Source organism: Gossypium raimondii, chromosome 4, assembly GCF_025698545.1.
Source record: "Gossypium raimondii isolate GPD5lz chromosome 4, ASM2569854v1, whole genome shotgun sequence".
Classification (NCBI taxonomy): Eukaryota; Viridiplantae; Streptophyta; class Magnoliopsida; order Malvales; family Malvaceae; genus Gossypium; species Gossypium raimondii.
Window position 1 is genome coordinate 7,785,626 of NC_068568.1, and position 72,089 is coordinate 7,857,714.

Genomic DNA, 72,089 nt, shown 5'->3' on the forward strand with positions numbered 1-72,089 from the left:
TTCTTAGAAGCAGGGGACACGTGCCTGTGTCTCTTCCCATGTGGACGAAAATAGGTCATTTTAAGGTCACTTTTCTTACCCATTTTGACATTAACCTGCACTCAACATTTACATACACCAATATATCCCAACCAAGCAATCAATACAAGCTAAAACATGTTCTCAACATGACATAACATCACAAATATTACATTTACTTATACCTACCTATTTAACTCATTTCATTGATTTATCAAATTCTACTACTAATTACACGCATACAAACATTTAATATTCACAACCACAATTCAAACTATTTCATTGCCAAACCAACCCTATACATGTCATATAAACCAAAATTTACATTGCAAAAACTACTGGAATAAACTGGATAGTGTAGCTTGATGTGTTGATCCGATCTTCCGACTACATGTTAATCTACAAGAACATTAAACAACACGAGTAAGCTTGATGAAGCTTAGTAAGTTCAATAGGTTAAACATTGATCTTACCGAACTTAATATAATATAATAAATTAAATTGTAAATAAATCATACATTTTTCCCTGTCAAATAAAATATAATCAATAAACACACTTCCTTAAGATCAATATCAATAATAATCTATAAATCTTTCAATTCAATCACGTAAGTCTCTTACCATTTCTTACTAAATCGAAGAATGGCTTACAGATATGAGTACATCGTTCTTTTTATGCCATAGTCCAACTATAGTCTAACACATGCATTGTCATGGCCCTGCCATGGTCTTACATTTGTAGTGCCATAACCCAGTTATGGTCTTATCATCAGAATGTCATAGCCCAGCTACGATCTTACATTTAAACATTGCCATTTTCCAACCATGGTCTTATTTGTCAAATTCATTATTTGCCACGGAACGATCGTACTCAATCCTGTGTTCTATTCGTTTTAAACATTCAATTCAATTTTCATACTTTTACAATAATCTAAATTTCAACAACAAAATAAGAATAAATATATTATGCCATTCCTAAATTAACAAATAACCCAGAAAGTTTAACCATATGAACTTACTTGGGTTGGATTGTAAAATTAGTAATAGTTCAGAGACTACTCAGTTAATTTCCCTTTTTCTCGTTGATCTACGAGCTCTTGATCTAGAATGTAAAAATTTTCATTCATTAGCATATATTTCAATTTCAATCCACTTCACAATTTATACCCTTAAAATTTTAAATTACACAATTACCCTAACTTTTATAGTTTTTGCAATTTACTCCTTCACCAATTAACTCATCAAATGAGATTATTTTTCTCAATTAACACTTTATCTAAATATTATAAGCTATTACACAGCCCTTAATAAAAATAATTTAATACCAAACCCTAAGATTTAATCTTTTTCAAAATTTGGTCCTAAAATAAATTTCTATTGAAATTACTTGATAAAATCATCATATAACAAAATTACAACTTAAAATCCATGTTAATTCATCATAAACATCCAGCACTCATCAATGGTAATTTTCAAAATTACCCATAGAATCAAACACTAATGAATTAGATAGTTGGACCTAATTGTAAAAGTCTTCAAAACACAAAAAATTACAAGAAAAGAGCAATAATTAAACTCACATTATGCAAAAATATGAAAAACAAGCTTAGAGGACCTTCAATGGCGTTTTTGGACTGAAAATTAGAAGAAGAATAGCCTAGAAAAGTTTAGAATTCAATTTATTTAAGTTAATTTCACAAAAATAACAATTTTTCCCTTTAATCACATGATTTTTGTTTTTTTTTCTGCTTATGCTGCCTCATGCCTTTATTTTAGGCATAATTTCTCCTTAAGTTCTCCTTTTTTTACCATTTACTTTAGCAAGTTTTGAATCTTTTTCAGTTTAGTCCTTTTTAATTAAATAACTATCGAAACGATAAAAATTTCAAACGAAACTTTAATACTACCTTAATGACACTCCATAAATATTTATAAAAATGTTTATGACTCAGTTTATAAAATTGAGGTCTCGATACCTCATTTTTAAAACCAATTAACCTAATAATTCCTTCTAAACTCAAATCACTATTTCACAAATCTTTCTAAAATCACATTTAACTCGTAAATACTAAATAATAAAATTTACAAGCTTACTCATCAGAATTGGTGACTTCAAATCACTGTTTTCGTTGCCACTAAAAATTTAGGTTGTTACAAGGGGGTTCCTCGTCACAACGTAACTCATTGACTTAGCCTTACTGTGACGACGGGGTTCCTTGTCACATCGTGGCGTGAAATCTAGGTCTCGTCGAAATGACCATCGCTTAACGTCATGATGTGGACTCTACTTTTGGCACAAATTAAGCTTTTTGGTACCTATTTCAAGCCAACAAAAACATTAACTCATTTGGTGCCTAATTGCACCTTTTTACCTGCACAAAACTAACCAAAATACATACCAAAACATTCATTCTACCATTTCTCAATCAACCAACCCAATATGCCACAATTTGGAACCAATTCAAACCAAAACATTCTACTTCAATTAAACTTATTCCACATGCCTTTAAGCCATTCGATCCAACAATTAACCATGTCATATTAATGGATATCCATTCAATTTCATCACATCAACCATACCATTCCACTTTCAAGTTTTCTACTCATATACCACATTCATAGTTTACCATATAACCAAATAATACACATATACATATATGAACCATAATTTTTCCTAAATCAACAATTGATCAAGTCCAAACCAACTATCATTCAAAGTAAATACAAATATTAACACCTATGTACATGCCACATAACCGAAATTAAAATGAGTAAAATTCTACCAAGTTGATAGTAAGATAGCATGAGCTCCAAGTGTTGAGAAATGTGCACATATTGTAGTAAACATGTAATTGTTTTCTATTTATTTGAAAAATGAATAAATAAATTTCACATTTCATTGTTATGTCTTTTTTTTCTGTCTTTCATATTTTGCATGCATAGTGAATTTGTGACAAGCAAGTATTAGCTTATTGATTGTCTAAGCTTAAACTGATGATAAGTGGCATTGTAAGAACGTTTGCATTGCCAGAAAGATAACTTACTTCAGTAGATAATCTAAACGAGTCTGTAATCCCCATAAAAGAATCAAAGTGAGCATTTGATTCAAAAACTGAGAAGGATTATTATGTCGTCTACAATTCTAATTGAGTAAATGACTAATATTGGCTATCAGAGCAATTGACTCCACGGGTAGAGACATAGATATATTCATTGGCAGAATGATATATTAGACTGGACCCAAGATAAATTAATTCTGAATTCGTTTGTAAATTAATTCACTTGTGTCATTCATGGTGTAATTTACCTAAATCCTGACTTAGTCACTGACTATGCGCATGTAACTCATAGGCTTTGATATAATGGAGGCTTATGCTCTAAAGATGATTGAGCCCATAGTCGGTATATGACTTGACTCTATGATTATGTAATTGCGAATTATCAGAACAATACTTCTAGGTGTCGGTATATGACTTGTGTATGGCATGGCTTTACTAGCAACAGTGGAATTCATAGCTTAATTAAAGAGTTAATGATATCCTCTCATTGGCATTGTGTGGATTGATAAATATGGGACATAGTCACGGGTTGCTTGCTCTTAAATGAGCAATTTATCACAGTTATTTGTTGATAGCGATCATATTAATTATTAAGAAGACACAAGGGTGACAATGAGATAAAAATAAGATTGTATTTAGTGAACGGATTTAACTCAAAGGAATCAAGGATATCATATGAGGGTAACACACACATGACGAGGTCATTGGACAAAGTAGCCGGATAAATTGATTTCGTAAAGAGTATACAATAAGGAGTTTTCAATCATGGTACTTCTTGTGGATTGACTCTATGATTATGTAATTGCGAATTATCGAAACAATGCTTCTGGACGTAATTGCAATTACTAAAGCATAATTATATATGTCTAACTGGTCTCTCCACTAGCTCAACAAAAGCTCAACCGGACTGCATTTGAATCAAAAGAAAATTCTACGACTTTGGAAATAATTTAATTGAGTTGATTTATTCGATGTAGAATTAAATTGGGCAGTCATAAGAATTGTTCAACTAGAAAGTTTGATTAAAGAATTTTCTTAAAAAATTAATTTGGAAAATCTGTAAATAGCTAGACTAATACCCAAAAATTTGTCAAACCAGGCTTGCTATGTGAAATCGGACTTGTTATGTGAAATCGGGCCAATGGTCCAATCGATAGCTAGACTGGACCGATAAGGCCGTCACTGGCTCGAACCGAATCAATAGAAATCGAACCAACTCGGGGTGTCGACAGCTACGGCGGCAGCATTTCGGTGGCTGGCAAATGGTCGACGGTGATGATTTTTTGGTGGTTGAGCAATGGAAGAATTACACTCCCACTGGGACTCTACTAAAGAATTTTATTTTAAATTAACTATTCTGGAAATAATATTATTTTAATACATTTAATATTAAATTAAATTTAATATTTATCTTAATAGTATTTTATTAAATTAATAATAAAGTGATTATCTTAATATTAAATTAAATTTAATATTTATCTTAATAGTATTTTATTAAATTAATAATAAAGTGATTATCTTAATATTAAATTTTATAGATAAATTTTAAATTTAATTTAATATTAAAGTGATTAAGTTTAATCATAGTTGAACTCTTTAAACTCTCTCTATATAAAGAGAGTCTTGGGGTCATTATTTACACACACTTGAATTCAAAAGAAAGTTGTAGAGAAATTCTCTAAATAAATTATTTTAGAAAAAATCTAGAGATATTTTTCTTATTTACAACTTGGCCCAAAAGTTTAGAGAAATTGCGAAATTACCCCATTGGTAATTTTTGTGAAAAGTTTTCTGATTCGAAGCGAGCCCATACTCAACAGATGTGAGCTTGAGGATAGTAGAGAATACTACTCGGTCAAAGCGTTCATCCTAGACGAATCGAAAAGGTACAATTTTGATTAAAAGTTTACTACTTTAGATATCACAACCAAGTTCTTATTTTGGAAAAAAAATTAAAATTCTGGTTTTTCCCTAAATTTATTTTCCGCCATGTTTTCCAAACCCGATTTCCAACATCAAGGTGATCTGATTGACATGTTTCACAAGCTAACAACTACAAGAAAAAGAAACAACGGTATAAGCATATTGAATGCTTAGTAAGTACAAATGAAATTTACTTAACATACCTTGACATTACAACAATTTAACAATTGAAATATATTGGTACAAATATAACATCTTTTGGCAATCTTGTACTTTCATGCACAATTCAACCATACAATAAACATGTTAGTTCATTTGCATAGACATAATACCAAAGTCATATACATATACAACCATTTTCATCTTATACCATATGTTAACCAAGCTATGTTCAATTTGCTAACATAAGCAATTCAATTCAAATTCAATCATTTCTTTTCAACTATTTCATTTCCATTTTAATTACCACTTTCATTTATGTTTTTTTCCTAGAGAACTAAAGTAAATTGAACTCAAATACCAGACTTGTAGGCCCACAAGAGCTAACATATAAAAATTGGCTCATACAAGCCTTCCGTTCTAAAGTGACTCACACAAGCTAACATATTTGGGTTGCTTACAAGAGCTTAGTTCGATGTTGTTCACACGAACTTCAGAGAATTCGCAACATATGCTAAATCTCAAGCCATCATATTAATCCATGATCAAACACCTATTTTCCTTTTGGAGACCCTAATGGCATGCCATTTGTATTCTAATAATTTACTAAGTTCACACGGGCACCATTACAATATTCGAATCATTTTAGTCCCTGTGATATTGTCATATACATATCATCCAATTATTTAAGCATTTCATATCCATTCAGTACATCATATCTATTCATATTAATCATATTTTCCATACTTTACGATTTAGTCTTTTAGATGTCAAAATTACCAAAATTATAATTAACTTAAAGTAATAGACATTATAATATAATTTAAGAATAACATAAAATAACATAGTAAGTTTCATATGAACTTACTTGGCAAAAACAACAACAAACAAGATGTCGATGACTAATTCGAAATTTTGTCTTTCCCTCAATTATTCTCCATTACGATAATTCATTTCAATTTATCAATTTGAAATAACTTATACCATCCTATTATACGCATAAGTCAGTTCAATTTCACTTTTTGAATGTTCCCAAAAAATTTATTTTATTCAATTTAGTCCCTAAAACCAAAATTGTCATAACTTTCAAATTTGAGCTTCGATTTCGAAATCAATCTCAATTTCATTCTTCTACAACCCTCTATTATCTATAATTACAAAAATTTAACATCAATTTTTAAATTTATGCACTTTAGTCCCTATGTTTAAAAACTAGCAATTAAACTTTACAAACTAGTCATTTTTCATTTCTAAGCTTAAAATCTAACAATTTAACACCAATTTCATCAAGCATTCATCAATGGAAACTTTTGAGACTTAAAAGGTTTTACAAATTATTACACGCGCTAGCTAAACCAAACTCTTGGGACCTCAAAAACGTAAAAATTATAAGAAGCGGACTAAATTGAACTTACAAAGTGAAGGGCTGAATACTTGAAGTTAAACAACCATGGCTTCTAGGTTTTTCTCAATAGCTTTGGTGGAGAGAAGAAGAAAATAAAGATGATGACTTTAAATTTTGACTTATATATATACATTGATTAATTTATAATTAATTACAATTAATTTAATTAATCTTTATTAATTAAGCTTAAGCATAATTAACAACATTTGGTGGGTTCTTATTGTCATCCACTACCTTTTATCAATTTAAGAACGGTCCAATTGCTCAATTGGTCTTTCAATTTATTTAAAATATATAATAATTAATTTTTATCACTTTTACAATTTAGTCATTATACATTAATTAACTATCCAATTAACAAAATTAATGGACCAAACTTTCATTAAACTTTATACTAACCTCATAAATATCAAAATAATAATATTTACGGGCTCGGACATCGAAAATGGGGTTCCAAACTTGTTGCTTCTGACACATTGAAAAATAGACTATTACAAGAATCGCCAACAACCTCGGAGTCAACTGTAGAAGGGAAAAAAGGCAGAAGCATGAAGAGAGGCCAAGAAGGAAGAAAATAGTCATATGAGGAAGAGAGTGAAAGAAAGGGGAAAAACAGGGAAGAGAATAGAAAGGGAAGGAAAAGTGGGTCGACGGTTGGGCATAAGGTCGCCGCTGGCGATTGAAATCCGATGAAAGAAAACTCATCGGGATAGCAAAATAAGAGAGAAAAAAGGGACTTTTCATTTTTGGTTTGTTTTTATGGGTGATAATGTATGGGGTGACTTGTGAGTATGTCTTTACGTATGTAAATACTAATCCTTTAATTGTATAGTATAAAAAATAATTACACACTTGGATAAAATGAAAATCTTATACAAAATAAGATATAATATGAAAAATAATATATATTTTAATATTATTTTAACTATTGAAAAAATTATTATTAGAATTGTCAAGATATTAATTTTTAGGGTAAACTAATCTAGTTATCATCCAACTATTAGTATATTTCTTTTTTGGTCATCCAACTATTCAATTTTATCTTTTTTGGTCACCAGCTGGCTAATGGTGGCATCTTTTAAAATTTGCACAATAGCAACTTTAACCCTCAACATTTATACATTGTGTCAATTTTGTCTTAATTCTAAAATATCTAGCCCTCGACATTTAAATATTGTGTGAGTTGGTCTTTTTTGTTGCTTTTCTTTGTGACCTTTTTGTCGAAACCATTTTTTAATTTTGAAAAACTGGGATCGACTTTAAAAATAAAATGGGAGTCGCCACCAATCTTTTATTAAGGTGTGACCGGTTCACCATTAAAAATAGATTTGGTCTGCGAAATATGCGAAAATAAGTTCAGGAGTCGGTTACGTACGAGGAAGGGTTAGCACCCTTGTAATGCCCAAAATTGGTACCAAATTGATTGTTTAATGTCTTAAGGTCGAAATTTTGAAAAGATTTCAAAATACGATCCTTTAAAAGTTTAAGTTTTAATAAAATGAATTGAATAGCAAGATGTACTCATTTTAAAGAGATGAATTGCAACACTCAGTAAGTTAGAGTGCAGCAATTCAATCATCAAAATTAAGTATGTCCTTTTAATTTTCAAATTTTGAAATTTATGCATTTTGAAAAGGTTGTTAGGTCATTTAAGTCAAACAAGAAATCAGAATCCAGTAAGTTAGGTTTCGATTTCTCGAAGTTCATAAACGTCAAACATTGCCTTTATTTTAAAATCAGGATAACAGAATGTCACATCCAGTAAGTTAGGATTCAATATTTTGAAATCCTAGATGCTTAGTTTTTAGATCGAATGGTTTTAATAAATTGAACACTTGATTATCTAAATTCATCGAGAAGAATCGAAGCCCAGTAAGTTAGGGCACGATTATTTCGAGAATTTATGAACATCAAGCATTTTAGGAATTAGGTAATAAAACAACTATAGTGCCTTAATAAAATATAATTCTCGCAAAAGGAACATGATTAAATAACAATACATGTAATGTAAAGGATGAAATACAATCTAAATTTAAATTAACAATAATTAAGTGTTATGCAAATACCACATTAACCTTAATCACATCATACAAACTTAAATAAACAAACAATAAAACCAATAAAATAAATAGAGTTTATGTAACAAAATGTTTATGTTTAAAACTATGTAAAAGGAAAAGAAAAAATAATTCGAAGTTAACGCTATATTTTATATACATATATAAATACTAAAAATATTTTCATATAAATTATACATATATATATATATAAGAGTTATATAATATTATTATGAAAACAAGATTTAAGTTATGTTCTAAAATACACTATTCAAAGATATAGAGTAACAAATAAAAATATTTCAAGAACAAATGAACCAATAATAATATCAAATTAAAAAATAAAATATATATAATAGAAATTTTGAAATAATATTCAATAAATTTAAAACATATTAAAAATAAAAATTTGAAAGAATTTGTATATTATTCATAAAATTTCACTAAAATTAAGTTTGAAAACAATATTAAGCTAAATATTAAAATAATATTAAAGACAATGAATATAAAATTTGATTTGTTTAAAAAACCTTTTAAAATCAAAATTAAATATGAAAAGTATTTTGAAATTGAAAGTAATAATCAACAAATTTTAAATCTAAGCTTAAATAAAATTACAATAATAATAAAAGTACACAAAACTAAATGAAAATACAATTGACTCAAAATATTGATGTATAAGGAATTTAAAATATAAAATATAAAGCGAAAATAATAATTTATTACAGTTTAAACTATAATAATAAATTTAAACTGAATACTCTAATATATGAAAGTAGGATTTATTATAATTAAAAAATATTGTTGAATTTTAAGAAAGAAAACTAAATTTGTATTAAATTAAAATTTATTTCAAAACTGAAAGATCAAATCAGCAATTAAACGCGAACATTGAGATAATTTCAATCAATCACAGAAACGGCACCGTTTAAGCTTGGATCTAAATGAATACAATATCAAATATGCAGTACAAATTACAAACAAATAAAGAAACTAAATCACAATTCTAATAAACACGCAATGACCTATCAAATAAATAGACCAGTTGATCCAAAATACGAGGATCCTTCCTCGGATCGGGTCACCGCTCAGGTTTAGTCATCAGACGATGCCGTTTTGAAGCTATCGCATCCACAACAAACGGCAACGTTTCAAATCCTGCGATTAAAACTAAAATAAACCTAACAAACCCTAACACTTTCATCAGAAAGACAAAACCTAAATTAAAACCCTCTGCGCCCACTCAACTTCGATGACAACGGAGAGAGAGAGGATGCGGTCACCAGGTATGTCCCTTTTTTTACTGCTCTCTTCTTAACAAACAATCAATAGATGTAAAGTAAAAAGACAAAAGAAAAGAGAAAAACAATCTGTGAAAAAAATGGAACCCAGGAATCACCTTTTGGTATTGTGATTTTTTTTGTATTCTGAATGCGTGTGTAGCAGAAATATATGAGGTTTTCGGTTTTTATATCCTTATTCGACAAAGAACCGAAAAAATCCCATGAAAAATGAAAAAACAAAAACAAAAATAAAGTAAAAATCCCTTTGGTTTGCTCTCTGCTGCGTTGTTTTCATTCCATTTGCAGGTACGGTGTAAGGGAGCGGGGGACGTGGTCTGTACGGAGGCGAAGGTGCACGCGTACGGAGGCTCGCGTGAGAACAGAGGCCTGGCACGCACGGACGAGAGGAGCTGCTGTGGCGCTGGGGTTTGCCCTAGGGTTGCTGTGTGTTTTTGTGTTTTGGGCTGATTTGGGCTAGGTGTAATTGGGTCATTCGAGTTTAGTATTCCGGTCATAGGCATTTGGGCCTACTTGGATTTAGGCCTGCTGATGTAAAGAATTGGACTATGTTATTGGTTTTTTTGGACTTTTAATTTTTGATTTGGTTTATTTTTGTGTACGGGCTAGGCAATATTGGGCCTTACACCTTTCACCTAAAAAGCTTTTAAAAATAAATTTATCAGCTAAACTTGATTGAAAATGTGCAAAATATGGAAACACCCAAAAATTCAAGATAATAATTTTCATATTTTCTCTTTTTTTTAAAATTAATCATATTGTTACAAAGAAAAGCAAAACTAAAAAAAAAAACAAATTACACAATATGTAAATGTTAAGGGTTATTTTTTTAGAACCAAGACTAAATTGACATAATTTATAAATATTGAGAGTTAAAGTTGCAATCATGTCAATTTTAAAAGCTGTCATCGTTAGCCAGTTAGTGACCAAGAAAGACAAAATTGAGTAGTTGGGTGACCATTTTGTAACTTTTCATAGTTTGATGACCAAAAAAGAAATTTACTAATAGTTGGATAACCATTTTATAACTTTTCATAGTTAAATGACCAAAAGATAAATTTATTAATAGTTGGCTGACTACTAGTGTAGTTTACCCTAAAATTTATACAAGTGTAATATATACTAAATTACATACAATTACGATGTTTAGAGAATTTTTTGGTTAAAATAAGTCATATGTTCTTGTACTCTTCACAAATTTGAAATTTGGTCCATGTACTTTGATTTTAGGAATTTAGTCTATTCACTTTTAGATTTCAAAATTCAGGTCCAAATGTTAACTTTGTTACTTTTTTTGGTTAAATTTTTTGTGTGACATTTTGAAATAATAATAAAATACTCACTTGGTAGCTATGTAACTAAAAATTGGCGTTGTAATGAGCTTGAATTTAGCAATATTAACAGTTGGACCTGAATTTTGAAATATAAAAAGTAACGGAACTAAATTTCTAGAAATAAAAGTATATAGAATAAATAATAAATTTACAAAGAGTACAAAGACTTATGACATATTCTAACCAATTTTTTTATGTAAACAAAAATGAGGCTTTATTAAAATGAAGAAAAAAAAAATTCAAACTTTAGGGATGTTGATGTCCTAGATCCAAGTTGCATCATTTTGAATACATTGCGAGTGTAAATTGTTTTCAATGACGTTTAAAAAAATGTTTTTAATGGATTTTGTAGTAGCCCAATTTTACCCGGGCCCAGTGCCAAAACAGAAACCGAACCAAATAAAAATAAATAGTCCAATTACAGCCCCAAATTATAACAAGCCCATGTGACCCAAACCCAAATAACAAAAGTCAAACTAGGGTTTCAAAAAAGCTGAAACCCTAGTTGTCCTGGTCGTCGCACGTCTACCACTGCCACTGCTGCGCCGCACCAACTCCACCTACTCCAACCACCACTTGCACCGACACCTGCAGAGAAATGACAACAAATACTAAAGAAATCTTGTAAACATGGCTATAAAGCCATGGCAAACCATTGTAATGGGGTTTTCTTTTTTCTTGTTTTCGAAAATAAAAAAGGGAATTAAAACGAGGCAAAAACAGAATAAAATACAGTTTCAAGGTGATTATTTTTCATTTTCATTTTTATTTTGTTTCCTTTTTTTCTTTTCATTTGGAAGCAACAATAAAAAAAAGGAAGTTTTTTTACCTATTCGTCGTCGCCGGGGTGCTCGGAGGGTCGAGGAGGTACATCGGAGAGAAAAGGCGGATTTTTTCGGCTCCCCACCGCCGTGTACGGCAGTGCCGGTGCCGGCAACCGGTGCTATGGGAGATGGCTGGTGCTCAGGCCGATTTTTGGAATTTTTTAGAGAATGGGAGAGTGATTTCTGTTTTTTTTAGTGGAAGAAGAGAAAATGAATTTTTTTTTTAAAAAAACTTGGCTTTTATAGGCGTATGAAACGGCGCCGTTTTGGCCCAACTCCTTAATCCCCAAAACGACGCCGTTTTGCATAGGACCCGAAGGCCGAACCGCGACCCGACCCGTCTACTCTAAGATCTGCGTGTTTTTAAAACGGAAGGGCTAATTGTGATTTTAGCCATTCCGCCTTTTTTGTTTTTAAATCAAGTATTTTTTTTCAATTTTACCCCATAATTTTACTGCAATTTCGATTTAGTCCTTTCTGGAATGACGCCGTTTTGGAGGAGAAGGGAAAATTGCCCTTCCAGTCACTCCATGTTATTCGCGCGTTCAAATTAGTCCTTTCTTTTAATTTATTTCGAATTCGCCCCATTTTTTCGTTTTTAGTTCAATTTAGTCCATGTTTTTTAGCTATTTTATTATTTAATTAATTATTTTAATGTTATTATCATTATTATATTATACCATTAATCTTGTATTATTATTATTTACTCACTTATACCTTTTAAATTTCAAATTTCATTATATATATACATGTATACATTTTATAATATATATACGTGCATATTTTTAATTTTTATAAATATATATATACACATACTTTTATATATTTTTATATTTCATAATTTTATATACATATATATACATATATATATACATATTTTAATTTATATACATATATATGTATATATACATACTTAGATATATTTTATATTTTATAATTTTAAAATATATATACATACATATATTTTCATATTTTTATAATTTTATGTATATACACATACATATATATATTTTTTATTTATTTCTTTTATTTCCTTTATTGTTTCGTTGTTTCGCATGATGTTTACTTTTCTATTTATGTGCCCATTTTATTTCAAAGACATTTTAATTGACTTGTTTATTTACTTTGTAATAGGCCAATTTAGTCCGGGCTCATAAAAAATAATAAACCCAAAATAATAAAACAAAGTCTAAAATTATATCATTTGGCCCGATCGTGATGGCCTATTACTTGAAAAGGTTGAAGGTCTATCTACAAGTTTGATGCATATGGAAACATAATCTTCAAGGATATGCAATCTTAGATATGATATGTAATCTTAGATATGATATGCAATCTTAGAAGATATGATTTTGTAATCTTAGAGATTTAATTTGTAGATACCTTTTAATCTTAGTCGTTGATGTAATTAATCTGTACCGTTGGATTTTGGGAGGCTCAACTATAAATAGATGCCTCTTCCTTCATTGTAAAGGAGGGAGGTGGGGAGTAATAATAATTTTTAAGGGTATTTACTCAAATTTCTCTCTCTCTTGCGTTCTTATTTTGTTGATTTGTGTATAATTTATTTATTGATTTATATATTGTTGATTTCAAATCTCTTTTTCCCTTACTATTCATTTTCAAATTCATTATTTTCAAATTTGTTTACATTTTATTTGGCCTTATATTTTTTTATTTTATACTCTTTGTTTTAAATTCATTGGTCTTTGATTATTGATACTATTTAATCATCTATTTGTTATTTTAGTTTTTATTATTAAATTAATTATTTAAATATTATTATACTATTATGTGACATCATTAATCTTGTATCATTATTATTATTTATTTATTTTATATTCATGTGAATGCATCGTTTTATGTAATATATATTATTTTATATATAGTATCGTATGCTTATATATATTTTGTACATATGTTTTATTTTTACTTTACTTCCTAACTTTTATATACATATATATACTTTTATATTTAGTTTCAATTTTTTTTACTTTTGTATATATGTACATGTATGTATTTATATATTTATCTAATGAATATTTATATATATATATATATATATATACATACATGTCTATGTTTTTTATTTGCTTAAATACAAACTTATATTTTCAACACATATGTTATAATATATATATATATATATATGTATATTTATATATTTTCTTTATTTTCATAAATGCATTATATATATTTTGTTATAAATTCTATAGTCCAAAATTTTATATGTAAACCCATGTGTATGTCTTTTATTCTTTATAATTTCATGTATATATTTTGTACCTTTTTTTCTCTTTATATTTTTTATTTCCTTCATTTGCTTATTGATTTATGTTTTCATTTATATTTTGTTCTTTTAATTCTTTACATGTCGTTGTTTTTATGTACATTAATTTCATTTATTTCTATGCCATTGTTGTATTTATTATTGTAATTTACACTTAATGTAGCATTACATCATTTTTTACTCGATTTTAAAATTTTCAAAATTGAGATAATACTCGTATTTAGGATTTTCAAGGAAATTGAGCCCTAACGTATTGGGTTCCAATTTTCTTCGTTAAATCTAACAATCGAGAATTACTCATTAATCAAAAAATAAAATGAAAAGCTTGTAGTCGGGAATTTAATATGTTGTATCCTAACGTATTGGATGTGACATTGATTTCTCGAGACAAATTTTTTTTTTAAAAAAATAATAACAAAGGAAATATTCCAAGTTTAGGATTTTGAGAAATTGTGCCCTAACGTATTAGGCCGCGATTTCTTTATAAATCTTAAACAAATGAATATTTTTTAAAATTTTATTACATGAGTATTTTGGACTAATTCATTTTTGAGGAATTAAAATATCGTGCCTAACGTATTGGGTATGACATTTTCTTTCTCCGAAATGATAAGAGTCTTATAGCATGTTTAGTTGGGGTAATAGGAATGCATTCCCCCAAATCGGTCGGCCCACCACCAAACCAACGTTTGGTTGGCTGTAATTATAATACAGCCTTATTCCATTCAGCCTCTATTACGTGAGAAGCTGTAATAGCCATTCCTTACCTTCAGCACTGAATAGCTATTACGTTCCGCTCTTTTTCCCATTTTCCAAATTTTGCCCTCCTTCATCTTCTCCTTCATCTGGTCAAACTCTCTACACAATTTCTGCCCTCAAACTCTCTTGCCATATTTCAGATATTCTCCTTCATCTTCTCCCACAGATCTATAACTTTCTCTCCTTCTGTTCCCATATTTCAGGTAATCTTTAATTCAGATTCAGATTTCTGGCCCGTCAAATAAAAATCCACCGGAATCACTTTCCACTTTCCATAACCAAACTCAAAATCATCCAAAAACAAAAAAATCCAAACATAGAAAAGCAGAGAACTGAGAAATGGCGGTCGGGAGAGAAGATGTGGAGATTTTAAAGCCCAGAATTGACAAAAGAGAGTATCGGAGGATCGTCCTTAGAAATTCCCTTCAAGTTCTTCTTATCAGCGATCTCGATACCGACAAGGCAAATTAATTTTTCAATTCCTTCTTCACTTTCATTTCATTAGCAATTCCATTACTATTATTGACCTTTCTTTTTTGTCTTTCTTTCTAATTTCTTTGTTTTTTGATGTTACAGTGTGCTGCTTCTATGAATGTGGGTGTTGGTTCCTTTTGTGACCCTGACGGCCTTGAAGGCCTTGCCCATTTTCTTGGTATTGCTTATCTTTTTCATCCGTTTATTTTATCTTCCATTTGTATTTGTGAACTGTCTGGAAATTTTTTGTTCCTTTTTTACTTTAAATTTTAACAGTATGTGACTTTAGTAATTTTGTTCCTCATAGTGTTATTGATACAAACCTTTTAAACTATAAAAGCATCAATATTAGTTTTGAAGCATAAATAAAAGGGGTGATTACAAATTCTTGGTATCTTTTTTGCCAAAATATTTCAATAATACTATAATCACAGAAATACATATAATAGATAAGAAATCTTAATCTTAAACCAATTGAACATCAAATTTGAAAGGATTCCTGTAAAATGTATGTGATCTAATAACTGATTATTGTTAGCTAACTTTGAATAAAATTAACTTCAAAATTTTTGAAGAGATGCCATAAAACAAGAGGCTTATAGTGAAGTAAAATTATTTGTATGACTTGTTTTCAGATAGTATTCCTTTGATTTTATTACGTAGTTCTTTTTTCCTGATTTACAACATGGAGGCAGCACAAACGCCTTCACAGCTTCTGAGATGACCAACTATTTTTTTGATGTCAACACCGATTGCTTTGAAGAGGCTTTGGACCGGTAGATGTTGTTTGTGCAGTATTTCTTTAGCTCTCATTTTCATCAATGTTCATTTAATGTATGTGAGATTGGGTGTTTTCCTGTCACTTGCTCTCTAGGTTCGCACAGTTCTTAATCAAACCATTGATGTCAGCTGATGCTACCATGAGGGAAATTAAAGCTGTCGATTCTGGTTAGCTTTTGGTTCTTGGTTTACTTTACACATGGATTTCCTCTATTTTAATCTATAATTAATCAACACTATTCTCCCTCTTTCTAGAGAACCAGAAAAATTTACTGTCTGATGCATGGAGAATGAACCAGGTATTATTTTTGTTTTTTTTGAATCACCCTTTGTCTTCTGGAAGATTGTAAGATCTCAGCTCTGACTATTTAAAAATGTTAATCAATTTTTTCTGGAAGAAATGGAACCTGGAATTGATCCCTATTCCTCAATTGCAACTTTAATATTGTTTGTGAGTCCTCTCCCGTCAATGCTTTTTATGGTGTTAATTCTTATCACTTTTTCTTTAATGATCAAAACCAAAGCCCAAAAACTATTGTCTTAGGAACATCTTGTAATGTTTTCCATAAATTACTGTTGAAAATTCCATATCTGTATGTGCTTGTCAAGTTTAGATTCTCATTTAATACTAATTTGGTGTTTGGCTGGAATTCACAGAGAAACAAGTCACTTACTAACATGATTGATTCCTCAAAGTGGTGAACTGAGCTTATGTTTGGAAGTGTTCTTTCATCCTTTGATATTGATAGATAAGGATGATTGGATATACCCTGCCATTAAGGGCTATTCATCAATTGTTTCCTTTTGTCCTGTTAAGGGTTTATGGTGTGCATGGTTATTGTGGTTTCATTGCTATTTTGAGAGAGAGAGACTTGTGATTATTAAGCACACTGGGTTGCAATTCGTATTTGAGCAATTGTTTGTGAGTTTGAATGCAATCTAATCATCTCAATTGGTTGATTTATGCTATTAAAATTAATTAAGAATTGATGATTGTTGGAAAAATTAGCAAATTTTTAGAAACTTCCCAATTTTTGTCTTTCTTGAAAATAAATGAGAACGTGTTTCTTGCTTTTAGTTGAGTAGAAGAAAATTTTGATGGATTATGGGTATTGGTGGTGATCAAATTGATTCAGAACTTTTATTTTGTACTAGTTTGCACTTACTACCTAATCCATCTCATTTGAGTTCATGTTAATATTCTTTAATGGTGAACCTTTTAGATGTATTCCTATCTGGTTTTAATTTTTCCTTCTATGCAGCTTTAGAAACATCTAAGCTTGGAAAGTCATCCATATCATAAATTCAGCACAGGTTAAAAACCTTTCCTAGTTGATCTTCCTTCCTTCTCTCCGCTCTTCTGTTAAGTTGAATTCTTGCCTAAGCAGGTTATAGGGCATACTTTCTGCTTTATAGTCAATCAATTAACCTAGTGATATTGGATATTGGATATTGGATATATATTTCCTTTCGCAAATATGCATGTTATGATTTTTAGGGACAAAGTTCTTTGTAGTTTGTGAACCTGGGACACAGCACATGGAGGCTCTCTTGAAAGTTGTTTATGAGCTCTACACAGATTATGTTTTGAAGAACCCCTTCTATGAGATGGAGATGCCCATACGATTCGAACTTTTTGACATCAACCTTACACAGGCAGTACAGAAGGATCGTGTTGCGCTTTTGGGGCGATAAGCTGTCCTGGAACCTTTATCTTACCAAAATGTCACCATCTCTTATCTTCATCCATACACTTTTGATGGAAGATTGCTATCAAGTTTGTATAAACTTGTGTATTGGGATATCATCAAGCTCCTTTGTTTAGCTCATAAGTGCTGAATTATTTATAACATATGATGATTTCTGGACTTGCTTCTCCCAATTAACATTTATAAAATTAATGAAAAAATCCTTTGAATTATTTGTTTGCTATTGTTTTTCAATCTTTATCTAGGAAGAAGTTACAGCAGGGGAGATCTTATGAATGAAACATTCATAGTGATTCATTTGCATTCATTTAAAATTAAATTATATATATTATGATTTTAGTATTATATATTATGATTTTAGTAAATTCATATAAGAATATTTAATATTAAGAATTTTATTAAATTATATATTTTTATCTAATTATATTTAATAATAATTTTAAATTATATTTTGTAGTATTATATATTATGATTTTAGTAAATTCATATAAGAATATTTAATATTAAGAATTTTATTAAATTATATATTTTATTAAATTATATTTAATTATAATTATTTTAAATTATATTTTATATTATTATATATTATAATTTTAGTAAATTCATATAAGAATATTTAATATTAAGAATTTTATTAAATTATATATTTTATTAAATTATATTTAATAATAATTATTTTAAATTATATTTTATATTATTATATATTATGATTTTAGTAAATTCATATAAGAATATTTAATATTAAGAATTTTATTAAATTATATATTTTATTAAATTATATTTAATAATAATAATTTTAAATTATATTTTATAGCATTATATATTATGATTTTAGTAAATTCATATAAGAATATTTAATATTAAGAATTTTATTAAATTATATATTTTAATTAAAATATAGTTAATAATAATTATGTTAAAATATGATTAAATTATTTATTATTGATATTAATAATATTATTAAAATTTAATAACAATAACAATAATCATTTACCTAAACAAATTTCTGCTAAGGGTATTCTAGTCATTTTAGTTTTTTTCTCTTATGCTATTACACCTCCATTCCATTCAACTAAACACAAGAATACTATTACGTCTCTATTCCATTACATTCAACCAAACAATTGAATTGCTATTACATCTCTATTCCATTACGCCTCTATTATATTACGCCTCTATTCCAATACAATGAACCAAACATGGTGTTAATAAGTAACGTTTTTAAGTTTTTATTAAGAATCATATTTTTAAATTTTCGACATTAATTAACTAGGTACCAATTTTGGGCGTTACGAGGGTGCTAATCCTTCCTCGTACGTAACCGACTCCCGGATCCATTTTTCTAAAACTAGTAGACCAAAGTTATTTTTTAGGTGATCCAATCACACCTCAATAAAAGATTGGTGGCGACTCTCAATTTTTTTTTTTAAAGTCGACAACTAATTTTTGTTTTTTTTCAAAATAGAAATGGTTTCGACATATTTATTGTCTTACATAATTGATTCGTCTTTTTATTTATCTTTTATTTGTTGTCGCTCGTGCTATTTATGCTTGTATCATCGTCTTTATTATTGTTTTGTTATGCATACCAACAATGTAATTTATTTTTGCATTTTTTACTACGACATCGTGTTTCATTTTTACTCGATATATCAAAATTTGTTTTAAATAAATAGCATTTCGTATTTTGAGATTCGGAAAATTAATACCCTAACTTACGGGGTTTCGATTTTCCCGATAAATCTAAATATATGGATCTTTTCAAACAAAATTTTCTACGATCTCGGGATTTAATAAAAGATCATGTTCTAACTTACATGACATGATTTCTTTTCTAAACCCGAGATAATCAAATATCTCTCAAATAAGTAAATTTTTTGGCATTCATTCTCGATCGGAAATTTTAGACATTGTGTCCTAACTTACGGGACGTAATTCTCTTTCTCGATTAATGTAAAATATGTCTCTTTCGTGAAGATTTTTAACATTTTAATAAATGATCGTCTTTTAAATCTCTTCAAAATCTTCAATTTTCGACATTATGGCATTAATTAATTGACTAGGTACCAATTTTGGGCGTTACGAGGGTGCTAATCCTTCCTCGTACGTAATTGACTCCCGAACCCGTTTTTCTAAATTTCGTGGACCAAAGTCGTTGTTTTTATAAATTCAAATCATTTATTAAAAACAACCACTTTTCGAGGTGACCCGATCACACCTCATCAAAAAAAATTGGTGGCTACTCCCATGTTCGTTTTTCATTTTCAAAATCCAAGTCGACCCTGTTTTACCAAAAAATGGTTTCGGCAGATTTTATATCAAATATAAAAAATAAAAATATCCTTACAATAGTATTTATTATTTTTAAAATAAAAAGGTTTTTTAATCATTTTTCAATTGAGTTTGTGTTCGATTAACTCGTGGCACCAATTAAAACACACATTTTAAGTTAGTAAAAGTTAAACACAATTATGGTATTACAAAATATACTATAAAAGAGACTTACCTCTCAGGTTTAGTATAAAATATACTTACCTTCCTATGATTTTAATTTCAGTCTTCTTTTTCTTATTCTGGATTCACCTTTCTCACCATTGGAGTTTCTATTTTTAGCCAGGTATATATCAAATTTTCTTCTTCTTTTTCCTCATGCTTCTTCACTAGACGACGAAGGTACCATTCAAATTTTTTGACAAAAAAAGTCTAGTGCCTCACCTCCAATGGCAACGGCAGGACAAAAAAAAAATCAATTTTCTAACAAAAAAAACACTGGTGCCGCCAATGGCAATGACTACATCAATCTGACATCCATTTTTTAAAAATAAAAACACCGGTGCCACCAATGACAACAACGGCACCCATGAAAATATTTTTTTTCCTTTTTTTTTTCCTTTTCCCCCAAGAATACCGATGTTTTTAAGTTGGTCTACAAATACACATACAGGTGTCGCAATGTTAACGACAACACCCAAAGAAATCATTTTTTAATTCCACGGGCCAATCATTGGGTGATCGTGATGGATGGTGCCACCAATGGTAACGACGACACCGGGGTTTATTATTCAAAATATGTCATTTACGTACATGGTTTTCAGAGTGAGTATTTTCATAAATAATCAAAAGTTTTGAGTCATTTTTATAAAAAAATCGGTATATTTTGGTTATTAATTTGGTCGTGTTTTATTAATGAATAAATTAAATAATTGTTATTGTGACTGTACATATAAATTCAAAAAAATAACTTACATATTTTAATTAAACAATAATTATATTTAACGCGTGATTATATTAGAATATAATACAATTTATAATTTAATTTAATAGTTATTAAAATACTTTTATAACTAAAGAATTTTATTATTTTTAGTTAAAACTTATTGAATATTAAAATTGAAGATAACAAAAATAATAATAATTAACTAATTAAGAGAAAAATTATTCTTTTATTTAAAATTCATTTAATAAATAAACTTTGACTTTTCATCAAACCTTAAAGAATAAGTTGGTAATTTTCAAACAATAGGGCAAGAGATTTTTTTTATCAAATCTCAGGTAAGTTTAGACATAATCATGGGTTGGGTCGGGTTGAGTTCGAGTTGAGTTGATGTAAAATTTTAAGCCCGTTTCTTAGGTCTACACTCGACTCGATACGAAAAATGGGTCTAAAATTCTGTCCAAACCCAACCCAAATTTAAAATACTAAACTTGAGCCCGACATGGCTTGCCCATATTAAATTTTTTATATTATTATTTGTATATAAAAATAAATTTTAAAAATATAATACATCAAATATACTAAAAACATTAAAATAAATATTTCTCGACAAATTAAAAATACATTAAAAAAATTATTTATACTTAAATAGCGCTAAGATAGTTTGCAACTTAGTTTACCAATGTCTCTAAAATAGTAGCAAAATTAACAATAAAACAAGAGTTATACAATATTCAAACAATAACAATAAGATAGTAGCAATATAATATCGGAATGACAACAAAATAACAACAAACAATAGCAAAAAAAAAGTATAGGTTGATTTAGTCCGGATCAGGCTGGGTCTAGGCCAAAAAATTATACCCGAAGCTTTTATTTTTTGCCTAAACCCATGTTTTGAGTCTATATTTTTATCAAACCCTCGCATTTTTCGAGTAAGCCGTCGGGTTTAGACAAATGACTTAAAATTTAATAATTTTCCCTAAAATATATGAATTATTGAGTTTATAATATTTGTAGAGATGATCAATGAAAAAAAATATATAGCATGGCCTGATATTTCTATAAACAATATTCACAAATGTAAAGCATTTTGACAAATTATTTTTTTATACAATACCTAGAACTATTCATAATACTTCTTTAATCTTTAAATAAGATGATAATGTACTTTAACTCATTCAAATATACGTCATTCTGTACTGACAATAATACCGATAGCAGTTAAACTAAGACTCAGTCGACAATTTGTTAAAATTTAATTGTTGAAAGATTAAAATTAAAATTTAAAAGAATTGATGGATTTGATATTTTCAACATTGGAAATGTCCCACCCACATACATTACCAATCCTTAAAGTTGATAATTATTTAAGAAAGGGATGGGAGTCATTTTCAGTCATTTCTCCCACTAAGATGCCACCCACAAACTCCTCTTATGTATTCTTAATCAGATTGTCCCAAAAGAGTTGAATATATTATATAATCAATTTTAATTAAAATCAATTATTATAAACATTAAATTAAAATTTTAAATCTTTTTAATAAATTTTAAAAATTAAGTATTGAAAATTTACGAATTAAATTAAGTCATAAAACCATTTGATATATTAATTAAAAATAAGTAAATAATATATTTAAGCTAATCTAAAAATATATTTATTATTTTTATCATTTTCTAACATTTGACTTATTAAAATTAAATGTAAACATTTTAAATATAATATAATATTAAAAAATAAAATAAAAATATTTACCGATAAATAATTTTTTATCTACTTACCAATTTGCATTATCAAATATAACATTAAAAACGCCACCAACCAACTAGCAATGACCCCATTGACGAAAAGGTCAATCAACCCCCCAATGATGGTTCTCTTTTTCAATTTCTTTTTGCATTTCCTCCCTTTAACTTCAATTTTTTTTAGGGTAGGTCATGCAACTATGTTTTATTTTCTTTTTTATTACTTAATTATGAAAATTTATAAAATAGTCATTCAAATAGTAGTATTTCTTTTTAGTCACCTAATTATAAAAAAGTTACAAAATGATCACTCAACTATTCAAATTTGCTTTTCTTTTATCATTAGTGGCTAACTTAAAATAGAAACACCCAAAAATTTAATATAGTTAATTAGATTAAAAAGGCAAAATTCAATAGTTGAGTGATATTTTGTAAATTTTATATTTGAGCGACTAAATTTTTTACTAATATTTGAGTGACCATTTTATAACTTTTCATAATTAAGTGACTACTAATGTAGTTTTATCTCGTCAATAAACAAAATCTTAAACATTTTTCCTATATAAAACATGCTTAAGGTTCATTACATAAATTCCTTTTCTTTTATAGACATAAAAATATCTATTTACCTTATTTTAGATTTATAACCAATTTAGTCTTTTAACATTTACATCTTTTATCAAATTGACCCTTTATTCCTTTTTAACTATATTTGACCATTAATCTTTAAAAAGAATCGAATCATTTCTTTTAAAGGGAAAAAATGTTTGAAGCATTGTTTTTAACAATATTAGTATGACAACTTGCATAATAATTGAAGTATACTTTTTATTGACACGATATTATTTTTCTTATATGTCACGTTATGAAATAAATTAAAATATAATATAAAAATCATAAAAATAAAAAAGTATAAAATACATCCGAATTGTCTTACGGACTGCTATGTTTAAAAATTCATCAGTTTAAATTAATACTTTCATTTAAAAAGAAACAATTGGACTTTTTTTTTGGAAAGTTAAAGGATTTTGAAAAAAATAATTAAAATAAATTAATAAAAGGCGCCTATATATATTATTTAACTTTCATATAGACCACAAAGTTAAATGAATGTGAATAAAAATAAAATAACTTTCAAAATGATCCATAATCCTCAAATAATAAAATATATTTATCTTCTTATTTTAAATGATTATTTTCATTAAATAATTAAATAATAAAAAATGTTTTCTTTGATATTCTTTTAGTCACACAATTCTATTGGTTTTAATTACTATTTCTGACAAGTCTGAAGTTGACTTGACCGGACGACTCTAGACCACTGTTTTACGAACGTGGCGTGCATGGCATAAAATCCAGTCACTGAAACGGCGTCGTTCCAAGACCATGGTTACGAGTCTAAGAAATTTCAAATTTGTTTCTCCTATTGCGTTATTATGATACAGCAGTGGGAAAGTGGGGATTTTGTGGAAATAAAGTAATAATAAATTTCTGGGCATAACATCCCAAGGTTTTGTCGGACATACAAAGTAAATTACTTAGAAAAAGCTGTTCTTGGTTATTTTGGAGCTTTTTTTTTTTTTGTTTCAAAAACCTTATGCCCTGGGTTCTTTGAATGCTTGCTTTCCGCTTACTTAAAAGTACCCAACCCTTTTTTTTTTTTTTGTTCATCAAATCTAGGGTTAGGCTTCTCCCTATTTCCATATTTCACTTCACCTGCAAAACCCTTTCCGTTTCTGTTTTTAGGCCTTTTTCTTTTTCAAGTAAACCATGAAGCGATCAAAATTTGAGTCATTAGTGTCTCCGAGTCGGCTCAGGCTGCTTCAGTTCTTGATCGGGGTTTTGTTTCTCTACCTTTTGTTTGTCAGCTTTGAAATCCCGCTGGTTTTTAAAGCCGATTCCGATGGGTTCTTTACTGACACATTGCCCAGGCCTTTGATTCTCGAGAGCGAAGAGGACTTTAGTTATAAAACTGCGCCGGCTCGCCCGGACAACGACCCGGACCGTGTCCATAATCCTGGAAGCCGATCACCGGAGGGGAACGTGCGGGAGTTCAAGGGAGTGTCGGGTCTCCTGTTCAATGACAGCTCTTTTGACAACATCGGTTCTAAAGACGAGTTGTCGGTGCTACACAAAACCGCACGACACGCCTTCGTTGTCGGCAAGAAACTCTGGGACGACCTGCAATCGGGTGTACAGAAATCTGATTCAGAACCTGAACCACAAAGCCAAAGCCAAAACAAAAACCAAACCGAATCATGCCCGGATTCAATTTCCTTATCCGGGCCGGAGTTCGTGAACCAGGGGCGGATCTTGGTCCTTCCTTGCGGGTTAACATTAGGATCCCATATTACGGTGGTAGGGATGCCGCATTGGGCGCATGCAGAAAATGACCCGAAAATTGCGGTCTTGAGAGAAGGGGATGAGTCTGTGATGGTCACGCAGTTCATGATGGAACTGCAAGGGTTGAAGACGGTGGACGGCGAGGATCCGCCACGGATTCTTCATTTCAATCCGAGGTTGAAAGGGGATTGGAGCGGGAAGCCCGTGATCGAACAGAATACTTGTTATAGGATGCAGTGGGGATCGGCGCTGAGGTGTGAAGGCTGGAAGTCTAGAGCTGATGAAGAAACAGGTTATCATTTTTATACTTTTATAGTGCATTTGACTCAATGCGAAGTATAGGGAGAATGTAGGTTGATAAAAGGTTGAAACTGTAATTAATAATTGTAGGTAGTGAAGTTGGTTATGTTGTTGCTTTATGATCTTGTGGGGAAGGGGGTGTTTTAAAAGATAATTATATCAGACTTTTTTTTACTGATTTGCTGATTGTTTTAGTTCTTTCTTTGGGTAGTTGATGGTGAAGTTAAATGTGAGAAATGGATCCGAGATGATGACAATGGCTCGGAAGAATCGAAGACTACATGGTGGTTGAACAGATTGATAGGGAGGAAGAAGAAGGTGACACTAGATTGGCAGTACCCTTTTGCGGAGGGGAAGTTGTTTGTTCTAACATTAAGGGCTGGATTGGAGGGTTACCATGTCAATGTCGATGGCCGACACATCACCTCATTTCCATATCGAACCGTGAGTAAAATCTTGTTATTGGCTTAATGAATTGATGAAAACATAGAACGCCTTGTAAGTTTTCTGATGGTGTTTTCAGGGATTTGTGCTCGAGGATGCTACTGGGTTATCTCTAAAGGGTGACCTTGATGTGCACTCTGTATTTGCTGCTTCCTTGCCAAATTCACACCCGAGCTTTGATCCACAAAAGCATCTTGAGAGATTGAGCAAATGGAAGGCGCCACCGCTTCCCAACGGAAATGTAGAGCTTTTTATAGGCATCCTTTCTGCTGGCAATCATTTTGCTGAGAGGATGGCTGTGAGGAAGTCCTGGATGCAGCATAAGTTAATCAAGTCTTCCAATGTTGTTGCTCGCTTTTTTGTAGCACTGGTAAGCGTAAATAAAGGAAGAACAGGTTCTTTCCCGTGGAAATTCCCCTTGCTAGATATATTTACTAACTTTCTTTTTTCAGAGTGGAAGAAAGGAAGTAAATGTCGAGCTGAAAAAGGAAGCCGATTATTTTGGTGATATTGTTATAGTTCCCTACATGGATAACTACGACCTAGTTGTTCTGAAGACAGTTGCCATATCTGAATATGGGGTGAGCGCTTAAATGATCCGACATTGCCTATTTTAATCTTACCAAAATGAAGTATTGTTAACTGATGTAGTCTATATTAGTTAGGTTGTTAATTTTTTCAGAAAAGCTCTGGTATAATCCTCCAAATATATGGAGAAAAAAATTGATCATACCCATGTTAGGCACATACTTATCTGACACTTGTGTTTGATTACTTAAGATATAGTGCATATAGAAAACTAATTGCAATATATTATTCTGTAGTTGTAGACTCTAGAATCCCATGTACTTGTATGTTTTTGGTGACAGGTCCGCACAATGGCAGCGAAATATATTATGAAGTGTGATGATGATACATTTGTCCGGGTGGACTCTGTGATTGAGGAAGCAAAGAAGTATGGAGATAAAAGCATGTATATTGGAAATATGAATTATTACCACAAACCCCTCCGTGATGGTAAATGGGCAGTAACATATGAGGTATGTGTTTTCTGTTCTGTACTTAGCAAATCCCGGGGATTTACTTTCATGTTATCCAATAATACTTACTGTAAATTCATTAGCATGGAAGGTTTCTTTTGATCAACAATAAACTGATTTGGAATTTAAAGGTTTAGCTGGAATCAAGAACTCCTCTCTAAATACATGAAAAAATTATAAAAAAGAAAAAAGAAAGTATACATATGCATGTTGGGCACATTCCTAGATTTGACAATCACACCCGAGTCCAAGTTACATAGCCTTCAGCCAACTAATGGTTTTCCCTTTTGTTTAGTGCATAGCATGCCATCATGTGCGCATCCCGCTTATCATCATGTAATACATTTTTGTCTATTTCCAGGAATGGCCAGAAGAAGACTATCCACCCTACGCGAACGGTCCAGGGTACATAATTTCATCCGACATTGCACAGTTTATTGTAGCCGAGTTCGAGAAACAGAAGTTGCGGGTAAGTGACTCCTTCTCAGCCATTGTTATTAAATAGCAGTAGATTTGATAATTGTTTGGTTAAAACCACCATTGTTGCAGCTATTCAAGATGGAAGATGTGAGCATGGGAATGTGGGTGGAAAAATTCAACAGCTCGAAACCGGTGGAGTACGAGCACAGCTTGAAATTTTGCCAGTTCGGATGCGTGGAGGATTACTACACTGCCCATTACCAATCTCCAAGACAAATGTTATGCATGTGGGATAAATTAATAAATGTAGGAAAGCCCCAATGCTGCAACATGAGATGACAGTTTTTTCAGTTGGAATTGGAGAATAGAACAACACAGAAACAAATTTTGGTAAACCTGTATATAATAACTATATATGGTGTTTAAAAATACAGATAAAGTGGGTAGTTAATTCCTTTATTATACCAGCCATTTTGTCTACATTTCTCCAGATTTATTAATTTACATAATAATCAAGATACAAAGAAGATCCCATCTTCAATTTTGAAGATAATTATTTAGGGTTAAAATGTGCCTCTACATCTTATACTTTTTGAAAATTAGGAATTTAGTTCTTGTATTTGTATTTTCAGGAATTTAGCTATTTTACTTTTTAAATTTCAAAATTTAGGTTTAATCATTATCATTTTTTTGTTAAATTTATTGTTATGACATTTTGAAATAAAATAAAATTATCCGCTTATAATTAACCTGAATTTAACCCAAAAAATAATAACAATATTAATAATTGTGCCTGAATTTTAAAATCTAAAAAAGTATAGGGATTAAATTCTTGGAAATACAAGTGTCACGGGTTGCGGATTAAAGCTCGTGATGAATGCACACAAAACATCTCATTCAATTTGTACTGTGATTAAAGCCCGTGATGAATGTCCCATACAAATGCCAAATGAGGTTCATTTGATCCACTTAAATTAGCCCGATTCGTGGAACTATGGGGAAACACTCCAGGGATAAAAATGTGGAGTTTAAATATACTCTCATATTGTAGATAAACACTAATCTTAGTTATTGGTATAATTCAATTTGTATTGTTGGAGCTAGGAGAGCTCAACTGTAAATAGAGATATTCCCCCCATTTATAATCATCCCATTGAATTTTATTCTTGAGTCAAAGAATATATTTGAGAGGATTCACTAAAACGCTTGGTGAGCATTACTTTGTTGTAACTTTCCAAGTTTTTTCATTGCTCCTTTGCTTTGAGTTACTTTCGCTTATTTTCGGTCCTTAAAGAATTTTCAAGAAAATTCTATTTTCAAGAATTAGGCTGACTCGAGCAAATGTAAAGTAAAAAATCGCTTAAGACCATGCGATTTACCATATTTAAGTTCTAATATCATGATACAAGTACGTAAATTAAATTTTTAATTTTTGAAAAATACAAAAATTATAGGTATATTTTAACTATTAATCCATTTTGAATGAACTTTTTTTGGCTTAATGACAAATTTGGCTACTAACATTTGCATGTTTTGTCAAAATGGCCCTAATTGTATTTTTAAGCCTTTTAGGCTATCAACTTTTATTCTTTTCTTCAATATGCTTTTCTAATGATTTAATGAATAAATTCAATGTTTCAATATTCGTTTTCTTTCAAAAGATTTCAATTTTTCATACATTTGTTTACTAAGAAGTTTTTCTATTGAGTTAATTTTTTAGATAATTATGTTTATTTTCTTAAAATTAAGAGTTATTCTTTTAATTTAATATATTATTTTCCACATGTAATTATCTCATTAGATTATCTAAGTAATAAATTATATCTCATTAAAAATATTTCACATATCAAATTTCACCCTTTTTAGTGGTATTTTCATTAAATTTATTAAAAACGATTGATGGCCAAAAAAGCTCAAAAATACATATTAGGGTGAAGGTAAATAAAGGCACTCCTTACTCTTGCTCCACTTCATTGCCATCTTCGTCCAATATTTTTACGTCATGATTGTGTATGAAATATTATATATATAATGACATCTTATTTGCATTATTTAATAGCTTTAATTCTTTTTTGTGTTTTATTTATATAACAAATAATACACTTCATATAATTCTTGTATCAACTTCAACTCCAACCAAATTCCTTACGTCTTAAAATTTAACAACAATTTTCAAATCAATTCTCGGTCTTTTTTTCCAATCGAATTTTTATATGTCTAGATTTAATTTTATGATGAATGCGGGTTGCTTTAATGGTGATTGAAATTCGATCTTAAAACTAGATTTAGATAGATGTTTATTTGAGAATTTGATTTAGATTAAAAGGTTTTTTAGTCTTGATCTTGAACCAGTGAAGTTTACTTTAAAAGTTGCCGAGACTTAATCTTGAAAATGAGATTCGAGAGAGTTTAAACTTTGAATATAAAGATCTTCGAGATTAGACCTTAAATGTATGATTTCAATTAAAAGTTCTTCTAAACTTAATTTTTTTTTTGTCAGTTGAATAGGATAAGAGCAACTTTCTTCGAAATTAATGCGACATTTTCTAAAATTTCTTTAAAATAGTGATGAAAACCCTTATTTGTATTGATTAACCCTTTTTTAGAGAGAAAAAAAAGAAGAAGTAGCTCTTTACCTGAGAAAGGTGATATTCGTCGAAATTATGTGGTAGTGGGTTGTCGGTGGTTTAGGTGGCTAGTGGCAGATTTGATGTTGGACCCTGCAATTTGCAAATGCTTTTGTGGTCTGTAATTTATTTTATGGAATACTATTTCGGCTAATTTACTATTAAAAGTTTAATTTTTTAAATTTACCGAAATGGCCCGGTATTTTATTATTTACCAGAATGGGACCTTTTCCCTTAAATCGCGTCTACGTCAGCGCGATGTCAGGGTACATGTCAGCAAATTGCGTCCACGTCAGCGTGGTTTGATGACGTGGACACAAATCGCGTCCACGTCAGAGCGATTTGTGTCCACGTTAGCAAACCACGCTGACGTGGACGCAATTTGCTGACGTGGAGCGCGCTCCTGGGGACGTGATTTGCCCCATGCGTGAACAGTGGAACGGTAAAAAAATTGACCGTTGCCCCCCCAACGGTTAAAAAAAAACTATAAATACCACCACCCCTTTTTTTTCACAAACTAATCCTCTCTCAAATTTCCTCTCAATTTACTCTCAAATTCTTTCCAAATTTCTCTCAAATCCATATTTAATCTCAATTTGCTCTCAAGTTCCTCATAAAATTCTCTTAAATCCCTCTTTTTAAATAATTTTTAAAAAAAATTATTTTTAAAAATTTTTTAAACCGTAAAAATTTGTACAATTTTAGCAATGGCCGGAGAATTGACTCGTCTTGATAGGCAGCACATATCGGTGAAACAAATGAAAATGGTAAGTGTTAAATTTCATTTTTAAATATTATTTAAGAATTTTTTATTTATGCATTTTTAGATAATTATTAATTTATTATTTATTATAAAAGTCTGTAGATCGGATATTGGACTGCAATATCCGGAATATGCATGCTCCTCCATCATCGTTGGTAGAGAACTACCCGTGGGAAGCGGGTTTGTGGCACGTGGCGACGGTAGGCCGGGGATGTAAGGTGGAACCGAAACTAATCAGTGCGTTGATTGAAAGGTGGAGACCCGAGACGCACACATTCCATCTTTCATGTGGAGAGTGCACTATTCATCTTTCATGTGGAGAGTGCACTATCACTTTAGACGATGTCAGTCTGCAATTAGGATTGCCGGTGGACGGGTACCCAGTCATCGAGTCTGCCCAATCTAGCGATTGGGGAACGGTGTGCTATGAGCTTTTGGGCGCTATTCCGGAGAAAATGGACAGAGGTAAGATCGAGATGGGCTGGTTACGAGACACATTCTCGGATCCGGATGAAGATTCAATCGAAATAGAAAGAATTCGATATGCTCGGGCATACATCCTTCAGTTAATTGGAGGTTATCTGATGCCAGACTTGTCATGGAGCCGCGTAAATCTAAGATGGCTGCTGAAACTCGTTGATTTTAGAGTAGCTGGTGAATAAAGTTGGGGGTCTGCCGTCTTGGCAACGTTATATCGGGAGACGTGCGAGGGGGACGCGACCGAGAAAAGAAAAAAATCTGAGGTTGCCTGTCACTACTGCAGTCATGGGCACGGTTTCACTTTCTATTTCTGCGCCCTCTAGTGTACAACCCATATACACCACCCATATACATTCCCACTCATAACGAGGTAAATTTTATATTAGATTTTAAAATTATTATGTAGATTTTTAAAAAACAAAATTATGCTAAAAATTTATTTAATTAGGTGGAACCATCCGGCAAGTATTAAATAAAATTGATATTTCCATCATTCGCTAGTCGATTGGTATTTAGTATTTAGTATCTAATATTTCTATCATGTTCATATAGTTTCAATGGACACCATACGAGGATCCAGCAATTCGGGCAGTAATTCTGGATGAATTCTTACAAAATCCAAACGCTTGGCACGCAAAAGTCGCGCTGATCAACTACGCGATCGTGGAGATGCACCAGTCAGACAGGGTGTTATGGCAATTTGGATATAGACAACCGATTCCCGTGGAACATGAGGTGTTTGACGATCACCACAAAATCGACCTTCGAAAATTGAATGCCGAGATTCTGGTCTGAGTACATCCAAATGTGGGAAGATCGGTATGATTATATACCTACTAGGGAACCGATCATCGTTCCGGAGTTAGCGTGTATGCCGGAATACATGCCATGGTTTAGGATCCATGGCAAGCCGTATTTACCGTCGCCAGAGGAGAGGCAGCGGCAATTACGTGTCCAAAGGGAAAGACGAGGGCCTTTAAATCCAAGACGATAGGACGATGATGCTGGCCCCTCAACGAGGCCCAGACATTCACCCGACCCATCATTAGCGGCCATTCAATCACCAAATCCAACGATAGCACCGACACAGTCACCCGACCCAGCAGTTCAACCGATGATACCCACGCAACTGCCTTTTCAGATGATGCCAAGTGCGTTTCCTTGCCCTTTTATGTATCCTAACCCTTATATGTTTCCTTTTTCGAGTCCTATGGCAGGTTGGAGCCAATGGCCCAGCTCAGCTCCATTTCCTGTTACGCCGAGTGGACCGCCGATATATAGGCCAGCGACGCACGAGAGATCGCCAGAGGGGCCGTCGGGGAGCTCTTCTTTTTTCCAATCCCCACCACCGTATGGGTTTCAAACGCCGTCGCCGTTGGTGATGCAAACACCTCCACATTCACTATTCTATCAAGGTGGCTCATCGTCCCAACTCCGACAACCAGATGTCCTACCGGAAGAACCAGAATCCCCGCCGAAAGAATCACAACCTTCGCCGAAAGCTGGACAAAAGAGGAATCCAACGCGTAACCATCGACGGCCGCCATGTGGCATTGAATCCGACAGGCACAGACATTGATTTTTGTATTTAAATTTATTTGTACAAATATTTTAAATATTTTTATACTATTTGATATAATAAAATTGAAATTTTTTTACCAATATTACTTAAAAGCCCTAAACTAATTTATTAAAAATTTATAAATTTATAATTTATAATTAAATGCATAATTTAATTGACAAACCTTAAACCCTTAACCTAAAAACCCTAACCCTAAACCCTTAACTTAAAAACCCTAACTCTTAAATTAAAAACCCTAAACCTTTAACTTAAAAACCATAAACCCTTAACTTACAAACCCTAACCCTTAACTTAAAACCCTCAACCCTTAACCTAAAAACTTTAAACCCTAAACTTTAAAATCCATAAACCCTTAACTTAAAAACCCTAACCCTTAACTTAAAACCCTAAACCCTTAACTTAAAATTCCTAAATCATAAAACTATAAACCCTAAATTCTTTACTTAAAAACTTTAAACCCTAAACCCTAAAAACCATAAACACTTAACCTAAAACCCTAACCTTTAACTTAAAAATCTTAAACCCTAAAACTTTAAAACCCTAAACACATAAACCCTTAACCTATAAACCTTAACCCTAAACCCTAAACCTTTAACTTAAAAACCTTAAACTCTAAACTCTAAACCCTAAAACCCTAAACCATTAACTTAAAACCCTAAATCCTTAAATTAATAACCCTAAACCATAAAACCTTAAAATCTTAAACTCTTAACTTAAAACCCCATAAACCCTTAAATTAAAAACCTTAAACTCTAAAACCTTAAAAACCTTAATCCTTAAATTAAAAACCCTAAAACCTTAAAAACCCTAACCCTTAAATTAAAACCCTAAACCCTTACTTTAAAAGCGTAACCATTAAATAAAAACCCTAACACTTAACTTAAAACCCTAACCCTTAACTTAAATATAATTTGATAATTTTACTAACCATTAATACAATTATTAGTTAATAATTTTACATTCACGTAATGTTAGATTTGGAAAAATGTTTTTACTAGTACTAACAATTAATAATTTGATATATTTTGATAATTTTACTAACAATTAATACAATTATCAATTAATAATTGAAAAAATATAATTTTTTTACAATTACATTTAACTATTGCGATTAGGGCATGATCGACTTGTATGGCTTGGATTCTTACACCATCAGCACAACTTTTGTTGACTAGCTGTTTCTCAGATATCCATATTGTTACGTATTCTAGTCGAGCAATGGTTGACCCTTTGGTTTGCGACACAATTCTCTATCCGTTAACAGCTTAAAATGAACAAGACATATGGGCGGCAACTTACGTTCATCTGGGACCGATGAGAAAATGTGTCTCCAAACATTGTACATGTTTTCTAATTTGTACACTTCGTCCACATAGCTCATCGAATCTATACGGAGATTCTGACAAGCTGCAATTATATGAGAGTATGGATAACGAAGTGCATCAAACATCCCACAGTCGCAAGTCTTATTTCGCAACAACACCTTGGTGCGGTCTGTCAAACTCTGTCACGCGAAACCATAAGTTGTCTCGATCGTGACACTCTGTGTGCATGATGTTTGCCCGCACTTTGGCCTTATTAATTTCTTGAGCTACCTTACTATACCATACATGACCTCCCTGCATCTGGCCTGCATAACTTGCTGCTCGCTTTGGAAATAGCGCCGCCAAATGAAAAAATATCTCTCGCATAACCGATGTTATCGGTAGATGACGCGTTCCTTTAAGAACAGAATTTATGCATTCAGCCAGGTTTGACATCATATGGTCATATCGTAGGCCACTGTCATATGCTTGTGCCTACTGTTTGAAACGTATGTTACAAAAGTAGTCCACCCATTCTCCGTTAGTTAAACATAAAATTGCCAACATCTCGTGAAAACGGTCTTTATTTATTTCATACCCTGCCAATATAAGTTCATAACGAATATTACATACCACTTCTACCAATAAAACTAATTCAAATTGACAAACAAAATAACACAGATATAGACTAAATACCCATGTTGGTCACTTGTCGTTGTTCGCTCTTAGATGGATATTACCTGTAGTAGTTGGAAGCAACGTGTCTTAGGCAATATCGATGGTGTGTGTGCTGCCATAAGCTTCCCTACCGATCAAATGTAGCTAGTATACCGACAACTCGATCTGAAATAACACAAATATCAGGTTGGGGGCACACATGCCTCCTTAACCTGGAGAGAAAGAAGTCTCAGTCATCAGACGACTCTCCCGGTGTTATTGTAAATGCAATTGGAAAAATTCTCCCACCGTCATCCTGTGCCATTGCAAGCAATAGCTGATGAGTATACCTACCAAACATAAAGGTATCGTTAATTTGTACAAATGGCTTGCAGTATGAAAATGAGTCTCGGCATTACTTAAAGGTCTAAAACAAGCGTTTGAACACTTGGCATCCACGTAGCAATCGGCCGTTGTAGTACGCATGTTCTGTTTCAAGATCTATGATGGCACCTGAGATGTATCTCTCTAGCACTTGACACTACTACCATATTTCATTATATGAGGCGTCCCACCCACTGTGCATCTTCTCCAACTCCTTTTGCTTAGCTATCCAAGCCTTGCGGTAAAAAGGCATGTAGCCCATTTGGCTACGAATATTGGCAATTAACACCGATACTAAAGTCCTGGGATATGCTTTTACCGTGGGCAGTATCAAGCTAGCTAACATAGCTGAATCCATCTTGAGATGATGAAACACCTATAAACGGAGTACATTAAATAATGCAACATTACATAATAAAATTATTATTCAGAAACCGTCAATACTGTACCTGCAGCACATGTATGTGGACCTTTGTACTTTTTAATCTCCCATAACCCTGTCATTTTCCTTAATGAGGCGTAGATTTTCCATGAACATGTGCCGTCTTGCACCGTGTACTTCGCCTCAAACTTATTAGATTTGGATTTAACGACGTGGTAGTTAACGCCGTTTTTAATGCTATGTTGTTTCAAAGCACCAATAAAACTATCATTGTTGGTAAACTGATTACCAACTTCAAATTCACCCGAATCTAGCCCTGAGCTTGTACGATCACGCAATCGGTGTGGTAGATCTGGAAACTTTAACGCATCATCTGCAGACAGATCGACATTATACATAAGGGCTGGAGATGAGTATGCTCTGAATCGTGGATTTTCTTCTTCATCTGAACTCCTTTTAGCATCTTTAAGTTCAGTTGGAATAGGCTCCGGTTCAGAAAATAAGCCAACTTCTGCACCATCGGGCCTGGGCTCTATAGGTAGATCCATATCAGAGTCATCTTCTAACCCGCAATCATCTATAGTGTACGAGGTCCCCTCACCGGTTGACGTCGTAGAGAGTACATCATCCCTTCTTCTGGGCATTTCATAACGTCCCCAATTGGATGTAGATTGCCAACCACTAGAACTTAATGTCGTTCCCCCGATGTACATGTCTCATCCACCGACAGAGTGTCTTGCAGGGGTTGTGCATTCAACACCGCTACCAAACATTGGTTGTTCCGTATTTTGTAACCTGCTAACCGAATGTCGGCCAAGAGTCGTGTATACATCTCGAACACCGATCATAAGTACATTATTTGGCGATGTAAATTGTACATATAACTCAATATAAGGTGCTCCACTAGCAATATGAGTCTGCACCATTGCCTCCAAGCTACGAGCACCTTTTATGTCGAACGAGTCATATGTCACCGGATCAACAGAAGAAAAAAATTGATATGTAATAGACAGAACTTTCATTGGCGTCGTTCCGAAAATTTTACGCCTAAATCTTTTACGAAGTTCTATCAAATCTAGGTTTTAGTTAAAAATTAGTCACACTGTATTCTCCGACAATAAAATAACATCATTCTCGGTGTGGCAAACCTCACCATCGTAGTAAATAACAGCACTAATACGTTCACTCATATTTGAAACTCTAACCTTCTTAGCCTCTCTAAATTGTTTCTGCTGTGACTTATGCATTCTGAGAACATTTTTTGCCTCATTTATAGTATCAGCCCAAACATGCTACTATAGCAAAATCGCTCCACGTGGGCGTGATTTCACAAATTCTTCTCATAAAACATCCTACTAGAAGCGATTTTATACTATTTGCTCAGAAACGTCAAGTCAAAATTATTTTTCCAAGACCTATTGTAGCAAAAGCGCGTCCACGAGGGCGTGATTTCACAAATTCTTCTCAAATAGCATTCTACTTGCAGCATTATTTTATACTATTTGCTCAGAAACGTCAACTCGAAATTATTTTTTCAGGACCTACTGTAGCAAAAGCGCGTCCACGTGGGCGCGATTTCACAAATTCTTCTCATAAAGCGTCCTGCTTGAAGCATTTTTTTAAACTATTTGCTCAGAAACGTCAATTCGAAATTATTTTTTCCAAGACCAACTGTAGCAAAAGTGCGTCCACGAGGACGCGATTTCATAAGTTCTTCTCATAAAGCATCATGCTTGAAGCGTTTTTTAAACTATTTGCTCAAAAACGTCAACTCGAAATTATTTTTCCAAGATCTACTGTAGCAAAAGCGCGTACACGTGGGCGCGACTTCAAAAAGCCTTTTGATAAATCATCCTGCTTTGATTTTATCTTAAAAACCCATAAACATGAAACGTAATCCAATTTTGAATAAATTTTAATTAATTTAATTACGAAACCCTAAACCCTAATCCCTTATTTGATTTTTTTTCTCCAAAAACCTTAAAAATCCTAACCTGGGAAACACGACGAAATCGCGTCCACTGGGGAGCGCTATGTAGCAGTAAATCACGTCCACATCAGCAAACCGCGCTGAAATATGCACAATATTAAAATAAAAAAATTAGGTTAAATCATGAGTAAAACGACATTTAAACACAAATACATAAGATAAACAATACTAAATGCATACCAATTATTTATCATGGTTTTATCATTAATTATGAGTTAGAGTCAAGTTAACTTGTGATACCAACTCAATTAATTACATTATTAATATATAACACCGGTGAAGATAGCAAATTTTCCATATTTTAAAAATGTATTAAAAAACATTAAAATAAAACTTTGGTTGAATGATATATTTAAAGTTTTATTACTTTAATTGACGTGAGTTCAAATCTCATTATATGTATATTTTTATTAGTTTTTGTTAAAATGAAAAGACTAAAATACCATCAAAGAATATTTCCATACTTTCCTAACCAAGTAGATATTCAATTAACCCGTGACACTAACTTAATAAAAATTATTAATAGTATAGATATATTTGAAGAATAAAAACTATAAAAATCAAATTATAGTAAAAAGACTAAATTCAAATTAACCATTTTATTTAGAAGGAAAAAAGAAAAGAAAAAAAAATCCAACCAAGCCAATTGAGTCTTAGCTCGATTGACAAAGACATTGTTGTTAATGTAGGAGGGTGTGGGTTTGAGTGCGCTGAAATGTATTATCTTCTTATTTTTGGGTTGGGGAGGAGAGACTATAAATAGTTCTAAACATGATGTCAAAAAGAGCATATTTTCCAATAAGCATAAATTATTTTTGAGTTAATTATTTTTTATTAAATTATAGGTTTAAAATATAAATGTTACAATATACTCCTATTTTTTTTTATTCTTTGCATACATTGAAATTCAATCCCTATACTTTCATTTTCTAGAATTTTGTCTATTTATACTTCAAATTTAAAAATTTAAGTCTAGTTGTTAACATCATTAAAGTTTTTTTGTTAAATTTAGCTTGTCGGTGTTCTTTGTTAAATTAAGATCCCTGAATGATGTCACAAGTGTCAACCAGACACCAACTCAGTAGGAAAATTACGAAAATGTCTTTTCATAATTAAAATAAGTTTTATTCTTTGAATATGCTTATAATAGGATTTGAACACATACAAATTGAATTAGTAAAACATTAATTTTACCACTTAACCAAAGCATTAATTTAATATTTTTATATATTTTATTTTAATATGCACAAGTTATTATACTCATTTAGTATTTTTAATATGATGCATTTATGTTTTTAAATTTTATTTTACTCACAATTTAATCTAAATTTTCTATTTTATTACCATAGATATTTAATGTGTTATTATTATTTAGTTTCAATACATTTCATTATTTATTTTATGTTATTTTCAATAATACCTCTATATTTAAAATATGTGGTTTTTACATGCATGCGCATATAATAGAATTTATTATTAATAATATTGTTGATTGAGTTGGTGCCACAAGTTAACTCAACACCAACTCATGATTGATGATAGTACCATAATAAATAATTGTACTCATTTAATATTCTTAATATGATGTATTTATGTGTTTAAACTTCATTTTACTCACAATTTAATATTTTTTCATTTTATTACCATAGATATTTCATGTATTATTCTTAATTAGTTTCAAACAATATGTTTCATTATTCATTGTATGTTATCTTCATAATTTTAAAGGATTAAATCAAAATTTTTTCTATTTTAGGGGTGCCAAAGTGTAATTTTACCTTTACCAATTTAAATTTTAAAAATTTTAAAGGATCTAAATAGAAAAATTTTCTATTCTAGGGGGTTGAGGCCCCTGCCAACCCCCTAGTTTTGCCCCTGGTGTGTGAATAAAGTATTTAGGCTTACTAATGACATTACAAACAAGTAAAAAAATTAAAGCATAAAGATTAAATCTCAAATCTGAATGTAGTATAGGGATTGAAATTGAATTTAGCTATTTTTATATAATTTACAAAAATAGAGGATCAGAATTACAAATTTATCGTTTTGTTAATAATGTAGGGAAAAAGACAGGTATGGCCGCGAGTTAAAAGAAGAAAGGTCTCATTTATTCTTAATATTTTACCTAAAATATAGAATAAAGCTTTGAATGCAATGAACTTTTCCTTTGAAATTTAGGGATATGTTGAAATGATTGACCATCGGAGAATTATTTGTATTTTTAAAAGAAATAATTTTAATTTATTTTTCAACTGATCATATTTATTTTTGTAAAGAAGGTCTACTATTGCTCATAACTCTTTCTAATTGAATAATATATTTTAACTTACTCGGACCTACTTTTTCGTGCATTGGTAATAATGTTCTTACTAATCTAATTAAAACTTAATCGAGAAATAAATAAACAAATAATTCTTTTACGAATATACAAAAAGTTTTTATGATTATTTTCTTCTTTAAGAACTCTCGTGTATATCGACGTTTGGTAATACGTCAGTTTTTGAAAGTTAAAAACAAGAAAAAAGGGGTTCTCTGGTTCACATCTTGCGTGAGCCCCAAATCTCACCAATAGCTAGGGGTGTTCATTCGGTTAACCGACCCGAAATTGCTATAACCAAATTAACCGACCTTCCAAAATTTTTAACCGTTAACCGAACCGAATTTTAAAAAAAAATTAACCGAACCGAAATTTTTTAGGTTAATAAGGTCGGTTAACCGAATTAACCGAAAATTATGTGTTTTTTATTTTTTGGTTAAAAATTACTCAAATTACCCGAATTACCCGATTAACCGAATTAACCGAGTTAACCGAATTACCCGAAAATTACCCAAAAAATTCGGTGTTGAGCTTGAGAAAAAATTGGGCCGGGTTTAATTTGACCTAGTTTAGGCCCTACCCTACAAAATTCGGTTTACCTGATTTTTTTCGGTTAACCGACCGGTTTCGAACCAATTTAACCGTTAACCGAAAAAATTTAAAAAATTAACCGACTCCCGACCGAATTTTTTCGGTTAACCGACCGATTAACCGAACTCGGTCGGTTAACCGAAAAAAAATCGGGTTAACCGAATTATGCACAGCCCTACCAATAGCCGTTATCTCCGGCAAGTGTCATTCATATCAGTGTGAGACCCGGCACTTCACTATATAAACATAACGATTAGTGCAGATTTATTTGTGGTTCAGATAAGAAAGAAGATATGGCTGAGAGTAACGTGATGGTATTGGGCACCTGGGCAAGCCCATTCGTGCTGAGGGTGAAGATTGCTCTTCACCTCAAATCTGTCAACTACGAGAACCATGAGGAAAATTTGCCGGAATCCAAAAGCGACCTTCTTCTCAAATCTAACCCTGTTTATAAGAAAGTCCCAGTCCTCATCCATGGTCATAATCCCATCTGTGAGTCTCTAATCATCGTTGAGTACATCGACGAGGTTTGGACCACCTCTGCTTCTTCCATCCTCCCTTCTGATGCCTATGAACGCGCCCAGTCCCGATTTTGGGCGGCCTATGTCGAAGATAAGGTTCGTAATAAAAGACTGTTTTGATAACATTGCATTACATCCGTGATAAGTTTTGATAACATTGCATTACATCCGTGATAAACATGACGTTTCTTTATGTTTTTTTGCATGTGATGTAGTTTTCCACTGCCTTAAGAAGAGTGTTGTTTGGTGCTACGGAGGAAGATAAAAGGGCAGCAATGGCCGAAGTCTCAGAAGGGATGGCGCTGTTGGAGGAAGCCTTTGTGAAATTGAGCAAAGGGAAAGCTTTCTTTGGTGGGGAAAATATTGGGTTCGTGGACATAGTGTTCGGTAGCTTGTTGGCGTGGATTGAAGTGATCGAGAAATTGAGTGAGATGAAGCTGATTTCCGAAATCAAAACGCCCGGGTTGGTGCAGTGGGCGGATTGCTTCTCCGCCCATGAGGCGGTGAAGGATGTTTCACCCGACGTCGACAAGCTTGTGGAATTTGCGTTGAAGCTTGGGGCGAGGGTCTTGAAAGCTACGGCAGCCAGCAATTGAAATCAAAGTTTGGAGTATGTGTTACTTATCTTCTTTTGTCATTGAGTGGAACTTGGGTGAGAATTGTTATTATCATTTAGAAAATAAAATAATAATTATTTTTATAAAGAAAACAATTTTATGCTTCTAAGTCCTTTTATGAATAAAATGGTGAGTTTTTACAGATATATGTGTATGACATCATTACTTTTTTCATATTATTTGATAAAATTAATTTTCTTTTTTTTAATTTGTATTGATTATAAATCTCATTTTAAACTAAATTGTTATTAAAAACCCTTTTTTAGAGAGGAAAAAGGAAGAAGACGTAAAGTAGCTCTTCACCTGATAAAGGTGATATTCGTCGGAATTATGTGGTAGTGGGTTGACGGTGGTTTAGGTGGCTAGTGGCAGATTTGATGTTGGACCCTGCAATTTGCAAATGCTTTTGTGGTCTGTAATTTGCATTTTGGACAGTGTGAACTGCTTTTATTTTATAGAATACTGTTTCCTTTTCCTTTTCAAATATGGGATTTTTCTCTACATATAGAAAGGTGACACACGTGTGCATGTAAAAAAACCATAAATTTAGAATAAAATATGTTTAAAAATAACATATAATAAATAGTTATTAGAAATCTTATCACATGCGTATTTATATAGAACACATATATGTGTTTAAAAGCATTTACAATAAATAATGAAACGTATGATTTGAAACTAATTAGTCATAATAACCCATGAAATATGCAGGATATTAAAATAAAAAATTTAGATTAAATCATGAGTAAAACGACATTTAAACACAAATACATCGGATAAATAATACTAAATGCATACTAATTATTTATCATGGTTTTATCATTAATTATAAGTTAGAGTCAAGTTAACTTGTGACACCAACTCAATTAATAACATTATCAATATATAACACAAGTGGAGATAGCAAATTGTCCATATTTTAATAAATGTATTAAAAACATTAAAATAAAACTTTGGTTGAATGATATATTTAAAGTTTTATTGCTTTAATTGACGTGAGTTCAAATCTCATTGTATGTATATTTTTATTAGTTTTGTTAAAATGAAAAGACTAAAATACCATCAAAGAATATTTCCATACTTTCCTAACCAAGTAGATATCTGTGACACTAACTCAATAAAAAATATATTAATAGTATAGATATATTTGAAGAATAAAAAACTATAAAAATCAAATTATAGTAAAGAGACTAAATTCAAATTAACCATTTTATTTAGAAGAAAAAAAGAAAAGAAAAAAGAAACATTCAAACAAGCTAATTGAGTCTTAGCTCGATTGACAAAGACATTGTTGTTAATGTAAGAGGATGTGGGTTTGAGTGCGCTGAAATGTATTATCTTCTTATTTTTGGGTTGGGGAGGAGAGACTATAAATAGTTCTAAACATTATGTCAAAAAGAGCATATTTTCCAATAAGCATAAATTATTTTTGAGTTAACTATTTTTTATTAAATTATAGGTTTAAAATATAAATGTTACAATATACTCCTAGTTTTTTTTTTTATTCTTTGCATACATTGAAATTCAGGTCCTATACTTTTATTTTCTAGAATTTTGTCCATTTATATTTCAAATTTAAAAATTTAAGTCTAGTTGTTAATATCATTAAATTTTTTTTGTTAAATTTAGCTTGTTGATGTTCTTTGTTAAATTAAGATCCTGAATGATATCACAAGTGTCAACGGACACCAACTCAAGAGGAAAATTACGAAAATGTCTTTTCATAATTAAAATAAGTTTTATTCTTTGAATATGCTTATAATAGGATTTGAACACATGCAAATTGAATTAGTAAAACATTAATTTTACCACTTAACCAAATCATTATTTTAATTTTTTATACATTTTATTTTAATATGCACAAGTTATTATACTCATTTAGTATTTTAATATGATACATTTATGTTTTAAATTTTATTTTACTCACAATTTAATCTAAATTTTCTATTTTATTTCCATAGATATTTAATGTGTTATTATTATTTAGTTTCAATACATTTCATTATTTATTTTATGTTATTTTCAAAAATACCTCGTATTTAAAATACGTGATTTTTACATGCATACGCATATAATAGAATTTATTATTATTAATATTGCTGATTGAGTTAGTGCCACAAGTTAACTTAACGCCAACTCATGATTGATGATAGTACCATAATAAATAATTGTACTCATTTAATATACTTAATATGATGTATTTATGTGTTTAAACTTCATTTAAATCACAATTTAATATAATTTTTTTCATTTTATTACCATAGATATTTCATGTATTATTCTTAATTAGTTTCAAACAATACGTTTTTGTAACAACCCGATTTATGGGTCTAGTCGGAACAGTAGTTTCGGGACCACAAATCCGAAATCAAAAATTTTATTTTATTATTATTTTAATATCTACAGTATGATATTATGATTGTGTAAAAATTTCGTGAAGAAATTTTATCAATTGGGTGCTTAATTTGATAAAAAGGACTAAATCGCGTAAAGTGCAAAAGTTGTGTTCTATATGTTAAAGGTGTCTAATAGCTATAGAATTTTAAATTGAAGGTCCTTATGTGATAAATAACCCATTATTGAGATATTGGATGTTAGTGGAGTGGCATTTGGTGTAGTTATTAAGGTTATTAAAGGTTAAATAAGTAAAAAGGCATTATATGTTAAATTAAATAAAACAAATTGTGCCATCTTCTTCCACTATCCATCTTCACCGAAATGTCAACCTAAAATCAGCCATGGGAGAGCTTGTTATTGGGCCAAACTTTGAAGACAAACTGGTGAGTGATTTTTGCTCGGTTTTTAATAATTTCTACGTTTTTGAGATTGTTGCTTCGTAATCTAATTAACTCGTACCTCCGTTTCTAAAACTGTTAAAGATTTTGTGAATTTTCATTGTTGAATACTTGAGCTCTTTGATATTTTTTTGATGAAATATGAATATTTGATGTTAGATTTTTATCTTTTATAAAGTGATTTTTGATAAAAATGTCAATTAGGGATTAAATTGTGAAATGTGGAAATTTAGTTGTTAAAATGTAAAATAAATTGAAAATATGGGCTGCTAGTGATATATGGAAAATTTGGCTAGCTTGGATTTGTGTTTAATTTCATGAAATTGTTATTTTATGTGATAATGACTAAATTGTAAAAATGTGAAATTATGGGGCAAAAGTGCAAATATGCTTTAAGGTAAATTTTGGATTAAATTGAATAGAGAGATAATTAAATAAGCTAATTTTGATTATATTTAGATTGAGAAAAGCGAAATACGGATCTAGATTGGAGAAAAGATAAAGTATCGGACTAGTCGATCCATTCTGTCGTTTTAGCAATCGAGGTAAGTTCGTATAATCGAACTTCAGTGTATATTTATGTAATTGATGAATGATAGTATGAATGTATTCATATAATCGATTTAATTGTGGAGCTTAAATTAAATGTTCGAAATAAGTAAAAATGCAGGATCGAACACAATCGTTTCGTAACGAAAGACGAATTGGTGGAAAAAACTGTGGTTGGACCATGGCATTACATGATTTCGTATAAGACCATAGCTGGGCTATGGCATCGATATATGAGACTTTGTGTAAGACTATATATGGGATATGGCATCGATATATGTGATTACGTGTAAGACCATGTCTAGGACATTGGCATCTTTATGTGATTTCGTGTAAGACTATGTCTGGGACATTGGCATCGATATATGATTCGTGTAAGACCATAGCTGGGCTATTGGCATCGATATGTGATAACATGTAAGACCATATCTGGATATAGCATTGTATGTGATATACGAGACTTTCGAGTATCTTTAACAATTCTGAATGGTTCATCACGCAAAGTTAAGACAAGAATGAAAGTTCAATTGAATTAAGCAACACAGGTACGTTCAGAACCTATGTGAGAGTTAAATGAAGGTAATTTAATGAGAATTATTAGTGTATAATTATATTTATGCCAAAATGTGTTTATTTGGCTATAATGAGGTATGAATTGAATGATATGTGTGGTATGAACAATGATTGTATTAATGATATGAATATGGCACATTGAGTGAGAATTACAATTATTTAACGATAATTTACATGATTCTTTCGGCTATAGAAATGTGATGAATAATGGATCAAATAAAGCTATATATTGTTGTTTATGTATTTGTAAATGAGAATGAAGTGATAAGAAGTTTAAGAGGCATACGAGCTTTGAAATGAATAAACTCGTAGAAATCTTGTTTAATCATGTGCATGAATATGAGGTAGAATTGTGAAATCAAATGAGCTATATTATGACTTGATGCCATTGTTTGTAATGTGATTATTTAGTAATATGAGTTATTATATTACGAGCTTACTAAGCTTTATAGCTTACTTGGTGTTTTTTTTTATGTTTTACAGTGTTTGGGACATTCGCTCGGGTTGGAACTCGACGGAGATTGCATCACACTATCCAGCTAATAATTTCAGTATTTATATACTTTGTGACTTGGTTATATGGCATGTATTGTTGTAAGCTAAGTATATGAAAGTGACATATGATTGATACTTATTTAGGTATCTAAATGCCTTATTATATAGTCATAAGGTTCGGCTAATAGAATTATAATGTATATGTATTATGATATGATGTTTTATAATAGTAAAATATGTTTGGTTAGTTGGTTAAGTGGTACACATGTATGATTGTTATAAATTGATGACCATATGGGTTGAATTTGGTAATTATGGAACTAATTCAATTTGGTTTTTCGTAAGTTAACTTGATGAAACATTTGATTTGGTAATCGGATTGAAATTGGTTGAATTTTGAGATATGCTTTATTTGTGATACATGACTATTAAAGTATGATTGATTTGGATTGGCTTTATGATTCATATGTTCGAATTTAGTATAAATGATTTGTGGACATTCGAGTTTAGTAATGTTATAATTGTATTTTGATAATTCGGTACAAGAAAGTAAAATATGACTTTGATGTATGTTAGTTAATATTACTTATTGTATGTTTAGAAATGAATGACTGATTTGAGCTGTATTTTGGTCGGTAATGCCTCGTAACCCTAATCCGACGATGGATACGAGTTAGGGGTGTTACAGTTTCATTATTCATGGTATGTTATTTTCAAATACACATATGTATTTAAAATATGTGGTTTTCACATGCATACGTGTGTGATAAGGGCGAAACTAGAAAAATTTTATAGGGGGCCAAAATTAAATTTTAATTTTATGATAGCGAAATGTAATTTCACCGGTTTAATAACCTATATCTTTACAAATTTTAAAGGATTAAATCAAATTTTTATATTTTTAGGGTACCAAAATGTAATTTTACCTTTACCAATTTAAATTTTAAAAATTTTAAATGATCTAAATAGAAAAGTTTTCATTTTCCTCTAGTTTCGCCTCGGTGTGTGATAGAATTTCTAGTTAGAATAAAGTATTTAGGCTATCTAATGACATTATAAACAAGTAAAAATTAAAGCATAAAGATTAAATCTCAAATCTGAATGTAGTATAGGGATTGAAATTGAATTTTAGCTATTTTTATATAATTTACAAAAATAGAGGATCAGAATTACAAATTTATCATTTTGTTAATAATGTAGGGAAAAAGACAGGTATGGCCGCGAGTTAAAAGAACGAACGTCTCATTTATTCTTAATATTTTACCTAAAATATAGAATAAGCTTTGAATGCAATAAACTTTTTCCTTTGAAATTTAGGGAAATGTTGAAATGATTGACCATTAGATTTAATAATCTTATTATAAATTTTGATATATTTAAAGTTTTACTGAGAAGACTTAATATTACTCATAACTCCTTCTAACCCATAAATATCTAACCCATAAATAAATAAAAGGATAATATATTTTTAACTTATTCCAATCCACTCTCTCCTGCATTAGTAATAATTTTTTTATCAATCGAGTTAAAATTGATAGACGAAGAAATAAACAAATAATTCTTTTATAACGGATATACACAAAGTTTTTATGATTATTTTATTCTTTAAGAAGTCTCGCGTATATCGACGTTTGATAATACGTCAGTTTTTGAAAGTTAAAAACAAGAAAAAAGGGAATCTCTGGTTCACATCTTGCGTGAGCCCCAATTCTCACCAATAGCCGTCACCAATAGGGCAATATCTCCGACAAGTCTCATATATCAGTGTGAGACCCGGCACTTCACGATATAAACATAAAGATTAGTGCAGAGAAGAAAGAAGATATGGCTGAGAGTAACGTGATGGTATTGGGCACCTGGGCAAGCCCATTCGTGCTGAGGGTGAAGATTGCACTTCACCTAAAATCTGTCAACTACGAGAACCATGAGGAAAATTTGCCGGAATCCAAAAGCGACCTTCTTCTCAAATCTAACCCTGTTTATAAGAAAGTCCCAGTCCTCATCCATGGTCATAATCCCATCTGTGAGTCTCTAATCATCGTTGAGTACATCGACGAGGTTTGGACCACCTCTGCTTCTTCCATCCTCCCTTCTGATGCCTATGAACGCGCCCAGTCCCGATTTTGGGCGGCCTATGTCGAAGATAAGGTTCGTAATAAACGACTGTTTTGATAACCATTTCATTACATCCGTGATAAACATGACGTTTCTTTATGTTTTTTTGCATGTGATGTAGTTTTCCGCTGCCTTAAGAAGAGTGTTGTTTGGTGCAACGGAGGAAGATAAAAGGGCAGCAATGGCCGAAGTCTCAGAAGGGATGGTGCTGTTGGAGGAAGCCTTTGTGAAATTGAGCAAAGGGAAAGCTTTCTTTGGTGGGGAAAATATTGGGTTCGTGGACATAGTGTTCGGTAGCTTGTTGGCGTGGATTGAAGTGATCGAGAAATTGAGTGAGATGAAGCTGATTTCCGAAATCAAAACGCCCGGGTTGGTGCAGTGGGCGGATTGCTTCTCCGCCCATGAGGCGGTGAAGGATGTTTCACCCGACGTCGACAAGCTTGTGGAATATGCGTTGAAGATTGGGGCGAGGGTCTTGAAAGCTACGGCAGCCAGCAAATGAAATCAAAGTTTGGAGTATGTGTTACTTATCTTCTTTTGTCATTGAGTGAAACTTGGGTGAGAATTGTTATTGTCATTTAGAAAATAAAATAATAATTATTTAGTTTTTATTTTTATAAAGAAAACAATTTTATGCTTCTAAGTCCTTTTATGAATAAAATGGTGAGTTTTTACAAATATATGTGTATGACATCATTACTTTTTCATATTATTTGATAAAATTAATATCTTTTATTTTTTTAATTTAGTGGATGGTTGCTGGCTACTCACCTCTATTCATTCATGATTTTTGTTTTTTTTTTGGTCATATAATTTGTAGATAATCTCAATTCTTTTAAATTACTAATTTTTTACTTAAAAGTTGTAAGAATATCCTAACCTTAAAAAAAAAGTTGAAAATCACCTTCAATTAAACTCTAAGATCTTAAAAACACATCAATTATATCATTTGATTGTTAATGATCATTGAATCGATTTATCAATGTGATAATTCATATTAGAAAATAAAATAAAAATTATTAAAATTTAAATACATAATTGAAAGTGAGTTTGGATGGACGATTAGACAGTATAATTTATTAGAAAACAACATATATTTATTTAGTTTATTGGGAAACAACATATATTTGGAAATGTTTTTTAAGCAGCTTTGAAAAGGAAACTATTGGAAATGAAAAACTCAATAAATGGTTGCTTTATTTTTTTCTTTAGTATTTACTCATTTGTTTTATTTTGGGCTGAGTTAGTTTAATAATTTTTTAGGGGTTGGATTGGAATAGGACAAAATTATTAGTGGTGGATGGGGGTAATTTACCAATAAAAGTTCTTTTTTTTAAAATTTATCGAAATGGGCCAACTATTTAATTATTTACCGGAATTGTCCATTTTTCGCGAAACCGCATCCACGTCAGCGCGATGTCAGGGTATGTGCCAGGAAATCGCGTCCACGTCAGCGCGACTTGCTGACGTGGACGGAAATCGCGCCCTAGAGGACGCGATTTGCTGACGTGGCATGAACAGTTTATGTTTTTTAGCTTGAAAAACTTTGAAAGGCCATAACTTTTGGCTCTGTTGTCCGATTGAGACAATTTTTTTATTTTGAATAACTTTTCGAGATTTATGCGCTGACAAACTGCTTAGAGATGAATAGGGACTAATTTGTAAAGTATAATTTATTAGTTACGAGTATAGGGACTAAAGTGTAATTATTTCAAAATTAGCATGAAATTTTTCTATTTAAGAATATTTGAATGTTATGGAAGGATGAAATTGAAATTGAATTGAAAAACGAAGCTTAGATTTGAAAATATGACTATTTAGGTTTTAGGGACTAAATTGAATAAAACGGAAAATTTTAGGGAACTTCTCAAAAGTGGAATGAGCTGACTTATACCTATGTATAAGACAATTCTGTAAAAAAATATCCGGTGTTTACTTCAAATAAATAAGGAAAATAATGATTTGAATGTTTCAAAATTCAATTTTAAACTGAAAAAATCAAAATTTAGGGGCAAAAAGGATCTTTTTCGATGAAAATTGCGGCAAACCGCCTTCAGCTGTTTGCCGGCGCGTAGATCTCAAAAAGTTATTCAAAATAAAAAAAAATCGTCTCAATCGGACAACCGAGCGAAAAGTTATGGCCTTTCAAAGTTTTCTAAGCTTAAAAACATAAACTGTTCATCCACGTCAGCAAATCGCGTCCTCGTAGACGCGATTTGTGTCCACGTATGCAAATCGTGCTGACGTGGACGCGATGTCCTGACACGTACCCTGACATCGCGCTGACGTGGACGCGATTTCGCGAAAAATGGCCCATTCCGGTAAATAATAAAAAAAATCGGCCCATTTCGATAAATTTTGAAAAAAACGGCTTTTATTGGTAAATTACCCGGTGGATGGTTATTTGTGGGGTCTTTTATAAAAATAATACAAAAAAATAAAAATAATATTAAAATAATATAATTTTTTATTTACTAAAATAATATAAAAAAATAGTTAAAAAAACAAACCTGAAAGAAGAGCCTGCCACAGGCAGCACCTTTGGTGCCTGTGGCAGAAGCGGCACCAATTGTTCCTATTTTGATTTTTTGTTTGCATTTTTTTTTTAATTTTATTACTTTTAACAAATATATTATTTTTTAATTTTTTTAATTTATATTATTTTAGTACATTATGTTTGAAATGTATTAATTTAGTGTTTTTTAAATAAATTAAAACCCTTATTTCGACTTTTTATTCGTATTTTTTCAATTTTATTATTTTCAATAAAATATATTATTTTCATATTTTATTATTTTACATTATTTTAGTACATTATGTTTGAAATGTATTAATTTAATGTGTTTTTAAATAAATTTAAAAAATCCTTATTTCGCCTTTTGTTTGTATTTTTAAACACACTAAATTAATGCATTTCAAACATAATGTACTAAAATAATGTAAAATAAAAAATAGAAAATAATATATTTTTAAAAGTAATAATCGAGAAAAAATACGAACAATTAATGCCGCCTCGCCACAGGCACCAAAGGTGCCACTTTGTGGCGATCCCTTCTTCAGTTTGTTTTTTAACTGTTTTTTATTATTTTGATAAATAAAAATTTATATTATTTTGATATTTTTTATTTTTTGTATTACTTTTGTAAAAGACCCTTATTTGAGACTTTGATAGTTGTGTGTGAAGGGTTACTTATATTTGTGAGTAGGATGTTGGAAAAAAATCTGGTTTGAAAGTGATATTTTTGTACGGTAGAAAATTAAAATTTTAGAATTTGACCCAGTTTGTAATATTTATAACAATAAATCTTAACCGAATTCATATCTGTGTTTTTAGATTAGCAGATCCTTGACCTTTTTGCCTTTCAACCAAACGATCTTTTCTGTTATTCTTGTACTACGAACTGTTTTAAGTGTGGACTCGAACCAATTGAATTAAAACACAGAACTAGAAAAAGTTTTCCTTTTGAGGTGAAAACGAAAATTCTCTCTTCTTTAATATAAATTGATAAAATTGTTATTCTGAAAAATATATTTATAAGTTAAGAATAAATTCTCTCTATTTTGCAGTAGAATACCAATCTCTCAAAAGTTGTGTTAATAGCTCTACCGATATTACCTATTTATAGAAAGAGAAGGTAGAACATTTATAAAGTTGTAGATGTTTATTTTAAATAGAAAAATATTCTACTTAGAGTAGGAGGGAGGTGAACGACTTACCCTTATAGAGTTGTGATTAAGTGATCAAAATACAACTTCAATACTAAGCAAATATTCAATAGGTTAAAGTTATTTGAAAAAAATTCTTAGATTGTATTAATGAAGGTGTTAGGTAAATTGGATTACTATGTTTTAATAGTAACTGTATTAATTATGAATGGCGAGTATAGCACCCTACACTCGAAATCGAGTATGGAGAGTAGGGGTGAGTAAAACTCGACTCGATTCGAGAAAACTTCAAATAAAGTTAGGATGATAAAATGAGATTCGAAAACTCGATTAACTCAAAAAAATTTTATTCGATTCGATTCGATTCGATCGAATGCTCACCCCTAATGGAGAGACGTGGGGAACAAGCCTTGGGTCCTTTTTTTCTACAACTTTCCAATGAAAATATCCATCATCTTTATCTCTTTTTTTGCTATACTATTTACATTACCATCACATCACCATCTACTTCATGGTCAATTTAAACTCCAAGACCTTACTCTTTTCTCAACCATTTAATTTTATCATATCTTACTTTTAGATTTTATACTATAGCCCAATACTTCTCACACTATTATAGTTTAGTCCATTCCTTAATTTAATTTCTCTAAATTCAAAACTCTTTCTAATTTCCAATAATATCTAATTCTCCTCTCCACTAACATTAATATTTCTATTTCTTTCTTTTCTAAAAATTTCAAACACGTGTCAACTCGAATTGACATTGTTCACTTCTCGAAAAATATCAGGAATGTTACACCTAAGCCCATTTTAGGCCCGATCATATTATTTTTAAAATTTTTTCAAAACAATTATATTATCTTATTTTGATATTTAATATTTTTTATTTATTGAAATTTTTTACATAGTCTTCTTAACATTATTTTAATGTTTACATTAGAGTAGTATTATATATTTAGTATACGTTTATTTCTTTTAATGTATTCTAAATTACATAATATATAAAAGAACATAATATAAAGTATTATAAACTTAAAAACGGGTCGGGCTGGTCTCGGGCCCTGAATCTTCAAGCCTGAGCTCAGTCTATATTTTAAATGGGCTTAATTTTTTTTGCCCAACCCCATTTTTCGAGCCTACTTTTTTACCGAAACCCTTTCAAATTTCGAAAGGACATTCGGGCCAAAACGGGTAGCCCAACCCTTGAACAAATCTAGTTATATCTACTCATAATTTATACAAAATTATTGTTTTGACTCCAATTTCCTATTTCAATTAGACTAGCAAGGCTATTATAATTAAACCCAAATTTAATGAAAAATTTTAAATTTTAAATTTTGTATTCAATTGATTAAGGGTGGGTTTGGATGGGCGATTGGGTGCGGTGCGGTGCGTTTAGCCTCCTTTTTGTCTCACGCTACAATGTTGCTACAGTATCTAATCTCACCGCCACCGCTGTTTTTACACTAACCACGGGTAAACACACCGCCCATCCAAACTCACCCTAAATTTGTTGCTCTCAACAATCAATTTATTTCTCCAAGGTGATCCCCAAACCTACAACTTTATACCGCTTTAATCCACTAATTAGTAGAACCATCCACCATAACATGAACAATAAAGATTCAATTATTGCCCTACTTCCTCTTTCACCTTGCCTCTATCTATATGAATCTCACAAACCACTCTTTCATTTCACTTAAATTAATAATTTTATTTTCAACTTTACCCCTAAATTTCTTTCTTCTTTTCTATTTTCCATCCTACCAAACATAAGACTCTTTGGCCATGAACTTGACATGAAGAAAATGTTCATTAGACAATAGATATAAATTCCGTAATGTGATTCTTCCTCATTTAACTCACAATAACACTTTCTCTTGCTCAACAAAATCCTTATCCCACAAGCACGAATTCTTTTCTCAATCATTCTCTTCTTTAATCTTTAAATAGATGATAAAGTGCGTTTAAATTTATATTTTTTACATTAATAATAATGTCGATACCAACTAAATTAAAACTCAATTAATATATTTTTTCTGTTCTAATAAAAAGATATTTCTATCTTGACTATAAAAGCCTAATTTAATATTCTTATTTAATGTTCTTGCCCTACATTATTGACCAAGATATTGTTTCAATATCACTAAATAATCAGACAATAATGTAGTCAAATAAATCATTTAAAATGTAAAAATATATTTTCATAAAAATAAAATATAAACAATTTTTATTCAACTTTATTTTTAAATTTTATATAAAAATCTTATAATTATTAGTCATTTCTCACCTAAATTTAACTCAATCAAAGACTTAAACATAATTCTATTCACGTTGAGGAGGAAAAAACAAGTAACAGAAAAATCCTTTGACGCAAGCAGCCGTAAGCACTCAGGCAATCAGTGATGTCTTTATATTTATATCCGCCAGTGAGGCCGGCACTTCACCACACAACATATACATAAAAACAGCGCAGATTTCTGGTTGTGAGAGGAAAGGAGATATGGCTGAGAGTAACGTGAAGGTATTGGGTACATGGGCAAGCCCGTTCGTGATGAGGGTGAAAATTGCCCTTCACCTCAAATCTGTCCGCTACGAGGACGTGGAGGAAGATTTGTTGGCACCCAAAAGCGAGCTTCTTCTCAAATCTAACCCTGTTTACAAGAAAATCCCGGTCTTCTTCCATGCTCATAACCCTATCTGCGAGTCCCTAATCATCCTTCAGTACATCGATGAGGTTTGGACCACCTCTGCTTCTTCCATCCTCCCTTCCGATCCCTATGAACGTTCCCAATCCCGATTTTGGGCTGCCTATGTCGACGATAAGGTTCGTTATATAACGAAACTGTTTGATTAGTGATAATATCTCGTTATGTCCGCTAATTTATTTTTATTTTTTTGTTTGTTTGTTTTTACATGCGTAGTTTTTCCCTGCCTTAAGAAGACTGTTGATAGGTGCAACGGAGGAAGATAAAAAGGCAGCGTTGGCGGAAGTGGTGGAAGGGACGGTGGTGTTGGAGAGAGCGTTTGGAGAGTTGAGCAAAGGGAAAGCTTTCTTTGGTGGGGATAATATTGGGTTTGTAGACATAGCACTCGGTAGTTTGTTGGGGTGGATTGAAGTGATCGGGAAACAGTGTGAGAAGAAGCTGGTTTCGGAGGCCAAAACGCCTAGGTTGGTGCAGTGGGCGGATTGCTTCTCCGCCCATGAGGCGGTGAAGGATGTTTTACCCGATGTTGACAAACTGGCTGATTTTGGGTTGAAGCTTAGAGCTAAGATCTTGAAAGCTTTGGGTCGCACTAATTGAAATCGATGTTTGGACAGTGTTCTACTTTCTTTCTCCTTAATTTGTACTTTCGTCATTGAGAGACTCTTGTCTTGGGTCTTATGATCAATAATAATTTCCATAATTGCCTTCTTCCATGTTAACTTTTTTATGACAAATGTCATGTGCTTCAACTGAAAATTTATATTTTAAAGCTCAATTTTCGATTAATTATAAATTTAGAAATTATAAAATAATTAATAAAAAATTGAGCTCTAAAATATAAATATAATTTATAAAATTTATATTGATGGAATGCTAAAAATATTATTTGAAGATAATTTTAGTAAGTGTAAATTAGAAAAACAATCATCTAATTTTTATAAATGTATATTTTAGATATTTAAAATAAATTATTTATATTAGCAAAGAAATAATTGTTTTATGTATGTATTTCGATGTTGATAATATTTATTATTGACTATTAACTTTGTGTTTTAGGTGGTCGAAATTCCCAAAGTCATCGACATGAACAGATAGGCAGAGAAAGACAACACGTCCGACATCGAAAGTGAAAGCCACGCACATTAATTGAAAAGTTGAAGAGAAGAGCCATAAATCTCCGAAGTCGACCTTTGGAGCCACCAATTTATATATTTATGGCTCACGCTATGTGTTAGAATTATATACCAAAAGTTAAAATATTAAATCTAATCAATCCACATTAAAAGAATATTAAAACGTAAAATTCAAAAAATTAGTTAACAGAAAAATGGTAAAAGTAAAATATGAAATGAAATAAAAAATATTTAAACTTATTTTCTATTAAGTGATATGTAACTTCTTATCTATTTATCTAGATTTGTTCATGGATCGGTCACTGGGAGGGTTTGACCAAAAATATAGGCTCGTTTTTTGGGCCTCGAGTAATTTTTTTGGCCCAGGCCCAACCCGAATTTACAAAAAAAATAATTCTGCTATTTTTCTATTATTTTCCAACTACTTTGTTATCATTTCACTATTATGTTATTACTGTTTAAATATTGTATAACTCTAGTTTTATTGTTAATTTTGTTAGGGTAAACTACCAAAATAGTCACTTTTGTTTGGCTCATATTACGTTTTAGTCACTTATGTTATCACGTTGTAACATTTTAGTCACTGAGCCGTTAGTTTACATTAATGGTATATGATGGCTGATGTGTACGTTAAATCATCATTTCAAACAAAAATTCTAGGTTAATTTATACAATCGGTCCCCATATTTTTTCGTTTGGAGCAATTTAATTTTTTTTCTTTTATGTTTTTTAAACTTTCTTTCTTTTCCATTCTCTTATGCTTCTCCCTTTGTTTTCCTCCCTTCTCCATTTCTTTCAACTTAGTTTTTCTATGTTTTATTTTTTTGAACAATTTAATTTTTTTGAGTGAGGCGAGCTTGTGGACTAGTTAAAAATGGAAAGCATAGAAAAACTATGTTAAAAGAAATGAAGAATGGAGGAAAATAGAGGGAGAAGCATAAGAGAATGGAAAAAAAAGTTAGAAGATTTTTAAATCATTGAAAATGAAAAATATAGGGACCAATTGTAGAATTTAACCTAAAATTTTCGTTTGAAATGATGATTTAACATGCCACATCAACTTGCCGTTACACCATTGTCAACAATTAACGACTCAGTGACTAAAATGTTACAACACGATAACGTAAGTGACTAAAACGTAACATTTCAAACATAAGTGACTAAAATGTAACCTAAGACAAACAAAAGTGACTATTTTAGTAGTTTACCCAATTTTGTTACTATTTTAGAGACATTAGTTTGTTAAGTTGCACCTATCTTAGTGCTATTTAAGTAAAAGACTTTTTTAATTTATTTTCAATTTGTTGGGAAACATTTATTTTATTGTTTTTAGTGTTTTTGATGTGTTATATTTTTTAATTTTTTATATAAAAATAAAATGAAAAATTAATATAGGTCGGGCTCGAGTTTAGCATCTATAATCCGAACTAAGCTTGTACAAAGATTTAAGCTTACTTTTCGCGTCAACCGGGCCCGAACCTATCAAACAGACCTAAAATTTTGTTAGGGTCCGATCCAACCCATAGATAAGTCTATACTTATCATTTTCTACATTTCTTTTTGTAGAAAAAAAAATTATCTATTAGATTTCATTATGGGCTATCAAACCTGTCGAAACCGTTTTTTTGAAAACAAAAATTTAGTTGTCGACTTTTAAATTAAAAACTGGAGTCGCCACCGATCCTTTATTAAGGTGTGATCGGCCCACCTTAAAAAAAATTATTTTGGCCTACGAATTTTGAGACAACGAGTCCGGGAGTCAGTTACGTACGAGGAAGGGTTAGCACCCTCGTAACGCCCAAAATCGGTACCAAATTGATTATTTGATGTCTTAGTGTCGAAGGTTTAAAAAAAGATTTAAAATCAATTCAAACGATGGAATTTGAAAATGGATAATCAATTGCTCAAGTCATGTAAAAAAATCGAGTCCCAATACGTTAGGGTACAATTCTTCATAATCCCCGAACTTTGAATATCACTTTATTTTATGTGAAAATCTTCATTTTGAGAAAATAACATGCCACACCCAATACGTTAGGACACAACAAGTTAAGTTCCCAAAAATGATTTTTATTCTCATGCATTTTGAATAAAGAATATTCTCGGTTATTTAGGATTAACGAAGAAAATCGGAACCCAATACGTTAGGGCTCAATTTCCTTGAAAATCCCAGACCTTGAATATTGCTTTTATTCAAAAAACGTTGAATCAAGAGAAAACGATTTTGATGTTTAGTCAAAGCCGAATTATATTTCCTAAAGGGTATATTAAAAAGTTAATGTACAGCATGAAACAAATATTTTAATTTAAACGTGTATATATGTATAAGAAAATCATGAAAATAAAATAAAAGAATAAAAGTATGCACATGGGTATATATTTACAAAATAGAAAAAATGTATAAGTATATATATTTACAATATAAAAGAAATGTATATGTATATATCTATAAAATATAAAATATATAAAAGTTAAAAAGATAAGAAAATATAAAATATAAAAGCGTATGTAAAATACATGCATGCGTTTATAAAGTTTATGGATATATATATATGTATTACATAAAAATATGTATAGGTATACTATAAAAAGATGCGTGTGTAAATATAGAAGTGATAACAATAATTACAACAACAATAATAATATTAATAATAATAACAATAAATAAAACATATTGGAAGAACACAATTACGACAATAGCGTTTAAAAAATATAAATAAATAAAATAGTTAAAAAATGGACTAAATTGAACTTAAAAACAAAAAAATGGGGTAAATTAGAAATAAATAAAAAGGAGGACCAACTTGGATGCGCAAGAAATAATGGAGGACCAAAAGGGAAATTATTCCCGCCTTCCAAAACGCTGCGCAGCGATGGGCCAAATTGAAACAAAAATAAAATATGCTTACGAAATTAAAAAAAATAAAAATGGGTATGATTGAAGTGTGTCGCGAAAAGGAGGGACTAATAGCGGAAATATCCCATTCAAAGCTAGAACGCGCAGATCCTCCCCTCCGGGTCGAGTCACCGCGCGGGTTAAGGCCATCTAAACGGCGCCGTTTTGTCTTGCTTTAAATAACCTATAATTTTCTTTAAAAAAAAACATTTGCAGCTAAAACAAAACAAACAAACTCAAAAACTTTTTCTCTGTTAGGGTTTTTGAACCCGTTTGTGCGCCGCCGCCACTAGGCCGCCCCTTGGCCTCCGACGACACCCCAACCTCCGAGTGCGACGGAGGGGGGACACCGCGACGGCACCAGGTAAAATTCTTTCTCCTTTTTTCCTTTTTATTAAGCGAAAAATAAAACAAATAAAATGAAAATAGAATAAAAATTAAAAAAACTGAAACTAGGATTCAAGAACTCCAAAAAAACCACCTTTTGTATTCGGAAATCAATAAGTAAATCTCTATTTTCTCTCCGTTTTTCGTATCTAAACTGTAATCCCCCACCTTTTGTTACAGATTTTCCTCCTTTTTATAGCCGAAAAAAACAACAAAATAAGCAAAAACATATTTCCCCTTCAATATTCGTTGCGTTTTTTGCTATTACTCTGTTATTACTGCGCTGTATGCCCCTTTTTCGTAGGTTCGGTGGCCATGGAGTGCGCACGTACGTGGAAGCGCAAATCGCGCGGAGGAAGGATTCTGGCTCCGCATCGTGCGGCGGCTGGAGTTACTGGAGGTTGCCATTAGGGTTTGGAGAATGTGGGTTGCTAGTTGGGCTAGGTTTAGGGTTATTGGGCCAGGATGTTATTGGGTTTGTTTATTGGTTTGGGCCCGGGCATTATTGGGTTTTGTATATTTATTTGGGCCCGGGCATATTTGGACTTGTACAGCTGCCCCTCTTTGCTCGTTGTCGTGTAACGGGAACAGAGCAAAGACTAAAAGCCCAATTATGCCCGGTCCTACTGAGCCTCGATGTCTTCGGTGCTTTTCCTCTTCAAGTAGCCTCGTTCCTTCCTATTGTATCTTCAAAGGTATAGGAACTGGTGCTTAATCTACTCCATTGTAATGTCGGGGAGATAGGATTCATACGTTGTAGTTTCTCAAAAGAACAAAATTTGCTATCTTTAATCTGCTCCACTGCAACTTCAGGGAGATAAGACTGCTGGCTTCAATGTACTCCACTGTAACCTCAGGGAGGTAAAATCTGTCATCTTCGATCTACTCCACTACTGCCTAGGGAGATAAGATCTATAATCTTCAATCTATTCCACTGCTGCCTAGGGAGATAGAATTACTGGCTTCAATGTACTCCACTGTAACCACAGGGAGGTAAAATCCTCCATCTTCGATCTGCTCCACTACTGCTTAGGGAGATAAGATCTGTAATCTTCAATCTATTCCACTGCTGCCCAGGGAAATAGAATTAATGGCTTCAATGTACTCCACTGTTACCTTAGGGAGGTAAAATCTGCCATCTTCGATCTGCTCCACTATTGCTTAGGGAGATAAGATCTGTAATCTTCAATCTATTCCACTGCTGCCCAGGAAGATAGAATTACTAGCTTCAATGTACTCCACTGTAACCTCAGGGAGGTAAAATCTGCCATCTTCGATCTGCTCCACTACTGCTTAGGGAGATAAGATCTGTAATCTTCGATCTACTTCACGCCAATACATGAAGACAAGATCTGTTTTCTTCGATCTACTTCACGCCAATACATGAAGACAAGATCTGTTTTCTTTGATCTACTTCACGCCAATACATGAAGATAAGATCTGTTCTTCGATCTACTTCACCACCAATATGGGAAGACAAGATCTGTTTTCTTTGATCTACTTCACACCAGTACATGAAGACAAGATCTGTTTTCTTCGATCTACTTCACACCAGTACATGAAGACAAGATCTGTTTTCTTCGATCTACTTCGCCACCAGTATGGGAAGACAAGATCTATTTTCTTTGATCTACTTCACGCCAGTACATGAAGACAAGATCTGTTTTCTTCGATCTACTTCGCCACCAGTATGGGAAGATAAGATCTGTTATCTTTGATCTACTTCACGCCAGTACATGAAGACAAGATCTATTTTTTCCTTCAATCTACTTCGCCACCAGTATGGGAAGACAAGATCTGTTATCTTTGATCTACTTCACGCCAGTACATGAAGACAAGATCTATTTTCTTCGATCTGCTTCGCCACCAGTATGGGAAGGCAAGATATGTTATCTCTGATCTACTTCACGCCAGTACATGAAGACAAGATCTGCTTTCTTTGATCTGCTTCGCCACCAGTATGGGAAGGCAAGACCTGTATCTTTGATCTACTTTACGTCAGTACATGAAGACAAGATCTGTTTTTTCCTTCGATATACTTCGCCACCAGTATGGGAAGACAAGATCTGTTATCTTTGATCTACTTCACGCCAGTACATAAAGACAAGATCTGTTTTCTTCAATCTGCTTCGCCACCAGTATGGGAAGGCAAGATATGTTATCTCTGATCTACTTCACGCCAGTACATGAAGACAAGATCTACTTTCTTTGATCTGCTTCGCCACCAGTATGGGAAGGCAAGACCTGTATCTCTGATCTACTTTACGTCAGTACATGAAGACAAGATCTGTTATCTTTCAACCTGCTCCACTGCTGCTCAGGGAGATAAGGCTTTATACTTTCACCGATCTGTTCTCTGGGGAACATGACCTGTATGATTCCTTTATGAACCTAATTATACTTAATGATTAGGATGTCATGATAAGAATGAATCAAATGCTCCTAACTAGACATGTATGAATGACATTTGAATGAATGTAGAATGTCATGAAAATGATATCATTACTCCAAGTTTATTAAGGTCCTATCGCTTAATGTACTATAGCGCCTTTATGCTCGGCTGGCGAACCCAAATAAGCACTTGACCAGATTGCCCCCCACTGTAAACCTCCAAGTTTGATCCACTGGGATGCAAAATTTGTACCATCTTTTCCCGTTGTAACCCAAGAGTAAAAGATTTGGTCCTTTCTCAATCCTCTGTTATCACAATTCAAGGATACAGGATGTGAAACTTTTTTGTCTCTTACATCATTCCTAGGGTGTTATACCAAATGCTCATGCACAAATGAAGAAATCTTCTCCAAGAATAACTTCTTCTTATTATTCGGTGATCATTGCTTGCTTGTTCATTGAAGCTTTGTCACCAACACGACATCTTGCCATTTTGTTCAATTAATACATTAGACAAGAAAATTCAAAGGGATAGTCTTAATTCAGACTCTTCTTTATCAGATTTCCAACCTGGTGCGTTCTAAACAATAGTCCTGCTTAAGGTTCCTATATTATTTAGAAACTTCTAGAGTAATATGCAAAACTTCCATTGTGAAAGTTTTATTAGTCCATTAATCATTATTCTAATGCAACATGCTTGCAAAAAAGATCATGGATAAGAATTGAGTTGGTTCTGAGCATAGCTCGAAATGAATAAGTTGTCAAAGATAATAAAGATGGATAACAAAGAAATTGATTTAGGAATGCATATCTTGGAAATGAATGAAGTGTTCCAAGAATAACAAAAAATAATATAAGGGTTAGGTGCCCCTGATATCGCAGCTTGAACTTCTCTGTACAGACTTTTTAAAGACTATTCGGAGTTTAACATGTGTTTAGGAGATCTACAGTACTTTGTCCATACCCCAAAATGTCGCCTACCCTTTCCTATTGATTCAGGTATAACAAGACCACTGCATACCCCATTTTGATCAGTATTTGAACTGCTCTGATTACTTCATGCCCCATTCTGATCAATATTTGAGCCGCCATTTTTGGGTTTTCGACTCAAATCCCCTTTGGTCTAAGGCGCCCTTTGCGAGTTTTCACCTTAGCCTCTCCATTTTATTTTTCATTTTTCATTTTTCATTTTTCATTTTTCATTTTCATTTTTTTTTCATTTTTCTACATCACTTCTTTTTTTTTCTTTTTTTTTGGACTCAAACTTCCCTTTGCGGGTTTTTACCTTGGTCCTCTCTTTCTTTAAGCGGAGAATTTCCTGACTGAATCTGAGTTTACAGGACTTTACAGGTTTATCATCCATCTCGCTCAAAATCAAAGCTCCTTTGGAAAAAAAACCTTCTCTATAATCATAAGGTTCCTCCCAATTTGGCGTCCGTTTCCCTCCATAATATTTTTTGTAGATGGAGGATCTTCAACATTTGGTCACCCTCGTGGATCTCTTTAGGATGAACCTTTTGTTATAGGCTTGCATCATTCATTTTTGGTACATATGACCGTGATGAATAGCTTTTAATCTTCTTCCTTCTATCAAGTTCAATTGATCATATTGCGATCGGATCTATTCTGCTTCATCCAACTTGCTCAGCCAATACTCAGAGAGAAAGAATTTTAACTTCAATAGAAAAAAAATCGAGATGAACTAAAGAGAGAGGCACTGCTCCGGTAGAGTTTTCATTGCATCATTCATGATATTAATCTTGAATATACTGTAAATTTCTGATATCGTGCTGTTGTTCAGATTGCAATGACAGTGCTTAACCTGAGCATATCCCGGTATAACCATGCGTAGACATATTTGAATTCTTGAAGTAACTCAACAATGTCTTGATTTGTCTTTGAGGTCATATCAATTCCAATCTTCACCAAGCTCACAACTTTTAATGATTCTTTGTGAGGTAGGATCTGTCTATCCTCTTAGTCTACCATCCTCAACAAGTCTGGAGATAAGCTACAATCCATGTCATCTTTAAAGTTGTGAGATCTCTCTAAACACATGTCTCACTCAAAAGGTGATTTTGAGTCTGTAGCAGCGTCACTCATGTCATTGATATCCAGGAACCTATTGTAGGTGCCAAAGGATATACAAAGAATGTATAAAATGAATTAATGAAAAGATGGTTTGGCAAAAAGAAAAAAAATCCAAAAGGATAGAAGAATCGTAAAGAATGAAAGAACATTTGCTCAAAGATGATTGCAATGATGTATTTCATTAAAATAATAATATTCAAACATGAGCTTATTACTCTAACAAACTCTAAATAATATAGGGGTTTCCTCTGCAGTCCCATTATTTATAACACTTCCCAGCAGAATATCTAACAAGGATCCTTTTAATTGTGTCTACATATATGGCATCGAAGTGCAAAAATACATTACATTCCCTCCATCATCAATCATGATTGGGTAACGGATTTTCTGTACTAGACGAGTCACCAAACTTGACAATGCCCATGTCGATGAGTCTTTCAACTTGCTTCCTGAAGGCAGTGCAATTCTCAATCGAGTGTCCCGTAATTCCCGCATGGTATTCACATTGTGCGCTTGTATCATACCATTTGGGATACGGAGGTTGTAGAGGCTTCACAGGAAAAGAGGAAACAACACGTGCATCAAACAAACTTTGATATAGCTCCCTATATGACACCAGAATTGGCGTAAATTGGGGCCTCTCAGTGTTTTGTCTTGTACCAGCTTCCTATCTCGATGAACCCTGTTGATTAGTGCCACCTTTCTTGGCTGACTCACAGTAACTGATTTGGAGTAACCCGTGTTGTTCACTTCATTTTCTCTTCTCCTTAAGGCTGACCTCTTGTTACTCTCCTCTACATCAATTTTCCCGCTCCTTATGGCATTCTCGATCATCTCTCCATTCATAACTATATCAGGAAAGCTTTTTGTAGCACTCCCTAACATATGCGTAATGAATGGTGCCTTCAGTGTGTTAATAAACAACATGGTCATTTCTTTCTCCAAGAGCGGTGGCTGGACTTGGACTGCGACTTCCCTCCATCTTTGTGCATACTGCCTAAAGCTTTCGCTCGGCTTCTTCTCCATATTTTAGAGGGTAATTCTATCAGGAGCCATGTCTGTTACATGACTATACTGTTTCATGAATGCTTGCGCTAAATCCCTCCATGAACCAATCATGCTACGGCTCAGTTGATTGTACCATTTAGATGCTGCCCCTGCGAGGCTATCTTGGAAACAATGTATCAATAGTTGGTCATTGTTAACATATCCAGCCATTCGCCTGCAGAACATGGTGATATGAGCTTCTGGGCAAGTTGTCCCATTGTACTTCTCGAATTCCGGCATCTTAAACTTATGAGGGAGTACCAAATCAGGAACTAAGCTCAGCTCTTTAGCGTCAATCCCACGACAGCTTTTAGTGACTTCCATCGCCCTGAATTTTTCCTCGAGCCATTTGCACCTTTCCTCTAGCTGCTTTGGTAACTCCTCCTTTATTCTTTCCTTTTCAGCCACTTCATCGAAGTGAGGAATGGCAGAGTTAACAGGGTAGTTTTCGGAGTTAGATCCCGGTCCAGCTTGAAAGCTCGAAACACCAGCCCGAAACTGCTGCGGCATAATGGTGATAGTAGATTTGTGCGGGTATTCAGCTTGAGTTCGCACATGTGGAGGAGTAAAGCCTGGAGGATAGAGTGGTTCATCGACATCAGCCATGGGACCCTTTCCCTTATCACCTCCTCCAGTCAACAGTTTGGTTAGCTTCGCCATCATATCATCTTGGGATTCTCGTATCTTCCCAGACATATCCTGTTGCATCTTATCTAACTGCTCCTGCACTTGTAGCTGAAGTCGGTCTTGCATCTCCTTCTGACACTGTTCGAGTTTTTCCAATCTCTGATCCATGTCTTTAATCTTTGCTCGAGTACCGTAACGGTGTTTGGTTGGTTGGTTGGTTTCCAGGTTAACTGAGGAATGCTTTTAGTTAATTAGGATCCTTTAACTGTGTTTAATGCATATGATGTAATGAAATGCAAATGCATGAAATGAATGCGAAAAGAGACGTTGATTCATGTTCAATTTTTACTAGAAAACTTTACTAGAAAACAAATCTCTTTACATAAAGCGGACATATATATACGGCTTTACCCTCATACTCCAAGTGAAGACATCGACCCTTCAGATATTAAGATACATCTCACGAATTTGATCTCCATTTTGTTTGATCTAGGTCGTAAATCCTTACTCATTCACGTTCATTAGCTTCTTTATGAGATTGGGACATTTGATGACTTTTGAATAAACTTTAACAATTTGGATCCTCAGGTCATGCAGCAAAGTCGTATACTTCTTTTGTTAGGCTTTTCGTGCCATGTTTTCTTCGGACCACCGTATTATCTTCCACCTTATCAAGAAACTCGTATTCTATAACAAGCTTTCTAATTTAGTAATCGAACTCAAATCAACATCTCTTTTCTAAGATGCAAATGCAATGCAATCATGATGTCATGCAATCAAAACAAAATAAACCCAAGTCAGTATCACACCAAAAAGCTATAATCCAATACAAACATGAAATAGCAAGAACATTTATTCAGGAATCCACTAGGGTTTGGTATAGCTCCACCTAGGGCAAGTTCCTAAAGCTCACTATATGAGGTTTAGTTTCTAGAGTAAGGGTACCCGAACCAGCAGATTCCTCAATCCTCACCCATTATAGGCTCATATGGATCGAGTTCAGTTCAGGGGGATACATTTCCCTATGGCTGGACGGAGATGAAAATCTCACGAAGACATAGGTACGGATGTATCCCGGAAGCGGTCCACTACCCTGCACGGAGGTGAAAACCTCACGAAGGACTAGTTTCTCGCTCCCACTTAAAGGGTAAAATGCAAGATGCAAATGCAAAGTTACTAACATACCAAGATAAAAAAAATGAATGCGAAGGGAACTTATGAAATTTTTTAAAAAAAAAAACTTTTGATTTTTGACACAAAGACATATATAATCAGTTTATGGCTCGACTCTCAAAGTCACCAGCGGAGTCGCCAAGCTGTCGAAACCATTTTTTTGAAAACAAAAATTTAGTTGTCGAGTTTTAAATTAAAAACTAGAGTCGCCACCGATCCTTTATTAAGGTGTGATCGGCCTACCTTAAAAAAATTATTTTGGCCTACGAATTTTGAGACAACGAGTCCGGGAGTCAGTTACGCACGAGGAAGGGTTAGCACCCTCGTAACGCCCAAAATCGGTACCAAATTGATTATTTGAGGTCTTACTGTCGAAGGTTTAAAAAAAGATTTAAAATCAACTCAAACGATGGAATTTGAAAATGGATAATCAATTGCTCAAGTCATGTAAAGAAATCGAGTCCCAATACGTTAGGGTACAATTCTTCATAATCCCCGAACTTTGAATATCACTTTATTTTATGTGAAAATCTTCATTTTGAGAAAATAACATGCCACACCCAATACGTTAGGACACAACAAGTTAAGTTCCCAAAAATGATTTTTATTCTCATGCATTTTGAATAAAGAATATTCTCGGTTATTTAGGATTAACGAAGAAAATCGGAACCCAATACGTTAGGGCTCAATTTCCTTGAAAATCCCAGACCTTGAATATTGCTTTTATTCAAAAAACGTTGAATCAAGAGAAAACGATTTTGATGTTTAGTCAAAGCTGAATTATATTTCCTAAAGGGTATATTAAAAAGTTAATGTACAAACATGAAACAAATATTTTAATTTAAACTGTGTATATATGTATAAGAAAATCATGAAAATAAAATAAAAGTATAAAAGTATGCACATGGGTATATATTTACAAAATAGAAAAAAATGTATAAGTATATATATTTACAATATAAAAGAAATGTATATGTATATATCTATAAAATATAAAATATATAAAAGTTAAAAAGATAAGAAAATATAAAATATAAAACGTATGTAAAATACATGCATGCGTTTATAAAGTTTATGGATATATATATGTATTACATAAAAAATATGTATAGGTATACTATAAAAAGATGCGTGTGTAAATATAGAAGTGATAACAATAATTACAACAACAATAATAATATTAATAATAATAACAATAAATAAAACATATTGGAAGAACACAATTACGACAATAGCGTTTAAAAAAATAAATAAATAAAATAGTTAAAAATGGACTAAATTGAACTTAAAAACCAAAAAATGGGGTAAATTAGAAATAAATAAAAAGGAGGACCAACTTGGATGCGCAAGAAATAATGGAGGACCAAAAGGGAAATTATTCCCGCCTTCCAAAACGCTGCGCAGCGATGGGCCAAATTGAAACAAAAATAAAATATGCTTGCGAAATTAAAAAAAATAAAAATGGGTATGATTGAAGTGTGTCGCGAAAAGGAGGGACTAATAGCGGAAATATCCCATTCAAAGCTAGAACGCGCAGATCCTCCCCTCCGGGTCGAGTCACCGCGCGGGTTAAGGCCATCTAAACGGCGCCGTTTTGTCTTGCTTTAAATAACCTATAATTTTCTTTAAAAAAACATTTGCAGCTAAAACAAAACAAACAAACTCAAAACTTTTTCTCTGTTAGGGTTTTGAACCCGTTTGTGCGCCGCCACTAGGCCGCCCTTGGCCTCCGACGACACCCCAACCTCCGAAAAGCGACGGAGGGGGACACCATGACGGCACCGGGTAAAATTCTTTCTCCTTTTTCCTTTTATTAAGCGAAAAATAAAACAAATAAAATGAAAATAGAATAAAATTAAAAAGCTGAAACTAGGATTCAAGAACTCCAAAAAACCACCTTTTGTATTCGGAAATCAATAAGTAAATCTCTATTTTCTCTCCGTTCAGATATCTAAACTGTAATCCCCCACCTTTTGTTACAGATTTTCCTCCTTTTTATAGCCGAAAAAAACAACAAAATAAGCAAAAACATATTTCCCCTTCAATATTCGTTGCGTTTTTTGCTATTACTCTGTTATTACTGCGCTGTATGCCCCTTTTTCGCAAGTTCGGTGGCCATGGAGTGCGACGACGACGTGGAAGCATAAATCGCGGAGGAAGGATTCAGCTCGCATCGTGTCGGCTATTGGAGTTCTTGGAGGTCGCTACTAGGATTTGGAGAATGTGGGTTGCTAGTTGGGCTAGGTTTAGGGTTATTGGGCCAGGATGTTATTGGGTTTGTTTATTGGTTTGGGCCCGGGCATTATTGGGTTTTGTATATTTATTTGGGCCCGGGCATATTTAGGCTTGTACAAAACCTATTTAAAAAAAAAGTTGTTGAGAATATTAATTTTTAATTGATTAAAATTTTAAACACATTATCAAATAGGACTTAACAAGAAATTTCAAAATATTATTTCATTTTGCAATTATTAGTCTAAAATTATTAATTCGAATTAAAATATTCATGTAAAATAAATATATGATAAACAATAGAGAATTCAAAAGCTACATTCAGATTTTAATTTTAATTTTAATTTTAATTACTGGATTTGAATAACCATTGAAAGTAGTTTGAATTAGAGTTGTCTATGACCGAGTCGAGTTCGGGTTGGGCCCTAACAAAAATCTAGGCTCTATTGATATGTCTAAGATCGGCTCGGCCTAAAAAATGGACCTAAATTTTTTCCAAGCTCAAGCAAGCTACTTTACAGTATTAAGATTTTTTAAATTTATTTTTATATAAAAATTAAAAATATAATGCATCAAAAATACTAAAAACATTAAAATAAATATTTCCCAACAAATTGAAAATAAATTTTAAAAAATATACTTAAATAACACTAACATAGGTAGAATTTAACAACAAATGCCTCTAAATTAATAACAAAATTAATAATAAAACAAGAGTTATATAATATCCAAATAATAACAATAAAATAATAACAACATAATAGTGAAATGACAGCAAAACAGAGGAAAAACAATAAAACAATGGAGGAATAGAAACAAAACAACAATTTTTTTTTATTTTTTTACAAATTCAAGTCTGGTCGGACTTGAACCAAAAAGTACCCTACATGAGGCCTGACCTATTTTTTAAATGGGCCATATTTTTTGGCCCAAACCCATTATTCAAGCCTATATTTTTACTCAAACCCTCTCATTTTTCGAGCGAGCCCGATCGTGAACAAATTTTGTTTGAATATCCAATAATACATATGTTCAAATTAAAATAAACATTTGCTAACCAATTGAGATTTTAAAAATGCTACATTCAAATTTTAATTTTAATTATTAGATTTGAGTAATCATTGAAAATAGTTTGAATATCTAATAATATATATATATATATATATATATATATATATATATATGTCCAAAATATGCTTTTAAAATTTATTGATAATTGTGAGTTTTAATAAGTAATAATAATTCAGCAAACCCATTTAACTAATTATTATAATACAAATATATTATTTTTCTTTGATTCTCATAATAATATATATAATTCTTTTGTTCTCTTTTATAATAATTAACCTTGTATATTTAATCAATTACTTTTATAATTATTATTTTGTTAATTTAGCACTTAATTTAATTTATATTATATGGAGAGAATTGTTGTAGCAAGTGCCATTTTGTCAAATCAATTGAGTACATGATATACAAACTACAAATTTGTAAATCTATTAAATATTAAAAAAACTTTCTTTAAATTATTGATAAAAATGAAAACATGTTTATATTTTCATAGTTATAAAAGGAAAGTTCTATATTTTGTTCAACAGTGAAAATATTATCTTAATAACACTTTTAAAATATAAATAATTTTTCAATTGCATTCAAAATTTTTGTCCACATATAATTCAAAAAACTACAATAATTTCTAGTAGTGGAAGAAAAACAATAAGTGCATAAAGGAAAACTCAACTTTTAAATTCTCAAATAAGATTGAATCAAATAGTGGAAGAAAAAAACTAAATCCATTACATAAAAGAAAATTTCAAATTTAAATCAATAAAATTTCACTATAATAAAATAACTCCCATAAAATCCTAATATGATAATTTTTTTATCCATAAAGGCAAAATAAATTTATTAGCAAAATTAGAGGTTTTTAAAAGAGAGTCAAAAAGAAGCGATAAGTGTCAAAAGTAACATATTTTAGATGCATTTTTAGTTGATTATGTGACATTAATTGTGAATCATTACTCCTAATCATTTATATTCATGTTTTGATGCTTAATATGGCACTTGGGGGTAATAGGGGTGAAAAATGATGGAAATTAGAATATTGGAACATTCTGGAAGCTGTACACATGCGATAGACTTTCACGTGGGAAATCCACACGGCCATGTGCCTAGAGCGTGTCGATTTCGTAAACTATGTGCATTAACAATTGGAAGTCACAATTTTTAGTGGGTGGCACTTTAAGAAGGTATAAATAAGGAAATAATAATAATAATAATAAGCAGTCATCAAGGGATCGCACGAAAATTACCTAAAGAACACCATTGAAGCCAATTTCCAGCAAGATTCAAGAGTCCAACCTTGTAACAGCCCGTTTTTTTAGTGGTGTCGAAAATAGTGGTTTTGGGGCCACCAAATCTGGTGAGTAAGTTCGTAAATATTAAATAATAATATTTAAGAGCCAAATGTGATTTTTAAAAAGGTTTTTGATTTGATAATTTATGTTATATAAGTGATTTATTAAGTTCAAGTGGTTTTAGAAAATAAGGTATCGGGATCTTGTTTTTATAAATTGAGTCGTAAATATTTTTATAAGTATTTACGAAGTGTCATTAAGGTGGTATTAAAGTTTCGTTAAGAAATTTTATTTGATAGTTAATTAATTAAAAAGGATCAAATTAAAAAAAAAGTGCATTCCCAAGACTCCGTTCCTGTAAATCGGACTCGTAAATATTTATATAAATATTTACAAAGCTAGTCGTGCAGATTAATTAGGTTTCGATTAAGTGAATTTTCTTGAATTAAAAGTAATTAGGTATAAGGACTAAATCGTATATAGAGTGAAAGTTGAATTATAGATTAAAGAAAAGTAAAGGACTAAAGAAGCAATTATGTCATTGCTTATAAATGAGGCGGCATAAGTGTTTATTATTAAAAAATTTAAAGTTAAAATATATATTATAATATTATAATATTATATCTTAATTTTTAAGTATATATATTATATATTATTTTATATTATATAATAATAAAACAAAGAAATAAAAGAAAAAGAAATAAAGAAAGAAACAGAGCAGCAAAAACGAAGCAGGAGAAAAAGAAAGAAAGGAGAAAACTAGGGTTTCAAAGTTTCAAGTTCAATTGGTTAGTCAATTTAGTCCATTTTCTTGTAATTTTTATGTTTTTAAAATTATGGTATTAACTACTACCCGATCCATGTTAAAATTTTAGAAATCATTGAGTTTTTAGGTGTTGTTAATGTTGAATAATTTTAGTATTAGGGATTAAATTGATAGATTTTTAAGTTAGAAGTGAAAAAGGATTGAATTGTAGAATAAATTGTAAATTTTGAGTAATAGGGACTAAATTGTGAAAATTTTGAAATTTAGGAATTTA

The 72,089-nt window shown here is 31.7% G+C and overlaps 5 protein-coding genes and 1 long non-coding RNA gene across 17 annotated transcripts; all 6 read left to right on the top strand.

Annotated features, from left to right (window-relative positions):
- Positions 1-15,094: 15,094 nt before the first annotated feature.
- On the top strand, positions 15,095-18,304 carry LOC105780779 (insulin-degrading enzyme-like 1, peroxisomal). Of its 10 annotated transcripts, XM_052629322.1 has the most exons (7): positions 15,096-15,591; positions 15,706-15,781; positions 16,295-16,379; positions 16,478-16,551; positions 16,639-16,682; positions 17,646-17,697; positions 17,900-18,304. In XM_052629322.1, the coding sequence occupies exons 1-6, from the start codon at positions 15,469-15,471 to the stop codon at positions 17,649-17,651; spliced, it is 408 nt and encodes a 135-aa protein (XP_052485282.1). In that variant the 5' UTR covers positions 15,096-15,468; the 3' UTR covers positions 17,652-17,697; positions 17,900-18,304. The 10 variants fall into 10 exon arrangements, 6 of the variants coding, with proteins under 6 accessions (XP_052485279.1, XP_052485282.1, XP_052485281.1 ...); XM_052629319.1 differs by having other exon boundaries at positions 15,095-15,591; positions 17,041-18,304; XM_052629321.1 differs by having other exon boundaries at positions 17,646-18,304.
- A 6,213-nt stretch (positions 18,305-24,517) lies between these two features.
- LOC105780509 (hydroxyproline O-galactosyltransferase GALT4) lies at positions 24,518-28,061 on the top strand. Its single transcript, XM_012604891.2, has 7 exons — positions 24,518-25,687; positions 25,907-26,139; positions 26,219-26,509; positions 26,592-26,720; positions 27,009-27,179; positions 27,541-27,648; positions 27,729-28,061. Exons 1-7 carry the CDS (start codon positions 24,823-24,825, stop codon positions 27,936-27,938), a joined length of 2,007 nt encoding a protein of 668 aa, XP_012460345.1. The 5' UTR covers positions 24,518-24,822; the 3' UTR covers positions 27,939-28,061.
- A 12,873-nt stretch (positions 28,062-40,934) lies between these two features.
- LOC105780232 (glutathione S-transferase U16) lies at positions 40,935-42,298 on the top strand. Of its 3 annotated transcripts, none has more exons than XR_008195072.1 (3): positions 40,935-41,293; positions 41,413-41,849; positions 42,081-42,298. XR_008195072.1 is itself a non-coding variant. In XM_052629324.1 (3 exons), exons 1-2 carry the CDS (start codon positions 40,970-40,972, stop codon positions 41,791-41,793), a joined length of 705 nt encoding a protein of 234 aa, XP_052485284.1. In that variant the 5' UTR covers positions 40,935-40,969; the 3' UTR covers positions 41,794-41,807; positions 42,081-42,298. The 3 variants fall into 3 exon arrangements, 2 of the variants coding, with proteins under 2 accessions (XP_052485284.1, XP_012459890.1); XM_052629324.1 differs by having other exon boundaries at positions 41,413-41,807; XM_012604436.2 differs by lacking the exon at positions 42,081-42,298 and having other exon boundaries at positions 41,413-41,956.
- A 2,221-nt stretch (positions 42,299-44,519) lies between these two features.
- On the top strand, positions 44,520-46,482 carry LOC128040524 (uncharacterized). The gene is made up of 2 exons (XR_008195073.1): positions 44,520-44,594; positions 45,069-46,482. It is a non-coding gene; the product is annotated as an uncharacterized LOC128040524 (long non-coding RNA).
- A 1,374-nt stretch (positions 46,483-47,856) lies between these two features.
- On the top strand, positions 47,857-49,019 carry LOC105780233 (glutathione S-transferase U16). The gene is made up of 2 exons (XM_012604437.2): positions 47,857-48,374; positions 48,463-49,019. Exons 1-2 carry the CDS (start codon positions 48,051-48,053, stop codon positions 48,841-48,843), a joined length of 705 nt encoding a protein of 234 aa, XP_012459891.1. The 5' UTR covers positions 47,857-48,050; the 3' UTR covers positions 48,844-49,019.
- A 5,344-nt stretch (positions 49,020-54,363) lies between these two features.
- LOC105780694 (glutathione S-transferase U17) lies at positions 54,364-55,428 on the top strand. The gene is made up of 2 exons (XM_012605173.2): positions 54,364-54,834; positions 54,932-55,428. Exons 1-2 carry the CDS (start codon positions 54,511-54,513, stop codon positions 55,310-55,312), a joined length of 705 nt encoding a protein of 234 aa, XP_012460627.1. The 5' UTR covers positions 54,364-54,510; the 3' UTR covers positions 55,313-55,428.
- The last annotated feature ends 16,661 nt before the right edge of the window (positions 55,429-72,089 follow it).

Excerpts from the sequence above, each read along its gene's own strand:
- LOC105780779 (XM_052629318.1), top strand. The coding sequence starts at position 15,469 with ATGGCGGTCGGGAGAGAAGATGTGGAGATTTTAAAGCCCAGAATTGAC. Across the intron at positions 15,592-15,705 it reads GCGATCTCGATACCGACAAG|TGTGCTGCTTCTATGAATGT; the intron begins GCAAATTAATTT and ends TTGATGTTACAG. Across the intron at positions 16,380-16,477 it reads TTTGAAGAGGCTTTGGACCG|GTTCGCACAGTTCTTAATCA; the intron begins GTAGATGTTGTT and ends CTTGCTCTCTAG.
- LOC105780509 (XM_012604891.2), top strand. The coding sequence starts at position 24,823 with ATGAAGCGATCAAAATTTGAGTCATTAGTGTCTCCGAGTCGGCTCAGG. Across the intron at positions 25,688-25,906 it reads TAGAGCTGATGAAGAAACAG|TTGATGGTGAAGTTAAATGT; the intron begins GTTATCATTTTT and ends TTCTTTGGGTAG. Across the intron at positions 26,510-26,591 it reads CTCGCTTTTTTGTAGCACTG|AGTGGAAGAAAGGAAGTAAA; the intron begins GTAAGCGTAAAT and ends TTCTTTTTTCAG.
- LOC105780232 (XM_052629324.1), top strand. The coding sequence starts at position 40,970 with ATGGCTGAGAGTAACGTGATGGTATTGGGCACCTGGGCAAGCCCATTC. Across the intron at positions 41,294-41,412 it reads CGGCCTATGTCGAAGATAAG|TTTTCCACTGCCTTAAGAAG; the intron begins GTTCGTAATAAA and ends CATGTGATGTAG.
- LOC105780233 (XM_012604437.2), top strand. The coding sequence starts at position 48,051 with ATGGCTGAGAGTAACGTGATGGTATTGGGCACCTGGGCAAGCCCATTC. Across the intron at positions 48,375-48,462 it reads CGGCCTATGTCGAAGATAAG|TTTTCCGCTGCCTTAAGAAG; the intron begins GTTCGTAATAAA and ends CATGTGATGTAG.
- LOC105780694 (XM_012605173.2), top strand. The coding sequence starts at position 54,511 with ATGGCTGAGAGTAACGTGAAGGTATTGGGTACATGGGCAAGCCCGTTC. Across the intron at positions 54,835-54,931 it reads CTGCCTATGTCGACGATAAG|TTTTTCCCTGCCTTAAGAAG; the intron begins GTTCGTTATATA and ends TTACATGCGTAG.